The following is a 72,089-nucleotide window of genomic DNA, read 5'->3' as shown; positions in this document are numbered from 1 at the left end:
CATGAACTCACAGTAAAGCAATTTATTGGAAGAAAAGAGAAGCCAGAAGGCTTCTGGCAAATATATGCTAATGAAGACACAAAGAAGATAATGTGGATTCCTAAAAAGGCATCAGAAGAGCAAATTCAAGAAAACCCTGCAACCATGGTCCTATCAGTGATCAGAGCTGGTATTTAGACTGATCACTAAGAAAGCATCTTCATCAAGAGTATGGAGTTTGGGCTTCCCTGGTGGCGCAGTGGTTGAGAGTCCGCCTGCCGATGCAGGGGACACGGGTTTGTGCCCCGGTCTGGGAAGATCCCACATGCCGCAGAGCGGCTGGGCCCGTGAGCCATGGCCGCTGAGCCTGTGCGTCCAGAGCCTGTGCTCCGCGACGGGAAAGGCCACAAAAGTGAGAGGCCCGTGTACCGCCAAAAAAAAAAAAAAAAAAAAAAAAGAGTATGGAGTCCAAGGCTGGGCTATTATACAGTTTCCCAGAGATGTGGCATTTATCCCATCTGGAATTCCATATAAAGTTCATAACTTATATAGCCGTATCACAGTGACTGAAGATTTTGTTTCTCCAGAGCATGGTAAACAACGCTCCTGGCTTACTCAGGAATTCTGGTATCTGTCACAAACACAACTAATCATGAAGATAAATTACAGGTGAAGAATGTTATTTACCACACAGTGAAAGATGCACTTGCTATACTGAAAGCCAGAAAATCCAGTTTGGACAAACCCTAAGGGTCCCAGAGTTAAGAATCTCGCACAGTGAAGACGAATTATTGGCAGCGGTTCAAACTCTTCAGGCAGGATTCCTGTGGACTTTGAAAATCATGTTACTTCACCTTTTTTAAAACTGTACCCAACTTTTGAGGAATACATAGACCCTGTCTAACTTATATTTCTAGTATTTACAGACACTGTGTATGTGTAATAACTATCTAAAGAACATGCATCCTTAAACTGTGACAAAGCTTTTTACTAAGTACAGTAAGTACTTAGTACAAAGCTTTTACTAAGTTGTGGAAAGAAAGCCTCTTATCAACCTGGGAGCAATACCTGCATTTATCCCCTAGCTACTTATAACTATCAGGAATCACTCTGCTCAGTTTATTTGGATTGTATTTTGTTTTGTGTCTGTTTGATTACCTCCCCCTCTGCCCTTTAGGATTCAGAAGAGCAGTGGAAAAAATGAACAGTGAATGATACAGTTCTTATTGTATTGCATAGGGTTGGCATTATGTAGCAGAAATGAAATGCTGTACAATTCTTGGAGTTAATCATCTTTATTAAATAAAATTTTGTATTTAAATTGAGCTTTGATAATTTTAAGTGTTAAGCATTTACATTAAAATATTAATATAATTTTACAAAATTTACAAAATACCTTTGCTAAGAAAAGTGATATAGCATTAAAACATGTAAGGCAAAAGCTAATGGAGTTACAAAGAGAAATAGATGAATCCACTATCGTAATTGGAGACTTCAGTGCCCCTCTATCAGAATGGACAGGTCCAGCAGGTGAAAAATCAGTAAGGACATAGCTGAACTCAACAACACCATCAATCAACTGGATATAATAACAGATCACTTCATCCAACAACAGTAAAATATATATTCTTCTCAAGCTCACATGGAACATTCACCAAGATGAACATTCACCGAGACCACATTCTGGAATAAAACACACCTTAACAAATTTAAGAGAATAGAAATATTGAAATGTCTGCTCTTTGTGTTGGGATTAACTAGAAATCAAGACAAGGAAGATAACTGAAAGGTTCCAAAATATGCTGTGATTAAGCAACACACTTCTAAATAATATATTAGTCAAAGAAGATATCTCAAGAGAATTTAAAAAATACTTTCAACTGAATGAAAATTAAAACACAACTTATCAAAATATGTGGGATACAGCGAAAGCAGTGTTTAGAGGAAATTTTATAGCATTGAATGCATACATTAGAAAAGAAATTTCTACAATCAATAATCTAATCAATTTCCTCAGGTTCCTCCACCTGAGGAAACTAGAAAAAGAAAAGTGAATTAAATCCAAAGTAAGAAGAAGAAAAGAAATCATAAAAATGAGAGCAGAAATTGGTGAAATTAAAAGCAGCCACTATGGAAAACAGTAGGGAGGTTTCTCAAAATATTAAAAATAGAACTACCATATGATCCAGCAATTCCTTTCCTGGGTATTTATCTGAAGCAAACAAAAACACTAATTTGAAAAGATACATGCACTCCTCTATTCATTGCAGCATTATTTACAATAGCCAAGATATGGAAGCAACCATATATATATATAGTAATGGAATATTACTCAGCCATAAAATAGAATGAAATCTTAACATTTGCAGCAAAACGGATGGACCCCAAAGTGTATTATATACTCAGAGAAATAAGTTGGACAAAGACAAATTCTGTATGATTTCACTTATATGTGGAATCTAAAAAATAAAACAACCAAAAATGAAAAAACAAAGAGTCATAGGTACAGAGAACAAACAGGTGGTTGCCAGAGGGGAAGAGAGTGGGGAAATGAGAGAAATAGGTGAGGGAGATTGAGAGGCACAAACTTCCAGTTACAAAATAAATGAGTCATAGGTATGAAATGTACTGTGTGGGGAATATAGTCAATAATTATATCTTCGTATGATGACAGATGGTAACTAGACTTATTGTGGTGATCATTTTGAAATGTATAACAATACTGAATCACTATATACCAGGAACTAACATAGTGTTGTCATTTAGTTATTATTCAAAAATGAAGCAACTGTACTCCAATAAAATTAAAAAAATTACAAACTCATAGGAAGGGAGATCAGATTTGTGGTTATGGGAGGGTGGGAGGGAGAATTAGACGAAGGTGGTCAAAAGGCATGAACTTCTAGTTGTAAGATAAATAAGTACAAGGGATGTAATGTACAACATAATAAATAAAATAACACTGCTGTATGTTACATATGAAAGTTGTTTGAGAGTAAATCCTAAGAGTGCCCATCTCAAGGAAAAAACTTTTCTTTGATTTCTTTAGTTTTGTATCTATATGAGATGATGGATGTTTACTGAACTTATTGTGATAATCGTTTCATGATGTGTGTAAGTCGAATCATTATGCAGTACACCTTAAACTTATACAGTGCTGTGTATGTCAATTATATCTCAATAGAAGTAAAAAAAATTAGAGCAAAAATAAATGAAATTGAAAACAGGACATCGATAGAGAAAATCAGTAAAACCAAAAGCTGTTTCTTTGAAAATATGAATAAAATTGATAAGCGTCTAGCCAGGCTAAGAAAAAAAAGAGCACACAAATTACTAATAACAGAAATGAAAGAGGGGACATCACTAAACATCCCATGGACATTAAAAGGACAATCAAGAAATTCTGTGGACAACTCTATGCCCATAAATTTGATAACCCAGATGAAAGTGACCAATTCTTATTTTTTTAAATAAATAAATTTATTTATTTATTTATGTAATCTTTGGCTGCGTTGGGTGTTGCTGCGTGCGAGCTTTCTCTAGTTGCGGCAAGTGGGGGCTACTCTTCATTGTGGTGCACAGGCTTCTCATTGTGGTGGCTTCTCTTGTTGAGGAGCATGGGCTCTAGGTTCACGGGCTTCAGTAGTTGTGGCATGTGGGCTCAGTAGTTGTGGCTCATGGGCTCTAGAGCGCAGGCTCAGTAGTTGTGGCGCATGGGCTTAGTTGCTCCACGGCATGTGGGATCTTCCCAGACCAGGGCTCAAACCCATGTCCCCTGCATTTGCAGGTGGATTCTTAACTACTGCGCCACCAGGGAAGCCCTGGGACCAATTCTTTGAAAGACACATTCTGTTAAAATTCACGCAAGAAGAAATACACAATCTGAATAGATCTATATCTGTTAAAGAAAGTGAATCGGTAATTAACAACCTTCCAAAATAGAAAGCACCAAGCTCAAATGAGTCAACTGGTGAATTCTACCAAATATTTAAGGAAGAAATTATACCAGTTCTTTACAATCTCTTTCAGAGGAGAGAAACAGAGGGAATACTTCCTAACTCATTCTGTGAGGTCAGGATCACCCCAATACCAAATCAGACAAAAACATTACAGGAAAAGAAAGCTACAGAATAATGTCTGTCATGAACATGGATGTACAAATCCTCAAAAAAAAAATAAAAGCAAGTCAAATTCAATAACATACAGTTTTGCCACAGTATGCACCAGGGATTGGTTTCAGGACCCACTGCAGGTACCAAAATCTGTAGATGCTCAAGTCCCTTATATAAAATTCTGTAACATGTGCATATAACCTATGTGTATCTTTTTGTATACTTTAAATCATCTCTAGATTACTTATAATACCTAATACAATGTAAATACCATGTAAATAGTCGTAAATACAATGCAAATGCTAAGTAAATAGTTGCTGGTGCACAGAAAATTCAAGTTTTGCTTTTTGGAACTATCTGGACATTTTTTTCAAATATTTTTGATCCCACGGTTGTTTGAATCCATAGATATGGAACCCATGGATACAGAGGCCCAACTATATAAAAAATATTATATACCACCACCAAGTGGAATTTGTCCCAGGTATGCAAGACTGGTTCAACATTTGAAAATCAACTAATATAATCCATCACATCAAGAGGCTAGAAGAGAACAATCTAGTGATCATAACAATAGATGGAAAACTATACTCATTCATGATAAAATCCAATATTCATTCATGATAAAAACACTCAGTAAACTATGAATAGGGAGACATTCCCCAACTTGATAAAGAATATCTACCAAACAAATACAACAACAAAACTACAGCTAACATCATACTTCATGGTAAGAAACTTGATGCTTTCCCACTAAGATCAGATACAAGGTAAGGCTGTCCCTTCTCATCACTCCTTTTCAGCATCATACTGGAAGTTCTAGTGGATGCAACAAGATAAGAAAAAGAAATAAAAGATATACACATTGGGAAGGAAGAAATAAAACTGTGTTTGTTCACAGATGACATAATCATCTATGTAGCAAATCTGAGAGAATGAACAAAAAACTCTTGGAACTAATAAGTTATTATATCAAGGTTGCAGGATCCAAGGTTAATATACAAAAGTCAGTCAACTTCCTATATACTATCAATGAACAAGTGAAATTTGAAATTAAGTTTCAAATGTGCATAATACCATTTATATTAGTATCAAGAAATGAAATACTTGGGTATAATGTAACAAAATATGTGCAAGATACCTATGAAGAAAACTACAAAATTCTGATGAACAAAATCAGAGAACTAAATAAATGGAGAGATATTCCATGCTCAGGGATAGGAAGACTCAATATTGTGATGATGTCAATTCTTCCCAACTTGATACTAGATTCAATGCAATGCCAATCAAAATCCCAGTAAGTTATTTTGTGGATATTGGCATACACATTCTAAAGTTTGTATGGAGATGCAAAAGACCCAGAATAGCCAACACAACATTGAAGGAGAGCAATGTTAGAGGACAGGCTCTACCTGACTTCAAGACTTACATAAAGCTACAATAATCAAGATGGTGTACTGGCAAAACAACAGACAAGTAGATCAGTGGAACAGAATAGAAAACCAAGAAATAGACCTATGTAAATATAGTCAACTGATCTTTGACAAAAGAACAAAGGCAATACAATGGCACAAAGATAATCTTTTCAACTAGTGATTTTGGGACAACTGAATACCCATATGCAAAAAATTGAATCCAAACATAGACCTAACACCCTTCACAAAAATTAACTGAAAATGGATCACAGACCTAAATGTAAAGTGCAAAACTACAAAACTCCTAAAAGATAATATGGAAGAAAATATAGGTGGCCTTGGGTATAGTAATAACTTTTTAGATACAACACCAAAGGCATGGGACTTCCCTGGCAGTCCAGTGGTTAAGATTCCGCACTTCCACTGCAGGGGGCACGGGTTCAATCCCTGGTCAGGTAACTAAGATCCTGCATGCCACACATGTGGCATGGCCAGGAAAAATAAAATTAAAAAAAAAAAAACCAAAAAAACACCAAAGGCACAACCTATGAAAAAAAGAATTGATAAATTGTACGTCACTAAAATTAAAAACTCCTCTGGGAAAGACAGTGTTAAGAGAATGAGAAGACAACCACAGGCTGGGAAAGAATATTTATAAAAGACATCTGATAAAGGAGGGTTAACCAAAATGTGAAAGAACTCTTAAAACTCAACAATAAGAAAATACTTTGACTGAAAAATGAGCCAAAGACCTTAACAGACACCTCACCGAGATCTACAGATGGCAAGTAAGCATATGAAAAGATGCTTCACACCGTAAGTCAGCAAGGAAATGTGATTAAAACAATGAGATAGGGCTTCCCTAGTGGTGCAGTGGTTGAGAGTCCGCCTGCCGATGCAGTGGACACGGGTTCATGCCCTGGTCCGGGAAGATCCCACATACCGCGGAGCGGCTGGGTCCGTGAGCCATGGCTGCTGAGCCTGCGCGTCCGCAACGGGAGAGGCCACAACAGTGAGAGGCCCGCGTACAGCAAAAAACAAAAACAAAAACAATGAGATATCACTGCACTCCTATTAGAATGGAATGGCCATTCCATTAGAATGGCCAAAATCCAGAATACTGACGCTTTAAATGTTGACAAGGATGTGGAATTTACTGGTGGGAATGCACAATGGTACAGACACTTTGGAAGTCAGTTTGGTGGTTTCTTACAGAACTAAAACATACTCTTACAATATAATCCAGCAATCACACTCCTTGGTATTTACCCACAAAAGCTGAAAACTCACACAGAAACCTGCACAGATGTTTACAGCAGCTTTATTCAAAATTGCCAAATCTGAAAGCAACCAAGATGCCTTTAGTAGGTGAATGGATAAATAAACTGTGGTATATCAAGACATTATTAGCATATTATTATTAGTAATAATATTAGTAATTAGTAATAATAGCATATTATTATTAGCATATTATTCAGTGCTAAAAAGGAATGAGCTATCAAGCTATGAAAATGCATGGAGGAATCTTAAATGCGTATTACTAGGTGGAAAGACAGTCAGAAAAGGCTATATACTGTGTGATTCCAACTCTATGACATTCTGGAGAAGTCAAAACTACGTAGACAGTAAAAAGATCAGTGGTTGCCAGAAATTGCCGGTGGTGCGGGGAGAGGGATTAAAAAAAAAGTGATGTCATCTTAGATTATCACATACTCTGTTAGCCCACTTACTGCTGCCATTTCCCAGTATTTGATTTATGCTGTATGGTAACAAGTAGGACTTCAATACATTCTTATACAGTTTCTTAAACTGGTCTCGTTTAAGAATTTTTAACATTTTCATGTCCTCAGAACTTGAATGAGATATACAGCAACTATTGCAATAATTAACATTATAATATTATAAATATTGAGTGCTTACATAGAATTATATAGAATTCACTTAGTGAAAAGGATTCAGGTTTTGTAATCAAAGATCTGAATCAGAATTTGAATTCTACTGTTTATTCATCATATGACTTTGGGCAAGTCACTTCTGGGCTATACTAATCACTCTTCTAATTTTTATGGAGATCAATTCTATGGGTGTTGCATTTTGTGAACTGCAGAGGGGTCTGGAAAAGTAAGTTTCTGTTAATAGTACACATCTTCAGGACAGCTGTGTGCAGTGACAGTGAGGCAGCAATTTTCATGTGGTTGATCTGAGGCAAAACATCTGGATAGAATCTTTTCTTGCTATTTAACAGTAAGCCTGCCTATATTGTGATGTTGGTGGGTCTGCTCTGAAACTGTAAGCAGTAGTTTCAAGTCCCATTGGCCTATAACAAATTGACCGCATGCACCATTGCAACTGAGGGACAGGAACTACATCTTACTCACCTTTTCACAAAGTATATATTCAAAAACTTAATGAATAAAGTCAATTTTCTGGACACCAGAAATTTCTAGGCATTCCTTGGTTTTAGAACACTGTGGGTGTTTACAGGGAAATAAAAGTTCCTTGGACTTCCTCGTGCTCTGGTAAAAACCCCAAACCTCCCAACACTTTTTACATACCATGAGAATTAGATCTGTATCCACTTGTCGGGGTAATTGCTTTGATCTGAAGTGACAATACAATTTCTCTCATGTCCCTGAAAGAGCCAAATGGTTACAACACAAACTAGGTCCCTAGGTTAAGCCCCAGGGTACCAGGATGACCAATGGCAGTGCTATCTCCTTTGCTATCTCCTGGGCTCCTCCTAAGCCCAGACCTTGGAGACATCTCTAGGTCATAAAAACTGAGGTACATGGGGTTATCTGGCTCCTGGAGTTATTTTATTCACATAAGGAAAAAGGACTCAGAGATATTTCTAAGGAGACTATTTCAGGAAGGGAGGGGGCAGCTGCTTCCCTTCCTCCTTATAAGCAGAGAAAAATCACTTTTTGTCATCACTCACCTATGGAGTATCCAGCTACTTGTGTAAGACACTTGACCTGGCTCTCATTGCAGTACCCTAGGGGGGCCAGTGTGCTTCTTATTTACTGTAACGTAATGAACACAAAATCTGTTTATGATCCAGAATACCTCATGTGCATATTTAGGATAAAATTAATAAAGATAAATATAAAAATCTTCAATGGTTTTGCCATGATTGTAAACTTATCTGCCAAGTTTTAACCAAGGCCACTGATGGTCAAGATGCCCCTTGAACTGTAGATGCCTCTCCTAATTTTTCCACTTTAAACACACACACACACACACACACACACACACACACACATATATATATACAGTTACTCATTTTGTTTAGGGAAAAACGTATGAGTACGGGGCAGGGCATAAGCAGAAACTTACAGTGAGTAAGAAGTGAAAGGGTAGAGGGACTGAAGCATAGCCGGGACTTGGGGAGGGCCGGAAGTCCCCAGTCCCAGAGGGCACATTGTGACAGATTGAAGGGGACACAGGAACCAGAGGTCAGAAATCTTGGAGGTGAGGCTTCCTTGGTAACTTATCTGCTGAAGTTCTAGGAGTTATCCTAAGTGGGGGTGGGGTGTTCCAGAGGTTGAGAGGAAAGCGGGTGTGTGTCCCTTCAGGTCCAGGGAGGCTCCTCCCCCGACAGCAGCAGGTCCACTCAGAGAGAGACTGTTTTGTCAGGAAGAGCCGGGACAGAAAGCAGCCTTTTATGGTAGGTCCACATCTCCAGCTTTACCTCCAAGGTGGGGATGTGACCAGGAGCTCCATTTCCAGGCCTTGGAGGAGGGATGATGATCCAGAAGCTTCAAAGCATCATTTCTGACTCCATCATCCAAAGGTGAGAACACCAGCAACAGAGTCCAGGGTAGGAGTCTGAGTCATTTTCTTGGTTCAATCATTCAATGGATTAAAAAAAAAAAAAACCAGAAAAAACAAAACCCACCAAAAAGCAAGAAAATAAATATAAAACCAACCCCAAAGCTGACAGGCATCACTTCGATGACTCCAGTTTAAGAGGGGAAGTCTCCATTGTTAAAAGAGGCTTCACTCTCCCATTCTCCTCAGAGATAATTCTTAGTGGGGATACTCAGAGGCTCCCAAAGAGGTACCAGATGAGGCAGAGGCAGAGCAAAGTATCATGTAAGGGTTGGAGCCCTGGATCCCTCAGAGCTGCACTTAGAGCACATCAGCCTCCCTTTATTCAGCCAGAGGCTGAGGCAGCCCATCCTAGGTGCTTGTCAGTGTCGGGGATGATGCTGCGGGCTGTCCAGCAGATGTGGATTAGAGTCAGGACTGGGAAGAAAAAGATAATCCCAGAGCTGAGTGCCAGGAGGACCGTGGGCTCCTTGTCTTCTACAGAGGTGTTATACCCGGCCCCCGTAATGTAGACAAGCAGGTTCAGCAGAGCTACAAGGAAGATGGTGATGCAGAGGGACGTGGGCAGCCTTGTACTGCCTCTGACTCCTGCTCTGGACCACACAGGACATCCACAGCTCCTCTCACACCAGTTGGGTTGGCAATGATCCTGTTGCGGAGGCAGGTGGCCACTTTCTACAGGGGCAGGGTCCAGGCATTCACCCAGCTGAGCAACATTAGGACGATTGATGCCCAGGGTTTGCCAATCAGCTGAGGCTATGGTGAGGAGATCGAAGAGCCTCCAGTGGATGGGGATGGGGGTGGAAGTGGGGATCACTAGACTGCCACACAGTCAGTGAGGAGGGGCAGAGACCTCAGCTCCAACCCAGACTCATGGGAGGGAAGACACTCCAGACTGGGGGTGCTAAATTTGCAGAAGGCCCTGGGGTTATGGTGAGGAAACTGCTCGCTGGCTTTGGGAACTGTAGTGGCTAAGGGAGCAGGTCCTAGAGCCAAATGGGCTTGAATATCCACTCTGCCACTTAACTAGTGCTGTGACCTTGGGCAATTCACCTCACCTTCCTGGATTTTAGTGTCCTACTCTGACAATGAGAGATAATAAGACTGCATTTTAACATGTAACTACATCCTAAGGTGTGGATTAAATGGAGCATGGTGAGCCCTAAATAAATGTTGGGCATTCCTGTTATTATTACATCTCTGGGGTCCCTAAGAGAGGTGGAATTATCTATGTGATAAGATGCTTTATGGTTGATTCTCCCTCTGCCATTCTGCATCCTGCCCCTCCCAACTCTGCCAACACACACATACACACACATCTGGACTAGAGCCCTGGGAGGGCAGGACCAGGGTTGATGTCTCTCTGGCTTGTATGGAGGTGTATTTGTTGACTCATGACTCCTTTTAATTGTATAGAGAATTCTGCACACTATTAGTCCATTGGTATATTCAGCAATGAATTATTGCTATCAAAGCATTACCATCTTAATTGCAAAAGATATTGTGTAGCACTCTTGCAGTCAGGGAGTCTCAGGGCTAGAAGGTACCTCAGAGATGACAGCCTCCTCCTGCCTCACTGATGAGGAAACATGTTCATTGAAGTTTAAGTGATTTTTTACCTGTCACTGCAAATTGTTTATTAAACACAAAGCCATGGACAGTAAAAAACATCCTTATTTTTTAAGTTTTTGGTGGGAATAGGATGGAGGCATTGAAGGTATAGGGACAGACGGAGACAGCAGAGCCACTGTGACTGAACTGAGGGTTGAGCTACACTTTCTTTGCCCTCAAAGAGCTACTTGGGGGAAGATTCTATAACATCTTGAATGGGAAATACAGGTCTATAGTGATGGGCATACAGCTTACTCCTGATAAGAGACCTTTCAAAAGATGCAGGGATATTCAGGGTGGCTGAATTTCCCATTAAAAGTTGGAAGTGTTAGAGGACAAAGGCAAAACGTCAAATAGCAATTTATTGTCCTTGGTTCAAGATATTCCCCATTATTGGACATACCAATAAAGATGTGCTCCCTGGGTAGTTTAGTTTCAACAGCCAATCATATCCCCATGCTCCTTTATTTAAGTGATGTGAACATATCAATATATTTTGTAGTGTTCAATATTTCCTTTAGGTTGGCTTATATAGTCAATAGGATATTTTCTATCAAGGTTATGAATTGAGGGGACGAGAGGAGTGTTACACAGTTTGGATACATCAGAGGGATAGAGTGGAATGGACTTAGGCATATTCAGTTCGCAGCAGGAGTTCCAAAGAAGTTATGGGACTGAAGATAGGGCAGAAATGCAGGACAGATTAAGTCTCATAAGGAGAACAATTTGAGCAGGAGTGCTTAGTGCCCTTAATGCAGGAAAAATGGAAATGGTAAAGATCTCAAAACTCAACTTGGAGGATGACAACTGGTCCTAAGGCAATAGAAGAGGAGAGCAAGATAAATGCAAAGGAGGCCAAAGGAGCAGAGAGTAAGGTGAATAAGCAAAGAGTGGTGTTATCACAGCTGATGCTAGATAAATTGCTTAAGAGGAAATGGTGGGAAAGTTGAGGGTAGTAAAACTCCAGGAGGAAAGAATGAACTCATAAGGAGACTTATCAAATGAAGAATCTGAGTAGTTCTGGAGACAAGCTAAAGATAGCCGGACAGGGTTGCAAAGATTTGGTCCTGCAACACAGAAATAGCAGAAGTAGAATTTTTATATATTTTTTTGATTTTTTTGTATTTTCATTTTGAAATCTTTCAACCTATGGAAACTTGGCAAGAAGAGTACATCGAGTATACATATATTCTTTACCTAGATTTGCCTCTATCTACCTATCACATACACACTTTTTTTTCCCCCTGAACTGCTTAATATTATCTATGAATTTAAAATGTTTTACATCACACTTCACGCCTAAATATTTCATCATCTATTTCCCAAGAACAAGGGCATGGCTACATGACTACAATTCACTTACCACTTTCAGGAAATGTAACACTGATATAATCCTATATCTAAAATTTGTGTATATTCAAATTTCCCCGGGTGTCCCAAAAATGTCCTTTATAGTCTTTTTTCCAATTCAGGATTCAACCAAGGAGCACACATTGCATTTATTTATGTCTCTTTTAGTCTCCTTTAATCTGTAGTAGTTCCCTAGCTTATTTTCTTTAAAAGGCTGCTATTTTTGAGTCCTGGGTTCAGTTGTTCTTCAGAATCTCAATGTGGACTTGCCTGTTTTCTCATGATTGGATTTAGGTTAAACGATTTCTTGTAGGAGTACCACATAAGTGGCACTGTAGACAATAAGCTTTTCAGTAAGTCATAATGCACTGAAGTCCTATAAGCCTGCTGCGATTCTGCTTTGCATCTTGAATATGTTTTATAAAGAATGAATGGGATGGTTACTCAGTGAACTGGGGATGTGCTGACAGTTGAGCTATACCTACATGACATAAATTGGATTCATCTCAAAATTCTACCTTACTCTGTACTACATGTAGTTCAGTAATCAGAAGGCTGGTTTCTGTTACTGATAATCATTTCTTTTCATTCTAGAGCTTATACTTTGCACTTTTTTTTTCTTGAAGGAATAGATTTGAAAAACAGATACGTGTGGCAATATACATGTCAAATGTTAACCTCATGTTAGATTTATTCTTGCTGTAATTCATCCTCCAAGTGAAATTGAAATCCTTTTGCTGTTCAAGGGGATACATTTTAGGTAGGGTGGCTAAATTTACCAACTAGTTTGCTTAACTTTTATATAAAAATTTATATTTCTATGAAGGGCTTTATCATACATAATTGTATTTAATGTTCTTAATAACCTCGTGAGGTTGTGAGATGACTGAAGCCTCAGAGAGACTAGGGTAGTCCGAGATCCAGGTTACACTCACTGTCCTTTGCTTGTTGAGACTGGTTTGCAGCCACACATACACTACCTTCCCGTTTGCCTGAGAAAGGTGGTTGTTTCAGAATTGGTCACTAGAAAGATCAGGTTACCAGAGATCAGATTAATTGAGATCTTGGAACCCACAACGCTTTTTGTAGAACTAGGGACAGTCTTAAAACAAAAATCTCACTTTTATTTGTTGTTCTAATTGCATGTTACCTAAGACATTCATTTGCTCATTGAGTTCTCACTTTCATTTGGAACTGACTTTGCTAGATACAGGATGAAACGCTGGCTATGATACCTGTTAGATCATATGAATATGAATATTTGCATGCCCTTAGATTCAGGCCTGTTTCCAGAAGGATATAAAGTAGCTTATAGAGATACATGTGATTTAACAAAAACAAAAGGAGGTAAATGCAAAAATGCCAAGTGGGGTGAAAGAAAGATAATGCCAACATTGAGATTCATAATACAACGCAAAGCATAAGCTGTGTGATTTTAAGAGTTGACAATACCAAGTGTCAGCATGTTCCTACGTCAAGCAGAAAGGGGAAAGTGAAAATTAAAGATAGACGAGGTGGAGGGGATGATTGCTGGAGCAGGTCCCAAGCAGACCAGAAAAAAATGGGATAAAAACCATGAGGGTGGGAATAAGAAACTCAAAGACGTACTCCTACGCAAGGATGAAACAGCATCCTTGTGAAGTCAGTGTGGAACAGAAAGCCGACCTCGTCCTATCCTGGTGCTGAGGGACGTGGGAAGTGGAGAATGCCTCAAATATCCTGTGAAGCGCTATATCCTAAGACTGGGACATTCAATGTTCTTATGCTACTCTACCTCCTGACTAAAATCCATGGGCTGTGCTGCATATGTTGCAGAATATCTAACTCCTCAGTGGTTTCTGGGAGTACTTTGCGCCTGGGAAACAGATTTGATTAAATAGGGCATCTTTGGCTCTTTATTTCACCTTGACTTTGAATTTAAGTAAAAACCTGTACGTGTAAACCTATTTCCTCTTACCTTCTTTATGGTTTCATTCAACAAATGTGAGTGCCTCTTGTGTGTCACACAGCCTGCTTGTTCCTTCATTCCATTTGTTTTTTTTGGCTTTTGTTTGTATTTTCTGGGGAAGGTGCTGATGAGGAGCTCTGTTTCTAATCTGTTCTCTTGGGTAAAGTCTGCAGATTTAGACCAAGGGCATCTCGAGAATAAGTAGGTGCAGATCTCTTATTCAGAGATGAAATCTTTTTTTTTCTTTATAATTATTTATTTTTAGCAGCGTTGGGTCTTCACTTCTGGGCGCAGGCTTTCTCTAGTTATGGCGAGTGGGTCTACTCTTCCTTGCAGTGGGCGGGCTTCTCATTGTGGTGGCTTCTCTTGTTGCAGAGCATGGGCTCTAGGTGTGCGGGCTTCAGTAGTTGCGGTGCACGGGCTCAGTAGCTGTGGCTTGCGGGCTCTAGAGCACAGGCTCAGTAGTTGTGGCACACGGGCTTAGTTGCTCCGCAGCATGTGGGATCTTCCCGGACCAGGGCTCGAACCCGTGTCCCCTGCATTGGCAGGCGGATTCTTAACCACTGCACCCCCAGGGAAGTCCCTGGAAATGAAATCTTGTTAAACTATTGTTTCCTCTTCTCTCCAGCACCAGTGGAAGTTGTGAAGTAGCAAAGCCCCACATATATGTTTTGAGTAGGGCTAATAGAATTCTGGGCATTTTGGAAAATCACAATTTGAGAGTCAAGAATGGGCTGTGGAGGACCATCTAAGGAAACATAGGCCTATTATTTTAGAGATTAAAAAAAATTAAGGCCTCAAATAAACTTAATACAAGCACAAACCTAGCAAGAGGCAGAGCTGGAATTAGTGGTCTTCTGGCTCCTAGACCAGTGGTCTTTCTGGTATGAAACACTGCTCACCAAATAAAGCTGGGCTAAGGGACTCAAATTTTACAACTGCAGACAAGCATTTCTGAGGGAACAAGAAGTTTAAATTTGCCTTTCTATGTGGTCTAGAATATAACATCAATATTTGCATTTAAAGTGCTTGTTTTCAGAGCACTTATATTCATCCTTCCGTTAAAATAGGCAACCATTGAACAACAAGGATTATCAGAACTCAACACAACAATGGGAGGAACTGGTGTGCGTGCTTTCATGTCTGGTTTTTTCTTTTGTGAACTAAGTGCTCTGATCTCCAAAGGAGTTTCCAAGCCAGAGATATGTCATGCCTGAAGACGGGAAACTAAGATAGATGTATCTTTACATGTTTACATACAGGTACCACAAATTAGTACTTGCAAGACCAGATCCTTGGTGTTTTGGGGCATGAGGTGGGAGTGGGGGCTATAATACACCAGTCTGGCATCTTGGTTTTGTGGTCAGAGTATCGGAGCTAGAAGAGATCATTCTGTCTAATTATACAGCTTAGATGAACTGTAACTCAGATTGTGGTTTTGCTCATGCTTTTAGAAAAACAAAAGTAATCTGAACAATGTAATCATTGCATCTGCATCTCTCTGGTGGCTTGTATTCCATTCACATTCCCCCCTCCATGGTATACTATCAAGTCCCAGTTACTTCCATTTCTATTTCTCTTTAAACTCAATGATAAATAATCTTCCTGGGATCATATATCCTTCCTGGGGCCCTATCATTTCATTTAGGATTGTGTGGTGATACAGAACCTTCACTTTGATGTTGTAAGATAATTTTGCCATTTTCACGGCTATCAAGAAGCACACAAGAAGCTGACAGAGGAAAGCACAATTTCCAGTAGTTCAGATAAAGCAGCCTCACAGAAAAATCAGTGCCATTTACAAGACTTCAACAACTTTAACCAAATGGTTATGTTTAACCTAATAGATTTCTTTTAAAGGCTCCATTATAGTCATAGTACAAAGACCTGAAATTATTTAAGACACATTATACACATTACAACATATTCTATAATTTCTATACTAAGTGCTAGTCTGTGATAAGGGAAAGAAACCAAAGAGGAATTGCTTCAGCACATTAACAATGAGCCTATTCTAATTAATATGCAGCCATTTAATTAGCCTAGATTTTTCATTAAAATTCTGCATATAATCAAGTGCACAATCTCATACAATATCCAAATTTCATGCACTTTTCCTATTTTGGAACATAACAGTACTAGTCAGACAGTCAAAACCATTAACATAGGGAGGGAGCACTTCATTTTCCAGACGAGGGGGCTGAAGCTCAGGCAGATTATAGGACTTTAGCCAGGTCACAGAGCTAGCTAGCTCTTGTCTGCAGCTGAGACCAGCTCTAAACCTGGGCTGTTCATTTTTAAAAATTTTTTTCTTTTTAATCACAATTCCTCCCCAGTTATAGATGCCTTCGTAATGCTAACTAGTTGTTTTAAGTGTCTGGGAGACAATGTGCTATTCTATAAAGAGCACAGGACTTGGTATTAGATGGGAGAGGGAGGGGCTCCTGTCTTAGCCCCACTTCTTGAGAACCCAGTGACTTAGATACCAATTACTCGCTCTCTATGGATCCAGTTTTCCTCATTTGTCAAACTGGGGTAAATATCTGACATAGATACGCAGACATGGTAGGTGGTTAACATGTGGTCCACCTGCAGTAAGGCTGAGATTGTCTGCGTCCAGAAGTACAGGCTGCACTTGTGAGAGCAAGTAGTGAGTCTGTGCCTTGACAGGTAAATCAGATAAACAAGGGAGGCTAGAAGGTGAATAATCTTTATGGGTTTGCTTACTATGATGGGACCAGTTTTCTGTGGGAAAGAAACTGAGGGATGGCAGTACAGATCTGCTGGACATAAGTTCAGATTTGAAGGAACAGAGTGGCTATTACCCTTTTATCTGTATAGTTGTCTTTGGAAAAATTTTTAGTATTGGAGAAAAAATTAGAATAATAACAAGGTTGTCATGTTTTAGTGTGAGAGATCAACTCCTTAGAAAAACCCACACTTATAAAGTAATGATCCAGATTATGGAATAATCATTTTAAAAAGCTCCAAATTTAAGTAATTTGATTTGAAAGTATGAAACCTTTCATACATAACTGCAAAAAATAAACTTGCAGGTACCATGTCAGTGTCTGAAGGTGGCAAAATGATTAACTTATGTCAGCCCCACTCCCCAGGCTGAGAACACTGGTCACCTGGCTGTCCTTGCCCCAGCTGGTTAGGGCAGAGGTTCCACGTCAGGAGATACAAAGACCAGAGGCTATTTTCTCCACTGTTTGTGAAGCAGAGGGGTGTCTCTGACACTCTGAGAGGGTCCACTGTGCCTTATCCCCCCTACCCCCCCTTTTTGGAGCAGCGGGTGAGAGATTTTGCCCAGGGGCGAGACAGTCCATAAGAATAGAGAGTTCTGACGTTATCTGAAATAGAGTGAAGTTCAAGCCTAAGGTATTCTTGAAAACAATGGAGATTTTGGTGGTAAGCAATTAAGGGGAAGCTAGTAGCTCCATGAGAGCAACAAGCTAATCCATATGCCAGCTAAAGAGTCCTCCCAGGGACCTCAAACACTGGCCTCAAAAACTAACCCTGCAAAGGGACCAAAATTTAATGGATCAGACTGTGGAACAATTTATATCCCACATAATGTAAATAATGTAAAATGGTGAAGCTGATTTGTAAAACAGTTCTGTGATTCTTCAAAAAGTTAACCATAGAGTTACCAAGTGACTCAGTAGTTCTGCTCCTAGGTATATAAACAAACAGGTGAAATGAAAATAATAAAAAGAAATGAAGTACTGATACATGCTGCAGAATGAATGCTAAGTGAAAAGAAACCAGTCACAAAGCCCACATATTATGATTCTATTTTTATGCAATATGCAGACTAGGCAAATTTATAGAGACAGACGTATTAGTGGTTGTGTGTGGGGTGGGGCAGACTGGGAGTAATGGGGAGTGACTGGCAATGGGTTGAGTTGTGGGGTGATGAAAATGTTCTAAAATTGACTGTGGTGATGGTGTGCAACTCTGAATATACTAAAAACTGCTGACCTGTATACTTTAAATGGGTGAACTGCATAGTTTGTGAGTTATCTATATCTCAATCTAGCTATTTAAATGAAATGTATAGATCTTACTTGGATACTGACTCAGACATACTTAAAAAGCCACTTACAGCAATTTTGTGAACATTCCCTGAGATGTGCTTTTGTGATGTGTACACTTGTTTTTGCATTAACTTTTTAAATATAAATTTTATGGAAGTGTATCATGGAACTGGAAAACTCTAAATGCTAAGTGGTTAAAATGTAGAAATTTCACTACTTTAAGGTAATACAGGAGTCTTGCATTCTTTTCTACTAGCAATGGGACTGTGGTTAAAAAGTAGTTGTTATTTGACTCCGTGTAAACAGGCATAACACTGACAGAGTAATACCAGCTCTTCTTATCTGCCAAGGCTGTCATGAACATTGTATTTACAAGTATAGTAGACAAAGACCTTACCCGAAAGATATGTGACTAGATGATGTGAATGTAGAATTTTTCAGATTTCAGGCAGCTCATATTATATAAAATCCTTAGTGGGGTCTGTGAAATACCACCATAATCAAATCATTCCTCTAAATTTCTCTATGAGAAATACTCTAAGAGGGATCAAACAAGACTACAGAGAACCTCATATCAGTTCAGGTCATATTTGGCCACCAAATGAATTTTGAACTTAACATCATCAACAAAACCTTTTGACTTTTTGTATCTATCTATCTACGAATTGCAGACGGGGACTTACGCTGTAAAAATTCAAGTCCCAGCTCTGCTATAGCACCTGTGAAGAAAATATCTAGCTACTCTATAGGGCTGGTAAGTGAAATGAGATGATGTATATAGCAACTAAAACATGATGCAAATATAGCTTAATATTACCAGTCATTTAAAAAGTAGAGCCTGTTAATATTTAACATTTTATGAACAGAAATAACATTAAAACAGAATTCTGGAATAGCAACATACAACAAAAACAAACAAAAAAACCCCACAAAACAAAAAAACACAAAGTGTAAAAACCCTCTCCCTATTCTCCAAGGCTTAAAGAGCAGTCATCCAGCTGTAGTCTACTTTCCTAAATTTTCTCAGTTCCTTTTCTTCAGATTTTGACAACTGATGTATAATGTCTTTTCCCAAATCTGTGTTATTTGTATCCTGGACCTCTTCAGTGAAATTATTTTCTTCATCTGAATCAACACTTTCTTTTTCTTCTTCCATACTGACATCATCAGGAATTTCTTCAGCACTTTAACAATAACAGAATGAAATACAACAATTACTATTAAAAAATATTTCTAAACAATAACTTTCCAATCTAAGGTATCTATGAAAAAACAATCATGAACAAAATAAATGAAAGTTCTTGTTACTGAACACACTTTAAAAATTATGGATTATTATAAAAGAACAGGTAAATTTATAAAACATGAAATTTTGAAACCCTTAAAACATTACCACGAAAGATCTCTGATATTTAGTTTCAATGAATTTTACTTATTTGACTTAGTAATCCTATATCCTTTAACTATAGGTCAAAGCTGAAATAAAGAGAAACACAGGGAAAGAATATTCTAATCAAGGATAACACAAACCATCCTGTTTCTCAAAACAGTATCTAAACATATCTTATGAACTGCCTTACCTCTTAGTCTCCTTAGATAGCAGCAATGAATTTACAAACATGGAGCACAGGAAAGAAGCAGATGGCAGTACATGGGCTGGAGTGTGAAGAAGCTACAGTAAAACAGAAAAACATGGTTTCATTTAAAAAGATGAAATGCCAAGGCTTTCATCAACAGTAGGCTCTCCCCACAGAAAAACCAAACCAAAGAACTCCCTACTTTTGGGGCTCCCTGGTGGTGCAGTGGTTAAGAATCTGCCTGCCAATGCAGGGGGACATGGGTTTGAGCCCTGGTCTGGGAAGATCCCGAAGATCCCACATGCCACAGAGCAACTAAACCCAGGCACCACAACTACTGAGCCCACGTGCCACAACTACTGAAGCTTGTGCACCTAGAGCCTGTGCTCTGAAACAAGAGAAGCCACCTCAATGAGAAGCCTGCACACTGCAACGAAGAGTGGCCCCCGCTCGCCGCAACTAGAGAAAGCATGCACGCAACAACAAAGACCCAACGCAGCCGATAAATAAATAAAATTAATAATTAAAAAAATAGATTAAAAAAAGAACTCCCTACTTTTATGCAAATAACCCCTCCCCCCAAAACCATGTCAGGCTACAGTAATCAGAAATTGTAAGTTTTAGGCCATTTAGTTTGGGAATTAAAGTTGCACAGTATATAGACTGGTTCAACGTGCTGGAGTAGAAAGATGTGTGCTCACTCCCTCTTGTGAGAACACCGGAATCACAACTAACTGCTGAACAGTCATCGACAGGGAGACACTGGAACTCACCAAAAAAGATATCCCACATCCAAAGACAAAGGAGAAGCTGCAATGAGATGGTAGGAAGGGCGCAATCAAAATAAAATCAAATCCAGTAACTGCTGGGTGGGTGACTACAAACTGGAGAACACTTATACCACAGAAGTCCACCCACTGGAGTGAAGGTTCTGAGCCCCATGTCAGGCTTCCCAACCTGGGGGTCCAGCAACAGGAGGAGGAATTCTTAGAAATATCAGACTTTGAAGGCTAGTGGGATTTGATTGCAGAACTTCCACAGAACTGGGGGAAACAGAGACTCCACTCTTGGAGGGCACACACAAAGTAGTGTGTGCATCAGGACCCAGGGGAAGGACGAGTGGTTAGTCTCCTAACCCAATGGAGACTGAACCAGGCCTATCTGCTAGTGCTGGAGGGTCTCCTACAGAGGTGGGGGGTGGCTGTGGCTCACCATAGGGACAAGGACACTGGCAGCAGAAGTTCTGGGAAGTACTCCTTGGTGTGAGCCCTCCCAGAGCCTGCCATTAGCCCCACCAAAGAGCCCGGTATGCTCCAGTGCTGGGTCGCCTCAGGCCAAACAACCAACAAGCAAATTAAAGTTTTACCAAGCTCTGCCCACCATAGCAACACCCAGCTCCACCCACCATCATTCCCTCCCAGCAGGAAGCTTGCACAAGCCTCTTAGATAGCCTCATCCACCAGACGGCAGACAGCAGAAGCAAGAACTACAATTCTGCAGCTTGTGAAACAAAAACCACATTCATAGAAAGACAAACAAAATTAAAAGACAAGGACTTTGTACCAGATGAAGGAACAAAACTCCAGAAGAACTAAATGAAGTGGAGATAGGCAACCTTCCAGAAAAAGAATTCAGAATAATGACAGTGAATATAATTAATGATAGTGAATATGATCCAGGACCTCAGAAAAAGAATACAGGCAAAGATCGAGAAGATGCAAGAAATGTTTAGCAAAGACCTAGAAAAACTAAAGAGCAAACACCTAGAAGAATTAAAGAACAAACAAACAGAGATGAACAATACAATAACTGAAATGAAAACTACACCCAGAAGGAATCAATAGCAGAATAACTGAGGCAGAAGAACGGATAAGTGACCTGGAAGACAGAATGGTGGAATTCACTACCAGGGAACAGAATAAAGAAGAAAGAATGAAAAGAAATGAAGACAGCCTAAAAGAGCTCTGGGACAACATTAAACGCAACAACATTCGCATTATAGGGGTCCCAGAAGGAGAAGAGAGAGAGAAAGGACCCGAGAAAATACTTGAAGAGATCAGAGTTGAAAACTTCCCTAACATGGGAAAGGAAATAGCCACCCAAGTCCAGGAAGTGCAGAGAGTCCCAGGCAGGATAAACCCAAGGAGAAACATACTAAGACACATAGTAATCAAATTGACAAAAATTAAAGACAAAGAAAAATTATTGAAAGCAACAAGGATAAAATGACAAATAACATACAAGGGAACTCCCATAAGGTTAACAGCTGATTTCTCAGCAGAAACTCTGCCAGCCAGAAGGGAGTGGCATGATATATTTAAAGTGATGAAAGGGAAGAACCTACAACCAAGATTACTCTACCCAGCAAGGATCTCATTCAGATTCGATGGAGAAATCAAAAGTTTTACAGACAAGCAAAAGCTAAGAGAATTCAGCACCACCAAACCAGCTCTACAACAAATGCTAAAGGAACTTCTCTAAGTGGGAAACACAAGGGGAGAAAAGGACCTACAGAAACAAACCTGTAACAATTAAGAAAATGGTCACAGGAACATACATACTGGTATTACCTTAAATGTGAATGGATTAAATGCTCCGACCAAAAGACACAGGCTTGCTGAATGGATACAAAAACAAGACCCATATATATGCTGTCTACAAGAGACCCACTTCAGACCTAGGGACACATGCAGACTGAAAGTGAAGGGGCTGGAAAATGATATTCCATGCAAATGGAAATCACAAGAAAGCTGGAGTAGCAATACTCATATCAGATAAAATAAACTTTAAAATAAAGAATGTTACAAGAGACAAAGAAGGACACAACATAATGATCAAGGGATCAATCCAAGAAGAAGATATAACAGTTATATATGCACCGAACATAGGAGCACCTCAATACAGAAGGCAACTGCTAACGGCTATAAAAGAGGAAATCGACAGTAACACAATAATAGTGGGGGATTGTAACACCTCACTTACACCAATGGACAGATCATCCAGACAGAAAATTAATAAGGAAACACAGCTTTAAATGACACAACAGACCAGAGAGATTTGTTATTTATAGGGCACGCCATCCAAAAACAGCAGATTACACCTTCTTAAGTGCACACGGAACATTCTCCAGGATAGATTACATCTTGGGTCACAAATCAAGCCCCAGTAAATTTAAGAAAACTGAAATCATATCAAGCATCTTTTCCGACCACAATGCTATGAGATTAGAAATCAATTACAGGCAAAAAGACGTAAAAAACGCAAACACATGGAGGCTAAACAATACGTTACCAACAGAACACTGAAGAAATCAAAGAGGAAATTAAAAAATACCTGGAGACAAATGACAACGAAAACATGACAATCCAAAACCTATGGGGTGCAGCAAAAGCAGTTCTAAGAGGGAAGTTTATAGCAATACAAGCCTACCTCAAGAAACATCTCAAATAAACAATCTAAACTTACACCTAAAGGAACTAGAGAAAGAAGAACAAACAAAATCCAAAGTTAGTAGAAGCTAATAAAGATCAGAGCAGAAATAAATAAAATAGAAACAAAGAAAACAATAGCAGAGATCAATAAAACTAAAAGCTGGTTCTTTGAGAAGATAAAATTGATAAACCTTTAGCCAGACTCATCAAGAAAAAGAGGTTTTTAAAAATACCAATTCATGGGTCCCACTCCAGGGATTCTGATTTGACTGGTCTAGAGTGCAGCCAAGGCTTTTTCATAAAAAAAATTTTTCCTTATTTTTAAAAACTCCTTGCGAGATTCCAACATAGAGTCAAGTATGGCAGCTTACGTTCTGAGGGATGCTTATACTCGCATACACACACACGGCATCACTGTTGTCACTGGCCACAGTGACTGTCCTCTGCAGAATCTCTTGAACCACAAGCAAAGCTGACCAAAAAAAAAAAAAAAAAAGAAAGAAAAAGTAAAAGAGGGAGAGGACTCAAATCAATAAAATTAGAAATGAAAAAGGAGAAATTACAACAGACACTGCAGGAATACAAAGCATCATAAGAGACTACTACAAGCAAGTCTATGCCAATAAAATGGACAACCTGGAAGAAATGGACAAATTCTTAGAAAGGTATACCTTCCAAGACTGAATCAGGAAGAAACAGAAAATATGAACAGACCAATCGTAAGTAATGAAATTGAAACTGTGCTTAAAAATCTTCCAACAAACAAAAGTCCAGGACCAGATGGCTTCACAGGTGAATTCTATCACACATTTAGAGAGGAGCTAACACACATCCTTCTCAAACTCTTCCAAAAAATTGCAGATTCATTCTATGAGGCCACCATCACCCTAATACCAAAACCAAAGATACTACAAAAAAAGAAAATTACAGACCAATATCACCGATGAATATAGATGCAAAAATCCTTAACAAAATACTAGCAGACAGAATCCAACAACACATTAAAAGGATCATACAGCATGATCAAGTGGGATTTATCCCAGGGATGCAAGGATTCTTCAATATATGCAAATCAACCAATGTGATATACCATATTAACAAACTGAAGAAGAAAAACCGTATGATCATCTCAATTGACGCAGAAAAAGCTTTTGACAAAATTCCACACCCATTTATGATAAAAACTCTCCAGAAAGTGGGCACAGAGGGAACCTACCTCAACATAATAAAGGCCATATATGACAAACCCATAGCAAACATCATTCTAAAGGGTGAAAACTGAAAGCATTTCTTCTAAGATCAGGGACAAGACAAGGATGTCCACTCTTGCTACTATTATTCAACATAGTTTTGGAAGTCCTAGCCACAGCAATCAGAGAAGAAAAAGAAATAAAAGGAATCAAAACTGGAAAAGAAGTAAAACCGTCACTGTCTGTAGATGACATGATACTATACATAGAGAATTCTAAAGATAACACCAGGAAACTACTAGAGCTAATCAATGAATCTGGTAAAGTTGCAGGATACAAAATTAATGCACAGAAATCTCTTGCATTCCTATACACCAACAACGAAAGATCAGAAAGAGAAATTAAGGAAACAATCCCAGTCACCATTGCAACGAAAAGAATAAAATACTTAGGAATAAAGCTACCTAAGGAGGTAAAAGACCTGTACTCAGAAAACTATAAGACACTGATGAAAGAAATCAAAGATGACACAAACAGATGCAGAGATATACCATGTTCTTGGATTGGAAGAATCAGTATTGTGAAAATGACAATACTACCCAAAGCAATCTTCAGATTCAATGCAATCCCTATCAAATTACCAATGGCTTTTTTTTACAGAACTAGAACAAAATACATGAAAATTTGTATGGAGACACAAAAGACCCCGCATAGCCAAAGCAGTCTTAAGGGAAAATAATGGAGCTGGAGATTCAGATTCCCTGACTTCAGACTACCCTACAAAGCTATAGTAATCAATAAAATATGGTACTGGCACAAAAACAGAAATATAGATCAATGGAACAGGATAGAAAGCCCAGAGATAAACCCACGCACCCATGGTCAACTAATCTATGACACAGGAGGCAAGGATATACAATGGAGAAAAGACAGCCTCTTCAATAAGTGTTGCTGGGAAAACTGGACAGCTACACATAAAAGAATGAAATTAGAACACTCCCTAACACCATACACAAAAATAAACTCAAAACAGATTAGAGACCTAAATGTAAGACCGGACACTATAAAACTCTTAGAGGAAAACATAGGATGAACACTCTTTGACATAATCACAGCAAGACCTTTTTTTGATCCACCTCCTAGAGTAATGGAAATGAGACCAAAAATAAACAAATGGGACCTAATGAAACTTACAAGCTTTTGCAAAGCAAAGGAAACCACAAACAACACAAAAAGACAACCCTCAGAATGGGAGAAAATATTTGCAAACGAATCAATGGACAAAGGATTAATCTCCAAAATATATAAACAGCTCATGCAGCTCAATATTAAAAAAACAAACAACCCAATGCAAAAATGGGCAGAAGACCTAAATAAACATTTCTCCAAAGAAGACATACAGATGGCCAAGAAACACATGAAAAGCTGCTCAACATCACTAATTATTAGAGAAATGCAAATCAAAAGTACAATGAGGTATCACCTCACACCAGTTAGAATGGGCATCATAAGAAAATCTACAGACAATAAATGCTGGAGAGGGTGTGGAGAAAAGGGAACCCTCTTGCACTGTTGGTGGGAATGTAAATTGATACAGCCACTATGGAGAACAGCATGGAGGTTCCTTCAAAAACTAAACATTGAACTACCGTATAACCCAGCAATCCCACTACTGGGTATATACCCAGAGAAAACCGTAATTCAAAAAGACACATGCACCCCAATGTGCATTGCAGCACTATTTACTAAAGCCAGGTCATGGAAGCAACCTAAATGCCCATCGACAGACGAATGGATAAAGAAGATGTGGTACAAATATACAATGGAACATTACTCAGCCATAAAAAGGAACAAAATTGGATCATCTGTAGAGACGTGGATGGACCTAGAGACTGTCATACAGAGTGAAGTAAGTCAGAAAGAGAAAAACAAATATCATATATTAACACATGTATGTGGAACCTAGAGGAATGTTACAGATGAACTGGTTTGCAGGGCAGAAATAGAGACACAGGTGTAGAGAACAAAGGTATGGAAACCAAGGGGGGAACGTGGCAGAGGGTGGTGGTGGTGGTGGTGGGATTAACTGGGAGATTGGGATTGACATGTTTACACTAATATGTATAAAATAGATAACTAATAAGAACCTGCTGTATAAAAAAATAAATAAAATCCAAAAATTCCAAAAAAAATTGCACAGTGTATAAATGATTATTTAAAAATTAGTTGTTACAGATTGACTGTATAAATAAACTCTAACTTAAGGAACTTTATTGCATATAACCCATTTCATATTGGTATAAGCAATTAATTTACACTATTAATATTATAATAAACTTATGTTTCACACTAATAAGTAATTAATAATTACTTACCTCACTAATTGCAGGTATGTTTTCTGTTAAGGGTAGTTGTACCAGTTCATTCTCCAAAGCTTCATTTAACTTGTCATCCTGCTGTTGCTGCCTGTGCTTTCCCAATATGAAATAAAATGGGGTTGTTGGAAGAGTTTCTTCTGCTAATAGCTGGAAGGATTTAAGACAAAGGGAAATAAATTACTTCACTAAAGAAGAGGAACTGCCTTTGAGGCAATAAGAAGTATCACAGGGCTTCCCTGGTGGCGCAGTGGTTGAGAGTCCGCCTGACGATGCAGGGGACATGGGTTCGTGCCCCGGTCTGGGAAGATCCCACATGTCACGGAGCGGCTGCGCCCGTGAGCCATGGCCGCTGAGCCGGCACGTCCAGAGCCTGTGCTCCGCAACGGGAGAGGCCACAACAGTGAGAGGCCCGCGTACCACACACACACAAAAAAGAAGTATCACAGTCATAACATGTCCGATGGAAGGAACTATAGAAATTATCTAGTATGATTGTTTCATTTCACAGGTAAAGCAACTGAGGGCAGTCAATTTACTATGTGAAAAGCTAACAGCAGACACTTCGATGACAGAACAAAATGTGCATCCACCACTACTTAGGCCCCCAATCCTACAAAAATGGCAGCAAACAGGTTTTCAAAAGAGCATAAATCCACAGTACTAAAGACACTGTGTGATATGGAAAGTGAAAAGTAGTTTGAATGGTGGTAGCTAACTTAGTAGACCTGAGAAAGCAGGATTCTAAGCTGGTGGTGAAGAAAGCTAAAAGCATCCCCATTTATACTGCAGAATCCCGCAAACACTCAAGAATTGGTACTAATAGTAACAGTACCTCCTCTGTAAAAAGCTAAAAAAAAAAAAAGAAAGAAACCAGTTAGCCTGGTTGAAGGTCTATTTAGAGAGCATTCAGGTTTCCAGATCTCCTCCTCAACCCCAGCAGAGGGCTGGCAGTATGTTCCTTGAAGAGCAAAATAAAGTGTGTCTTTAGAAAGGATGGCTTGGTGTGTGGTGGGGCGGAGGTGCCCTCACAGCTGAAGGCAGTTGTGTTCCATAGAGGGTGCTTCTCAGAACACTGGCAGCCAGGTTGACATCTTTTAGGCAAGAAATTGGAAGAATTTTATCTGGACAATTTGACCAATCTAAGAGAAAAAGTTCTAAAAATAATGACTTTTGGAGATTTTCTCGTAATAGCTCAGGCAGATAGTGGAGGCCAGAGGTCAAGTTCCACCTAGGTAGAAAACCTCCAAATGGTGATTTTGCTCACTTTTAAATAAGAGCAGATAGCCAAGAGTCATGAGACTTTGATGAAAATCTCCAAAACAGATTGGAAATAAAAACCTAATGGAAATGAACCATGTTAAGAGAAAGAAAAAAATTAGAGGATCAGATGAAAAGAGGAGGAAGCCTCTCAGACAACAGGAAGAAAACAAGAGAAAAAATAAGAATATTAGAGAGCACCATTCTAGAAGGTCCAGCAGTAAAAAATAGCAGTTCTAGAGAAAATGAAGGCAAAGAATTAATTCTTCTCCTTAGACAGTTTTTTGATTAAAACCCTCGAAGGGGGCTCTACATTTAACTCAGAGGAAAAGTCAAAGTCTTTTCATTAAAGCCTGTTTTGACTGCTTTATTTAAAAAGGCAAACTGCACTCCACATTCCCTTTCCCACCATTCCTCCTCCCATAATTCTTATTGCCTTCTAAAATACTATATATTTTACTTACTTGATGTTATTATCTTCCTGTTAGACTATAAACACCACTAGTTTAGAGACCTGACTCTTTTGCTCACTGATATATCCCAAATGTCTAGAACATACAGTAATGATCAACAAAAAAATGTTAAACGAATTCAATGAATTTTCAGAGAAAAATAAACAAGTCAGGATACAGATAAAGTATAAGACAGTATCTTCAAAGTTCTAAGACAAAATGATTTTCAACCTAGAACTCTACGCAACCAACCAATCCAATGGGAGAGAATAAAAGCATGTCCAAACATGCAATGTCTTAAATTTACTTCCCATGCACCAATAGGCTGTGCTTTACCAAAGCAAGGGAGTGACCAAAGAAGGAGAAAAACTACAGGATCTATTACAGTAGATGTGGATAAACCCCCAGAATGGTAGCAAATGTAGATCCTAAGATGATTACTGTGCAGCAGGTTTACAGGGCAATCAGTTCAGAAAGAAGGTCAGAGGCTCTTGAAAATATTTCTTCAAGACTCGAAAGAATACCTAATATGTCTGAAAATAATGAGAGAGGACTTACAGGGTAGAGATTAGGGGTGAATTAGGTGAGAAGTAAATAGGAAACTGAGCAAATGAAAAAAGAAGGCAATCATTAACTCCAGAGAAAAGAAGTTGGTCACAAAAGGAAAAACAACCTGTTTATTACTATGTGGCTCAGCTATGAATTGTGTTTACATGTTTAAGGATGAACAGTGACCTGACCAATTTATCTATACTGGAAAAATTAGGCGACAGAAAATATGTGGGGGTATGTTATGTATATGGCGGGAGTGGTGTGAAAGAAACTTCAATAGATCAGAGTTAACAAATAATACCTAGATCTAAAAAATACGGCATTAGCAATATAAACATGTTTCTTAGAGATACGGAAGTAAATAAAAACTTCAACTCAAAGAGTTGAGAGTATCTTTGTGGGTAACAGCAGTGGTGGTGATGTTCAAGTTTTCCCCAAGAAGTCTTGTAGAACTATTTGATTCTTTAAATCACAAGCATATATTACTGCTGTTACAAATTGAGACTACATTTTCAAAGAGCACTATCCCATCAAACAAAGCAAGTAGTTTCTAAGTATGTAATTTTAATTCCACTTTAGGGCAGGTAAAACATTTTTCTCATAGCTGAGTTCTAAAAGATAACTTTATCTTTGCAGAGAGGCAATGTGCATGATCTGCACCACGAGTGACTAGAACATACCTGTTTGCTTGTTGGTGTGAGTTTCTCTTCTGGAGACTGTGTACTGAATGTCAATAAACTCTGAAAAGAGAGGTCAATGAATGATGCAAAATATAAATTGTAGAGTGCAAATCTAAATGGTAAAGTTAGAAAATGATGTTGACTTTTCTTCTTGATATAAATGTATCTGCTCACAGAAAAGTAATACAAGATTGAAAACGTATTTAATAACGGCTGTGACAGTTGTAAGATTGTCCTCAAAGATCATTTTTAAGAATTGGTAATGAAATAAAATTCAACTGATGGGTCAAACTTAAGCCACTGATTTCTTTATGGTAAATCAAATACTAAAATTAAAAAAGAGCCATTCTAATAAATACAATTTAAAGTATTCTAGTTATCTTCTAGGTCATATCTTTTTTGGTGTCACGGAGTGAATGAATGCAAGCAATACTTAGCCCCAAAGGTGTGGGCTAATATACTCCCACCAGTAATATGACTGTACAGAGCACGTAAGACGATTTGGCAGGGGAGTGGGAGGGGAGAGAAGGAGTAATCCTTTAATAAAACTATTCCACTTGCCCTGGGCTATTACTCTCAAATAGTAAAGCAACTGAAAATCACACATAAGAGATGACCGCCTTTTCTGAGGTGGATGGTTACCTGTGATTTTGTTAGGAAGTAAAACTGCGATCTGTTCAGCCACTGGTAGGCTTCTGAGGTGAATGATTCAGGGACATCTCGTGGAACAAACACTCCCCACTGGACTTCCTCTCTGGAGATGTTTTTTTGAATATACAATGGCCTTGGCTCGCTAGGTCTAAACACAAACACTAGAGAAAAAAAAACCAAACAACAACATTTTGCCTGCAAAGGTTAGTTTCAGCCTCAGATTGGCAGATCACACTCATCCTGGGACTTACCCCATTGAATAAATTGATAAGGTCATGATTATTTTAGGCTTTGAGTCAACAAATATCTACTTGATGCTTACTATGTGCCAAGCCGGTTAGGAATGAGGGCTTTGAAGATGAAAAACAGAAACAAAAATTTCTGTTTCTGAGAGCAGGGTCAACTGCAGAAAACAGACACCAAAATACTATGGCAGTATTTTGTCTTAAGCACTAGAACAGAGATCTGTATAAAGAGCTTCAAGATCATAGAGGAATGATAAAAGCTCCTTGGGGGATTTAGGAATGCTTCAAAGAGGCAAAATGTCTCTTGGATTTTGAAGGCTGAGTAGCAAATGACATGTTGAAAAATGAGGGATGTGCTAGAGCTGGAACTCAAAAAAGGAAGGGCAGTGGTCAGGCAAATGGCTTCAAATGGACATCTGATTTGAAGGTAAGTTTAAATCAAATTATATTAAAGGTGTTAAAAAGAAAATTTAGGTAATAGACTTCTTCTGTCAAAGAATGGTCTGTACTTACAGTCTGAACCCATGGAAGACTGAGAGACTGCAGCAATATTCTCTGAATTGGGATCAGGTTCCATAACTCTCACATTTAATTTTGCACTCCACTCCACTGGGGGAAAAAAAGTGATTCACTTCTAAGAAGAGATTTACCAAAAGCTTTCTTAAGCTTGTTATTTAAACTAGGTACTCAATATTTATTGGGACAATCAATTCTATTATTTTTAGGAAGAGGGATTTTACCATTCCAGATAATACATGGAGAACACACTGACATAATCTGTGGAAGTCTGCACTAAAACGAGGGGCAAGAAGCAGAAAAACAGTTAAAGCAGTGCAACTTCTGTCTGGTGCTTTCCCACTACTGCTAAATGTGGGCAAAATGTTAACCAGAATCACTGTAGAGAATATTTAAAAAAATGTTATCACACACATTATTACAAAGTAACCACAATGTCTTCCAAACATGTACTCGAATGAGTAAAATGCCACAAAGTTCACATTTGTTAGGAGGATTGTGATAGGCTACATTCAAATTTAATGCTGTCAGGAATACTGCAGGTTAATATGCATTATGAACTATCAGAAACTTTCCTCAAATTGTTATGAGGATGGATAATATGGAGGGCAACAAAGTCATACACTGAAGACAGTGGGAAAAGGTGAGGATAATGGAAGATGATCTGATGGCAATTAGGCAGCTTATAAATACAGTTGACCCTTGAATAACATGGATTTGAACTGTGAGGGTCCACATACATGTGGATTTTAAAATAGCAAGTACTACCAGTAACTGCTCAATCCAAGGTTGGCTGACTCCACAGAGGGCTGACTCTCTAAGTTATAAGTGAATTTTTGACTGCGCAGAGGGTCGGCAACCCTAACGCCCGCATTGCTCAAGGGTCAACTGTAATCAAAGTCTATTATTACAGGCATAGCACTCCAAAGTTTGGTGGTACAATGTACCACGTAAAAAATTATATATTCTCTGGGTAAAGATATGAAGATATCATCCAGAAGTCCTAAAATGCCAAAGATTAGTTAATGTCCACTTCCTGTGTGCTTTGTCATCACTTTATAGCAAAGAATATCTTACATGCACAACTGAGCAGATTCCAACAGCACAGAATGCCATTTTCAGTGGCACCAAGAAGGTACTTGGAACAAGTCAATCTCCCAAAGCAAAGGTGCCTAGATTAAAACAAGGAAGTTAACAAGTCAGTTCTAGCACACGTAGTTACAAAGGACTGCAGACTTCCTGCACAGTACTAGCTTCGTGCAAGGCAAATTTTTAGATAGACATGTATGTTTTTGTTCATAATTATTCTGCAGGGAAGAGGGTAAGGAGCACAACAGTAAAGGTTTATTTAGCTATTTTGTATCTTTAGGAAAACAGATTTGATGACCAATTCTTTTCTCTAATATGCTGTACGGTACAATAATTGACACATAGAGAAAATGTATGTGAAACGTACCAAGTTATTTAACAAAAACTCTTTCTTATGCTTCTTTGTCTCAAGAGGAAAATCTGCAATATGAATTCTGAAGAAAGTTTTACAAAGTAAATTCAGAATTAGACATGTTGGGAATTAGAAACAGCCATTTCCCATTCTGTCCTCAAATGCCCAAGTTACCGGAAATAAAATGGAAGATACTACTGTTACATTCTCTTGCCATTATTACAAACAATGAAGTTCGAGCCTAACATCGCTTTTATGAAAATACTGAGAAAATAAACATTGTTTGGATCTACTGAGGCTTATATATATCTTCTATTATTGTGTAGTACAACCATGAAAACTAATGCACATGGTTCATAAACCCAGTATTTTTTAGCTTCCCAGCATTTTGGTTAGCTGCTGGCACCACTGACCCACAGGATACCTCTGGAGAAAGCATAAATTAATTACTAAAGTCTATGTGGAAAGACTTGTTTGAATTTAAAAAAAAAGAAACCCAGTACTTCATACTCCCCCAATTATTTACCTACCTTATTTTCCCAGCTCGTTGACAAAATGTACATTTAAGTTCCCATGTCTCCGAATCCCATATTGTAACTATTTCCTCAAAACTAACTGCTAGTAAAGAGCCATCTTCGGAGAAACAGCAGTTAGTTGCTTGGTATTTGTGATAACTACCCACAAAATCACAGGTCCAGCCAACAGCTTTTTCTGTGAAAATACAGACCATAGAAATACTACAAATGCTAGATAATATTTTACGGAATTTATAAGAAATATGGATTAAGAAACAAACACAACAAAAAACCTCCTCTCCAAAATTTTAGTTACAAATCATTGACTGATTTGAAATTTGCGTCCCTTCCAAGAGACCTTGACCTTCCTCTAGTGGAACAGTAAAGGGACTACTCCAAAAGCCCTTTTTACTGTACCCTCACAGACTGGAATAACTAGTACACGATTAATCAAGAATGTCATAAAATAAGTAAAGATTTGGGAGAAAAGGCATGTAAAAATGTAATCTCTAAAATCTTTTGAAATTGGGCAATATCCTATAGAATTAAACAAAGTAGAAAATGTCCTCCCAGAATGGATACAATTCATGAGATAAATATATCAATTCTTAAAACTGTGCACTACATACAGACATATTATATTTAAGTTAACTTACTGTATATATCAGAATCATCTGTTAATATCCACACTTTAAAGTGACCATCTTTACTTGTTGTAACCAAGGTGGGGTTTTCAGATTTTTCTGCATTACAGAAACAGAGAGCTGTGATGTGGTCTTCATGTGGCATGTTAACCTTTGTATTGAGAACAAACCTAGTAGGAAGGAAACCAATTTATTTTTGTACCAGGGCAATATGATACACTATCATATGAGTATTAAGAATTCCTTACATATTGCACATTTTACAATAGCATCTTTAGGAATGAGCAACTGATATATTATCACCTAGCATGACAAACACTTGAGTGTTCTGTCACTAATGGCCACAGGATGCAAAGAGTTCTAACACATTACCTCTGGCCTTGTGTAACGTACATAACAGAGATGATTATAAATAGTGTCAGCTTACTGGTACAGAATGAGTATAAAACAGGGGTCATCAAAAAATGATACTTGAAAGGCTACTATACTAAACTGCAGGGAAATTGTGTAGAACACAGATACCTCACTCTTTTGAAAATAAGCAAAAAAGGAAATGGCTATGAAAGCCCTTATTTGTGGCAAGACGGTACAGAAAGAACATTACCTATTTCACTGCCCTGGTCAATACTTAATATTTAAAGTCATCCAAACTACCTCTCAAAGCTTGTTTCTGGCTTGACAGGACACTGCTGTGAATGAAAGATTATCTTGTGAAGATTCACAAGACAATGGGCACAAAAGCACTAAGCCCAGTTCTTGACAAGCAAGGACTTGATAAATTGCTATTACAGCCATGGTATGAGAAACTAGTGGGCTCCTTATCTAATCAAGACTATACCACACCACACCTCTACCACCTACCACTGCCATTTTCCCAAAGAAGGTAATATAACACAAAAGAGCTAAGGAACTAAGACCTTTGCATTCTAATCCTGGATTTGCCTGGAAGTAGGTATGTGTTCTTGGGGGTATCACTTCTCCATGTTTCCTTATTTATGCAATGAGGTGACTCATAATTTGGAGGACACCAATGCTTTCTCAGAGCAGAAAGCATAAAGGCTGTATTAGAGGAATAACACCTCCTTCATTTCTCTTAATATAAATTTAACAAAATGAAACATCGTAAAGACCAACAATTGAAACTAGAAAGTCAAATAATTTTCTGCTCTGAAATTAATGTCTATATAGGTAGTATTACCCTTGTGTTTTCTTATTATATGTCCACAGTTTCATTTGCAATTCAAGCTCAGTTTCCTTTTCTTGACGTTGTTCCACCGTTGCAAGCCAATTACCATAGCAGCCAAATGCAGCCTTTGTTAGCTCAATTTGGATCAGACCATAATCATTGATATATTCTTGCTGTATAATATCTAACTGATGGGTTAAAAAAAAAATCCAAAATTCTTATTAATGTAAATACATACACGTTAAAGCATTCAAGGAATGGTAATTAACCACGTCATAGATACCTTCTGGAATCTACAGTAACAGATTTTTAGGTAAAGAGAAAAATGAACTAATCATTACTTACAGACATCAAAATTGCCATTGAAAACATGGAGCATATTATATAATACCAATTTGGTGGTGATGATTCTTCAATGACCTTAAATTTTAGTAACGACTATGCTCCATTTATATGATACAGCAGAACTTTAGGTTACAGTAATGCTTTTCTTTTGTTTCTAAGAACAAATAGCTTTACATAAAATCTCAAGGCTAGATTCCACATCACTAGAAACAAGGAGAGCAAAAATGAAACCTACAATTTTTAAGAAGTGAAAAAAGCACAACATTTTAAATAGGCCAGCATTTTCTTTATAATTGTTTCTTTTATTGTTTCCTCATCTATTTACTAAAAATGTACTAAGTGCTACTATTTCCAGGCACTGCACTAGAAATGTACAAAGATCAATAAGTTTCCTTTCTTTGAGAGGTTTAAAGGTGTTGGAGAGAAAGAGATAAAGTGTTACAGTGGCTGTGATAGAAATCTGTAAAGGGTACTGTGGGGCACTAAAGAAAAAGTAGAAATTCTGGATTGCATTTACCAGGATTATGGGAAGTGTTCCTCTTTAATCTACACTGAAGATTTTATCTTCAGCATGTACATATGATACTGTTTCACCACAAAGCAGAGACAGGTCTGTATTGTTAATCCATATTCTCATTGCCTATCCTTATGACTCAAAGGCACAGATGTGTGCGACAGTTAATTTAGAGTGTAGTCTTAAACAGAATAAAATAGAGCGCACACAACAGTGCCAACCGGCTTACATGCAGACTTCATCTGCAACTGTGGCCTCATTAGAATCATGCTATAAACAACTGATAATACTATGTTCAAATAACACAGGCACAGGATCTTGTTTTAGAAGCTATACAATAAGTTACTTGACGCCAGTGGTGCTATAAAGATATTTCATTAGTTTTAAGGCTAGTTAACAGATCAAAAATCTTACATTATATAACTGTTTATCACTTTGGAGAGAATAAAACTGCAAGTGGCCAGGTTTCCCATTCAAAACCAAAGCTTTAGTTCTTGGGTCAATCATCAAACCGGTAAAGATATTTCTGTCTGCAAAAGAAGTGATGAACAATAGCTGAAATCAGACAAATATTCACTTTTGAAAATGTACACAATTCCACATCCACTGAGGTCTGCGATACCTTTCACTAGGCCTTGAATTACTGCGGACGCCTCAAGGTTTCGGTGAATGATTATCATCTCTGTGGGTAAAATAAATAAATAAATAAACATCTAAACATAAACAGGTCAAACCTTCAAGGTTTAAAAAAAAAGTGAATTTATATCATTCTGAAATATACCAGAATACAAAACAATTGAGTATGTTCAATTTCTTGGAGCGTTACTGGAAAATTAGGAATATATTTTGTGATTTAACAGAAAAACTAGGGGTGGGGATGAGGGCTTTTTCTGTTGGAGTCTCTAAGTTTTCTACTGTGACTATGAATACATTAGAAGTGTTAATTCAGAAACTTATATGCCCCAAAAGAGACGGTTGTTTACTTTGAAATGAGTCACTGCACTAATGGATTGCTCAGTTATGCTCTCTTTTGAAGGGAAAGGAGGCAATGGGCAAGGGATTTACATCCAAGCTGAGGTGTAACAGGATGACCAAATGCTGGGGAGGAATCAGAAGACTGCTCCATTTCTGTCAGAATCCACAGGACTCCCACGCTGAGACGATGGCTGTACCAAAGGAAAACCTCAGAGCATTCTTTCGAGAATGCCATTATATTATGAAAACCTCCTTTATTCCCCCAATCATTCCACATGAAAAGATTTTTAAATATAAGTGGCAAAACAATAACCAAATACACTTAGCCCTACACTTTCATAAAAACAACTCTGGAAATGTTGTATTCAGGTGGCATCTTGGGGCAAGAGGGGTGGAGGAAAGAGGAGAAATGGAAGAGAAAAAAATGCTCGTTAAATCCTATGCTACTCTTAGTTTGAAGTCTCTTATTTTCCATCTCCTACAGATGCTACCTAATTTATGACATTACACAAACTGTATTTCCTCATGACAACAAACTGAGACTTACTGTTATCGGAGTGTGAAGTACAGAAGAGATCCCCTGCTGGAGACACTGAGATATGTTCAATAGTAGCTCCTAAACGGGGGAGGAACTCCTTATTCTTCTCTGCTGCCTCTCGCCACTCTACGAGGACAGACTCACGGCCACCACTCAGCAGACTGCTGCCTTCTCATCCACCCAAAGAAATGAAAAGGACAGTGTTTGGGGGAAAAAACAGGAAGATATAATCGATGTTTTGATTTTTCCTATGTTAGAGAAATAAACTATTTAAAAAAACACGCAAACAAGTGTCTTTATATCTTTTAATACACTTGCAAGACAAAAGATTTAAAGATCACTGGTTCAGGGATTTTTCCTTTCCAGTAACATGTGACTACTTTGTTGCTGACAAATTCTTCTGCCAATAACTAGAAAAACTGGATGAAACAAACATCCTCCAGGCCCAGCTGGCTTCACTAGTAAACTTTTCCAAACATTTAAGAAATAAACCAGTTTTACACTCTTCCAGGTAACAAAAAAGAAAGAACACTTCCCAATTTGTTTTGAAGACCAGCATAATTCTGCACCAAAACTAGCACATCATTAAGAAAACTACAAGCCAATTTCATAACAGATGAAAACTACCAAATGAAGTATCAGCAAGCTGAATCCAATGATATATTAAAAAGATAAGACATCACTGCAGGGTAAAATTTATTCTAAGCATGTGAGGTTATTTTAACATTTGAAAAATAAACCAATGTAATGAATTCTACTTACAGAAAAAAGGGAAATAGATCATCAGTATCTTAACAGATGCAGAAAAAGTAAAAGATAGAATTCTAGACCCATGATAAAAACTCTCAGTAACCTAGGAATTGATGAGACCTTTAAAATTTCATCAAGAATACTTACAGATAATCTATAGCAAATATTTTAGTGGTAAAACACTGAAAACTTTCCCCATGTTGGGAACACCAATACCACTTTTATCCAACATTAACTTGAGGTCCTAGAGCACTGAAATAAGAAAGGCTTAAGAATCAGAAAGAAGTAAACAATAAATTAGATGCTCACAGACAGCATGACTGCGCTCAAAGCAGAGCCAAAACAGTTTATACTGTTAACATTTGCCTTAACTTATAAACAGCTCTCAAAAACCCTATAATTTGTAGTTCATTTACACAGACAACTAATTTTCTTCTATTAACTCTCTCATACCTATACATTCACTGACAACCATGTACTATATTACTTCTCACAAATACTCACATGATTTAAAAAATAACATCAAGAATTCAACTCTCTAATAGCCAAGATGATCTGCAGTACTTCCTATATGAAAGCCATGGCTCACAATAGAGGCACTTGGTATTCTCTTTTTTGAGTGCCAACTAATCTAACTATTCCTTCTTCCCCAAACCCCACCTGAGAAGGCCAATCCTGAATGTCCCAGGACTTAAGGGTAATAAGTAAGGCCATCACAGAAAGCTGTGACTAATAACTAGTGTGAGAGGAGGTGGACAAGATAGGTAAGGGCAACAAAATAGAGAAAAGTCCCAGTGACAATATACATCAACGGGTCTTGGCCTTTGGGCAGGGGCCACAGCAGAGAAAAAGAAACTGATCAGGAAGGGCAGAAGAAACCACCTTAGGTCAGGAGAGAATAACAACACTGCCTGAAACATTACAGACATATGTACACACAATGCCACAAACATACTCATTTGTATTTTTGGTGGGGAGGAGGGTGAAGATAAGAGTAGCCGATGTCTTTTATCCATAGGGTTAACACCCTCTTCATTCTTCTGTTCTTCGTTCCCATATGTCACAGCTGTACTCCTGTTGTACTACTCTAAGTATGTCAGGTTGGGTCCCACCCCCATATACCAATCACTGATCCCCAGAATCAAAAGCATAAGTAGGCTGAAGATGCCTCCTGCTTCCTGAGGCTCCACTGAGTTAAACCCAAGTAAGCCTGTAGGAATCTAGAGCAAATGGTACTAAGACTTGTCCTGCCAGTCTCTGGGAAGACCTACAGGAAGAAGAACCACTACTTTCTCTGGGCACGTAAACTTCTGGAGCATCTAGCACCTCCCCTCCCCCACCCCCTTAAGGACCAGTCAAAATGTACTGACATAATTTTCACCACATACGTGTGGGGATGCTAACGGTAACCAAAGACAAAATGTACTTCTCCAAATTTCTGTTGAAGGTCATCCTATTTCCAGGGAGGTATTTTTACGCATTACAGCCACTCTCATGCAGCTTAAATGGAACAAAGATTTGAATTAACTTAAAATAGTGAATGTGGCCATCTTACAGTTAAAAACAAACTTTCGAATTAGACCTAGGTCCAAATCCCACTTACGAGACACGTGACCTTAGGCAAGTTAGTTCTCAACTACAAATTTCACTTCCATCATCTGTAAAATGAGAATAATGATGCCTGTTTTCAGAGTCAAGGATTAAATGAGATAATGGATATAAAGCATCAGCAGAGTCATTTGCTCCTGATAAACTGTAGCTATACTTATGGACAACAAGCACTTAGCTACGTGCACATACAATAAAAAAAGAAAAGGAATATAATTTAAATAGGTTTATATTAACAAGAGACTTTATGATAGGTGTACACTTTGATACTCTGAAGAGCTTTGAAAACTTAAGCATATGGCATTGTGCTGAGCAAAGCCCAAAACAAAGGGGTGATATACAAGTGCTTAAAAAAATTCATTTGGCCCATGCAATTCTAAATCTTTCAAACTTTAAGTAGAGTGAATTAAAATACTTGGTTCACATACTTTAAAAGTTCATTTTAAGTCTTAAACTTGTACTTACCTGTCACTGAAAAAGCCAAATCCATAACCAAATCATGGTGCCAATGTAAACATGTGTATGTGTATTTCTTTTCATCATCAAAATTCCTCCTATTGGAGAAAACCAAAATTCTTAATTTGGCCAAAGGCATATGTTTATCAAGTTTACTGGTCTTAATGTGCAAAAAGTACTTTCTATTTCTAAACCAGTCACTTCTGCAAACAATAGGCCATCATAGTATTCTACTAGTTCAATATTCACTGTTACTCTCTCTTTTTTACTTAAAGGCTGACAAAAAGTTCTCTTCAATTAAATGATTAAGGACAAAATGGATTTACTCCTAGGGACAAGGGTTGAAGTCCTAAAATAGTAAGTCTATGCAATGAAGAGTACAGTAGTAAAAGAAAGGAAGGATGCCAGCAAAGCATCATCTCTACTATCAGCTGTGGCTTTTCAGTTCTATCCTTTTCCCTGCACCCAGGTATACCTTTTCTGCAGGACTAATGTAAAATAAATAAATAATTGCCAAGCTCTTCAAGAGTTAACTGACCAAAGACGAATTTTGCCATCCCTGTGACCAGTTGCTATGCAGTCTTCCTTCGGGTGACATGCTACACATGTAAAATTGTTCTTAGCATGTTTCTTATTTCTTGATGATGATAAAGTAAACCTAGAAGAAAAATATTTTCCCTTGATTATTAAAGGCTTGGTAAGTGATGTAGTTAGGCAAAATGGAGGTCCCACCCTTATCAACCCAAACTGGTGAGCTCTCAGAATTCACTGAACATAAATGCATGATTTTTAAGAAAAATCATGACCAAGAATCAAGAATTTTGTTTTGTAAACATTTATTAACACACAATATAAACTTCATGTGAATAACATTCTACCATAACTTGTCTATGGAGGCCACTGAGAGTGAAATAGAGAACAGACAGTTCTTTTTATAGTTTTCTGCCTGGGCAAAGTTTGTTTGAATTTCTCGTTAAAGCTAAGTTTTTAGCATGAAGTATGGGCAAGCCTGAGAAATTATATCTGAGACAACTGGTTAATGTGTCCAAAGATGTCAGGATCCTTATACTGCAAAGGAAAACAAATGTTAATCTTGGCAGGGTAAAAGGCGAGAGGGGACAGTGTAATTTGAAGAGTGACTACTCATGCTTAGCACTAGTTTCTTTAAATACGTTATCTCATTCATCCTTACAACTCTATTAGGTAGAAATTATTGCCATTTAAAATACATGTTAATTTGAAGTGTAGTGAGGTTCAATGGACTAATCTGACTCATTTTAAACCCAGATTATACCAAAGCCTATATTGATTCCTACAGCCATAAAATGACAATGTGGATCACCTAGGGAAAACTTTTCAAACCACATCCAATTTTGACATCAAGTATACACAGCAGAATCTAAGTGTGAAAGTGGTTTTGGGGGGAAAAGCTCCCTAGGATTTTGTGACTAATGATTTTAACCCACTGTGGGTTAAAAACTCTACCTCATCTTGTGGTTTCACAATTACTTGTAACATGAAACAGCTTTGGGTCGCAGGTATAAGGATGAATAAAATTTTAATGAACTCTTGAGTAAATAAAATAAAGCCATCAAAAAGGAATTCTTACCTTGATGTTGTTTTCTTTTTGAAAAAATAAACCGACAAGTAAAAGTCCCGTACTGCAGCAACATACTCTCCCTGGTATTTCAAAGAGAAGATAACATTCACAAAAATAGTCAACACCCTTTAAGAAGAAATATTATCATAAAAGTTAACATGGGAACAATAAACTTTTGGAGACTGAGAGTACATTAGTATGAAATGATATACTGAGTTGGCCAAAGAGTTCATTCGGGTTTTTCCGTAAGATGTTACAGAAAAACCCAAATGAACTCCTTGGCCAACCCATATTACAGTTTAACTATGGAAAGGATACTCTTACATTTACAATAATCATAGAAAATTAAAAGATGGAAGTCGGTCCTAAATCCTAAAACCAGACTCTCTAAGTATAATGATTAAACTTTTTCTATTAAGGCATAATTTATACACCACAGAATGCAATGTTTGACATGGGTATAACCATGTAACGACCATCACAATCAAGATTTAGGACATTTTCTTCGCCTCAGGAATGCTCCGTTGTTCCTCTTTCCAGTCATTCCCCAATGCTCCCACCCCTGTCAGCAACTATTGATTTCTATCACCGTAGATTACTTCTCTGCCTTTTCTATAACAGAATACAACCAGAATGGTAAATACGTTTCATGTCTGGACTGTAGCTCAACATCACCTTTTTGAGATTCACCCACACTCTTATGTGTATCATTAGTTCCTTTTTATTGTGAAGCAGCATCCTAATGAATGCATATGTATCATAAATTGTTTACTCTCTTATTGATGAACACTTGGGTTTTTCCATTTTGGAGCTATTATGAGTATTAATTATTCTTGTGCATGTCATTTTGTGGTCGTGTTTTCATTTCTCTACCTAGGAGTGGAACTGCTGGGTCACAGTAAAGGCATATGTTTAACTTTGCCCCATATCTTTCCACCACTCAGTACTGTCATTCTTTAATTTTATCTGTTCTAGTGGACGTGAAGTGGTATCTCGCTGTGGTTTTAATTTGTATTTAACTGACGACTATGATGCTAAAGAATAATGATGTTTATAATGTTCAAGTGTTTTCTCTACTCTAAGAAATTAAACCTTTTCAGAACAAAGCCAAAATAATGCTACAAAACTTAAGACTAAAGAAACGGCCTACCACAATGATATATAGGGGCTTTTGATGGTACTTGATTTTAATAACTTACGTGATTATTAACAAGGGATGGCTAAATAAGTCATGGTATGAACATCATACAGTCACTATTTCTGATGAACATTTAAGTACACACTCATGCTGCAGTGTTAAGTGAAGAAAAAAGATAAAACCCTCATAACTATTCAATTTGAGAAAAGCTATTTTATACATTTAGGAAAAAGTCTAGAAAAAATTCCTCAAATATTACCACTGGTGAGATTTAATTTCTTCATTATATTTTGCTGTAATTTCAAAATTTTCTATAAGGGTGTGTTATTTATAGACATGGAGGTCATATTTTCAAAAGACACATATCTATAATCAAAGCATTTAAGTGGCTTCTACATGGTACAGGCTAAGAAGTACAGTACAAATGCCAAAACACTGATTTCTTTTGGGAAAATTATACAGTTTACAAGAGCAAAAAGACACAATCTACAAAATTAGGTAGTCCTAAAAAAATCTATGCTACAAACACATGCTAAAGTAGTAAGACAGATTTCTTAGTTACTAACAAAAATATTGTAACTCAAGGCAATATTAAATCACTGTAACATAAAATTCTCAGAGGAAAGACTGCAGGAAAGAGATTTTATGTACAAAAAAGAAAACCAACAAAGCAAATTTTACCTCATTTCCAAAGGCAATGCACTTGGGTGACTGGTTTATATAATCCAAAACAAAGGAGAGCTCCTTAGCTTCTATTTCCTGACTTGATGATTTTGGTAGTTTCACTGAAACCAGCTGAAATACATCTAGCCAAAGGCAGCTATATTAATATAAAGCTTCTCTAGAGAAAGTGAAGATGTGCATTTGTTCATATAAAACTGTTAATTAGTACTCCAAAGTTAATTTGATGCTAAGATCATAATTCTAGGCTATCTGAACAAGTTGTGCTCTTCATTTGAATATACAAGTTTTAACTGGAGGGCTAATTCCACAACTCATACACACACACACACACACACGCTTCATATATGTAGAAATAGAAAACAACTGGTTTTACTGGTGCATACTGCTTTCCAAAGTACTGAAACGAAAAAAAAGAAACAAAAAAACCCCAAAGTACTGAGATGAGCTTTAAGATGGAGATGGAATATGATACATTGGTGAACTGAGCAGCCAAAAGCAACAAACCATCTGAGAGCTTTCAGAAATGCTATGGGCTTGCCACACATTCATAGAATAAATCTCCTTTTCTGTAGAACTGGCATGCTCTTCTCTTTGCATTCCATCTAAAAAATTTCTCCTTAAGGGGAAACAGCTATATTTCACTATGCTATTTCCTTATCCTCCTAGACTTTATAATACACTGATCTACCATTTTTTGTTTTCCAGCCTGCTTATTATATACTCTGAACTCAATTCTTCTAGCCTTTTCAGTCATCTCAAACTTTACATGCCTAAATTCTGAACTCTTATTTTCCTTTCTGAACTTAGTCTTCCCCCACTGCCCACTGGAGGAAATGGCACCACAATTTACCTAGTTGCTCAGACTTAATCCTTGAGTCACCTTTGACTTCTCTCTCATGCCCCACATCAAACCAGCAGCAAACTCTGCTGGCTCTATCTTCAAAAGACATCCAAGATTCAATAAATTCTCACCACCTCTGCCGCTACCACCTAGCCTAAAGCCATGATCCTGCTTCATATCCTAAGTGTTAGGAATAGTGATCTCTTAACAGCTCTTCCTACGCCCACCCTTGGACCTCTTCAGTCTCTTCTCAACACAGAAGTCAGTGTTCTATTACTACTAAGTCAGATCATGTCCCTCATTTGCTCAAAAACCTTCAATGGTTTTTTGTCTATTCAGAGTAAAAGTCAGAGTCCTTCTAATTGCGTACAATGCTCTACATTATCCATTCTACTTAGGCTCACTCCAATCCATCCTCCCTGCTATTCCTCAAACACGGCAGGAATGCTCTAGAATATGCTTCTCCAACACAGCTGCACAGTGTATTCTTCTTTCTCCCAGGACCTCCCCTGATCACTTATTTAATATGTATTCTTCCAGTGTGGCCTATTCCCGTCCCCTGCCTTATTTTTCTCTAGAACACCTGTCATCTTATTGTATTATATGACTGATCTAGTAAGCTTAATGTCTGTTTAGTTCTCTGCAACCAGAACAGTATTTGGTACATGGTAAATGTTTAATTAGCTGGTGAATACATTAATTACAGTCAAGAAATGACACCATATAAGATAATGTGTAAATAAAAGGTTCATTTGTTTGTAAACCAGAGAAGCATATTTCAGTATGATTTATACAAATTTCTATCAGAAACTCTGGTTTTGGACTGTGGAGCAAAGATGAAACAAATAAAGAAGGATATGTTAATATATATTTTGAGATGCCAGTCACAGGGAATCTTTTTTAGCCTTATTCACATTTTTATATAGTAACTAGATTTTCACAGGCTGAGTGCCCACGATGTGCCGAGTACTGAACAGTAACACTAGATTCCACCATGAACAGAATTCCGATTACATTACAGCATTTGAAGTTTCCAGTTAACTCCAAAAGGCTAATGACTTTAGATCTGAGTGAGACTTATTTTAGATCTACAGTTTTCTATACTGGCTTGCACATTAGACTCAACTGCAGGAATACTTAAATAAACAGACAGGCCCCACCACAGAGAATCTGATATTTTAAGTTCCTTGGAGTGACTGTAATGTGTAGTCAGTGTTAAGAATCACTTGTCCTACTGATATGGATAAAAACTTTCATTACTGTTATTGGCAACTACCCCTCCAACTGATGAATCATGCAGTGTGTATGGGGAGTGGCTACCAAACTAGAGTGATGAGCAGAACCACCTGGGGAGACACAAAAAATGCAGATTCCTAGACCAAATCTCAGACCTAGTGAATCAATTGTCAGTCAGGGAGTTTAGAAACATGAATTTTTAGTAAGCATTTAGACAGACATTAAAAATGCACAGGGCTTCCCTGGTGGTGCAGTGGTTAAGAATCCACCTGCTAATGCAGGGGATATGGGTTTGAGCCCTGGTCCAGGAAGATCCCACATGCTGCAGAGCAACTAAGCCCATGCGCCACAACTACTGAGCTTGCGCTCTAGAGCCTGTGAGCCACAACTACTGAGCCTGCGTGCCACAACTACTGAAGTCCGTGCGCCTAGAGCCCATGCACCAAACAAAAAGTAGCCCCTGCTCGCCGCAACCAGAGAAAGCCTGTGCACAGCAATAAAGACCCAACACAGCCAAACATTAAAAAAAAAAAAAAGGACCCAATGCAGCCAAAAAGAAATAAATTTACAAAAAATAAAAAACTCCCTAAAAAAAAAAAAAAGAATTCACATTTTTATATACAGAACAGAACCTAAATACTGAAAAGTGCTACTTTAAAATAGTCATCTGGTAAGGCAACTTAATTATTTTAAGAAATACACTGCCATTTCCAAAACATTTTTTGGAATGTCCCTTAGAGATGGTTTATGGGCCACATCAGAAATCTAAACTTACAGCTTTTATTCTTTCATGTCACTTTTTTTTTTTTTGCGGTACGCGGGTCTCTCATTGCTGTGGCCTCTCCCGTTGCGGAGCACAGGCTCCGGATGCGCAAGCCCAGCGGCCACGGCTCACGGGCCCAGCCGCTCTGGGGCATGTGGGATCCTTCCGGACCAGGGCACGAACCTGCGTCCCCTGCATTGGCAGGCGGACTCTCAACCACTGCGCCACCGGGGAAGCCCTCATGTCACATTTTTGATAGATAAAAATATTACTCATTAACAGAGTTGGCACCAAACGACTTTTAGCTAAAAAAGATTTGGCTTCACAGTTTTAACTATTCTCAACTTACTTAAAAGTCCATGATATAACAATCTGTAAATCTGTTTTAGCAAAACAAACAACAAAACTCCCCGAACTCCAAACAAAAAAACCACTACCAGAACCCCCAACAAAAACCAAGCCAACGGCCCCCTGGCTCCCCACTCAAAGGATTCACTTAGCTAATGAGCTGTGAGCCAATCTAGCTGACTGCCCAGTAACCAGTTTAAAGCTGGCCTGTACTTTGAATTCTGAATACAACTCTATTTTAAGGAGGACAACACAGGGGGGACTGGCATTCTTGAAGTCTGAGATTAGAAAAATTCTTTGGATATATCCTTCATGTCAATGTTAAATGTATTAAATTTACTGCTAAAGGACAATTATTTGTAACCACTGAAGATATTCTAGAAATCCTTAAATGCTCTGAAACATGGCAGTTTCAATGGAATAATGTTCCAATGATAATGAAAATATAATAATAATTTAGCCACACTATTAGTTCCTAATCACCTGTTTTCTATACCATTTCCTCCAGATTCAAGTTCAACGAATGGGTGTTCAGTGATGGGTAAAGTAATAGTGATGCTTAAGAATGACAGATTTAAGGTCAGTAGGAAGACACATATAGCTCAAAACAGCTTTAAAATTGGAGTTAGCTGTCCACTATCACAGCCATTTATTAAGTAATCATTCCCTCATCAATATTTCAGAAATAATACAAAGCCTCCCCAAAATGAATGCAATAGTGATGAAACCAATTTAAAAGCCAACTCCAAAAACTTAACTTCACACTAAAACCAAAATGTTAAATTTGAGACACTGTAAAACGTAAAGAGCCACTCAATGCTATCTATAAATGTATAAAAAAATTAATTATACTATACCTGGTTTTTCTTTATTTATTATAACGAAGACAGAATCCTCAGCACAGTCAAGAGTAAAAAGGGCATGAAGTTTACATCCAACTATGAAAGTCTGAAAGATAAAAAGCACCATATTGTTCATTCTGTGTACCCCCCTAAGTTCCATAACAGGCGGGATTTTTTTTTTATCCATTTTGCTCACTGCTATATTGTGAACATCAGAAGAAAACCCGGCCTACGGAGACACTCAATACATATCCGTTGAATAACCTTTTAAGTTAATACATGTATAAATCTACCTGTTTCTTATCAATGGTTTCACAGTATTCTATTGAATGACTATCAAATTTTAACTGACCTCAAGATTATACTCAATTTTTTTTTTCTACCATGAACAATGTTTTAAGAACTACATATACCTGCCATTATTTCAACAAGAGATTCCTAAAGGTGAAATTGCTGGAGCAAAAGGTATTTATTCAGTTTCATTCTCATTGACTGTGTACAAAAATGTCTATTTCTCTACACTTTATCGCTATATTTTTTTCAATCTGCAATTTGGATAAAGTGACAGGGAAAAATCCTGTGTTATCTATTAATTTACATTTAATTATTAACAAGGTTAAGCATCTTTTCATGTTTATTGGCTATTTGTTATTTCTTTTCTGTGTATTACATATTCTTACTTTATACCAATTTTTTTCCCATTGGGTCATTAGTCTTTCCTTATTGGTTTTTGGTAATTTTTTGTATATTAGGGATAATAGCTCTTGTAAATATTTTCTTTCAGTTTCATTGCTCATTTTTTGGTTAAAAAGGTTTAAAATGTTATATAGTCAAATTTATCGTTTCTTTTATGGTGAGTGAATTTTATGATTTGTTTAGGAAGGCTATCTAAAAGGTTGGGCCTTAAGGAAGTATTCAATAAATAATATGTCTGTCATTAAATTATGTTGCCATTCCTCTTCACATAATGAAAATGAAGCTCAATCCACGTACCTTTATCAAAATGCCATCTGTATAGTCCCACAGTTTAATCGTGCTGTCAAAGGAACACGAATATAGCTAGAAGGGTAAAAATAGTACAAAACTGATTAAAAAAAAGAACTACATGAAGATATCAAGTAACTTAACTGCTGATACAGAAGGCATTGCCTGTTCATTAATTCATTATCAGCTTTAAGGAGGTGAAATCATTTATTTATATTGTTTTTGCAAAATAAAAAATCTTATCACAGCTCTTTGTAGAAAGCAGACCTATCAATTTCAAGTTTTAATTAAAATAAAGGAAAAGGTCAACCCTCTGTCTTCAAGAGGGAGATGGTAAGGTATTGAGTTATGAAAAGCACTTGAGAGCTTGTTGCTATTTTCCTAGAGCCCAGTCCTTTATCAGCAGAACAGCTTTTATCTTACATTGGTATCAAAGGAGTGTCTCTCAAATGATCTGAGAATGTCCTTTTTAAAAAGAAAAGTTTCCAACCCATCATGGACCAATATTTTTGTAAAATACAACTTAAGTTATTATGTACTTGGATGCTGTGGCAATGTCAAAGTGCCCTAAAGTTTTAGACACTCAATTTCTATACTTATCTCATTGCAGACCTGTAACCAACAGTTTGTGGCACTGGTCTGTGGGCCATACGTTGGTACCAACAGAATGCTTTTGTAGCATGTTTTTATTTTTGTCCCACAAGACTGAATTTTACTAAAGTCACACTGGAGTTTTTCGTTGCTGTTACTGTGAAAACACTTTACTTAAAATTCTGAGTTTTTTGAAAGAAAGATGGTAGAGTAGGAGGACGTGGAATTCACCTCCCACCACGAACACATCAAAAATACATCTACATGTGGAACAATTCTCACTGAAAACTAACTGGAAACTGTCAGAAAGAGTCCTATACAACCAAGGCTGTAACAAAGATCCACATGGAATGAGGTAGGCAGGGAAAAGAAGCAATCAGGTTGGGACCTGTCCCACTGCGAAGGAACACAGAGGACAAAGGAGATTACATGGGCAGAGATCTGCCCTGCGGACTGAGTGAGCGGTTTGAGTCACATACTGGGTGCTCCAGTCCTAGGGTCTGACACAGGGAAGAGAAGTTCCCTTGGCTGAAGTGCTGCTGGGACTAACAGTAGGGCAGTGGGAAGCCTGTATTCCACTCAAGAGGAGAGCACACATGTGGGCTTGCTCCTGAGGAAGAGGGTAGATTGAAGACTGCCTTAGTGGCTGCCTGGTTTCCTGTGACCGCTCCAGTATACGCTCCAGCCCTGCTTACTTCATGACACAGCTCCACATTGGAGAGAGGCCTGCCGTGACTGGGGAGAGAGCTTGGCTGTGGAACACAGAAGCAACCTAGCACCTCCATCTCTAGCCCCACCTCTAACCAAGGTGACAGCTGCCAGCACACCCCAAGGAAAGATGTGACTTGTAGTTCATGTCAAAGCCAGCTCTCTTACCAAAGGCACTGAGCACATGCAGACTGCACAGGGATGCTCCCACATAAGGATACCCCTTCAAGACTGGGATAATTAACCAGTTCATCTAAATTCACAGATACAGAGAAAGTTAAGCAAAATGAGAATACAGAGGAACTGGTCTCAAAAGAAAGAGAAGAAAACCCCTGAAAAAATTAATGAAACAGAAATAAACAATCTACCAGATAAAGAATTCATTAGTAATAAGAATGCTAACTGAATTAGGGAAAAGAATAGATGAACACAGTGAGAATTTAAACAAGGAACTAGAGGGAAAAACACACAAAAACACCCACTCAGAACTGAAGAATACAATAACTAGAATGAAAAACACACTAGAAGGAATTAACAGCAGACTAAGTGATTCAGAATGTACAAGTAATCTGGAAGAGAGAATAATGGAAATCACCCAAACAGAAGAACAAAAAGAGTAAAGAAAGAAGGAAAGAAGGAAAGAAAAAGAAAGCAAGAACAACTCAGAGATCTCTGGGATAACATCAAGAGTACCAACATTCACAACATAGGGCACATTATAGGGGTCCCAGAAGGAGAAGAGAGAGAGAATGGGGTCTAAAATGTATTTGATGAAATTATGGCTGAAAATGTCCCAATCCTGAAGAAGGAAACAGATATCCAGGTATAGGAAGCACAGAGGGTCCCAAACAAGATGAACCCAAACAGAAAACCCTGAAGTCTCCACTGAAAAACTATTAGAACTAATAAGTGAATTCAGTAAAGTTGCAGGATACAAGATTAATATACAGAAATCTGTTGCTTTTCTGTACACTAATAATGAACTACCAGAAACAGAAGAAAAAACAATCCCATTTAAAATCACATCAAAAAGAATAAAATATCTACAAATAAACTTAACCAAGAAGTGTAAGATCTATACTCTGAAAACAATAAAACACTGAGAAGAAAACCAAAGATGATACAATGAAATGGAAAGATACCCCATGTTCCTGGATTGGAAGAATTAATATTGTTAAAATGTCCAAACTACTCAAAGCAATCTACAGATTTAATGCAATCCCTATCAAAATACCCATGACATTTTCAACAGAACTGGGACAAATAATCTCAAAATTTGTATGGAACCACAAAAGACCCCAAATTATGAAAGCAATCTTGAGAAAAAAGAACAACGCTGGAGATATCATGCTCCCTTACTTCAGACTATACTACAAAGCCATAGTAATCAAAACAGGATTATACTGGCACAAAAACACAACACAGATCAATGGAACAGAATAGAGAGCCCAGAAATAAATCCACATACTTATGGACAATTAATATACAACAAAGGAGGCAAGACAGTCATAGGAGAAAAGACAGTCTCTTCCATAAGTGGTGCTGGAAAAACTGGACAGCTACATATATAAGATTGAGATTAGAACATTTCCTCACACTATATACAAAAATAAACTCAAAATGGATTAAAGATATAAATGTCAGACTGAAAACCATAAAACTCCTAGAAGAGATGACAGGCAGAACACCCTTTGACGTCAATCGTAGCAATACATATTTTTTGATCTGTCTCCTAAGGCAAAAGAAATAAAAGCAAAAATAAACATATGGGACCTAATTAAACTTAAAAGCTGTGTACAGCTAGGAAACCACAGACAAAACAGAAAGACAACATATTGAATGGAAGAAAATATTTGCAAATGCTATGACTGACAAGGGATTAATTTCTAAAATACATAAATAATCCATACAACTTGACATCAGAAAGATAAACAACCTAAAGAAAAAAAAGATAAACAACCTGATTAAAAAATAGGCAGGAGAACTGAACATTTTTCCAAAGAAGATATACAGACGGCTAACAGGCACATGAAAAGATGCTCAACATCGCTATTAGAGAAATGCAAATTAAAATCACAATTAGATATCACCTCACACCTCTCAGAAGGGTTATCATCAAAAAGTCTACAAATAACAAATGTTGGTGAAGATGTGGTGAAAAGGGAACCCTGTACACTGCTGGTGCACCCACTACTGCAAAACAGTATGGAGGTTCCTCAAAAAACTAAAAACAGAACTACAATGTGATCCAGCAATTCAACTCCTGTGTATATACCTGAAAAAATAAAAACAGTAATTTGAAAAGATACATGTACCTCAATGTTCACAGTAGCATTATTTACAATAGCCAAGACATGTAAGCAACCTAAGTGTCCACCAACAGATGAAGGGATAAAGAAGATGTGATGTGATATATACACTCAGCCATAAAAAAGAATAAAATTCTGTCATTTGCAACAATATGGATGGACCTAGGAGTATTATGCTTAGTGAAATAAGACAAAGGGAAAGACAAACAAATACTGCATCTTATCACTTATATGTGGAATCTAAAAAATAAAACAAATGAATATATATAACAAAACAGAAACAGACTCACAGATACTGAAAACAAACTAGTGGATACCAGTGGGGAGAGAAAAGGGGGAGAGGTAAGATAGGGGTACAGAATTAAGAGACACAAACTACTACGTATAAAACAGATAAGCAACACGGATATATTGTATAGTGCATGTAAATACAGCCATTATTTTGTAATAACTTTAAATGGAGTTTAATCTCCACTACTGAAGAATCACCATACTGTACATCTGAAACTAATATAATATTGTGAATCAACTCTACTTCAATTTAAAAAAAGTGGCAATTTCTTCCAGGGAGGACACAGAATCACAGAATTGAAATAAAAAATGGAGTAAGAAAATATCTATTCAAGCAAAAGAATTATATTAGGTAAAAAATATACACCAGCATTATTACATATAACATGAATCATGAACACAGATCAGTAAAATATAACAAGGCAAACAGAATCACTATAAGACAATGGTTATACACAAATACTGTGAGTTCAGAGTCCACAGAATCTCTGGCACCCACCCCTTCACCTCAACCAAGCCTGCTGTTAAACCTGGTAATACAGACTTCACAAATTCCAATTTTAATTTTCTTTTCTGCTACAAAAAACATTCAAATGGTACACATAACCATAACCTCTTTTCTCAAGTCCTCAGAGGACAGCAAGGACAAAATGTGTGCTTGAACCCTGCAGAAGAGCTACTTAACTATGATTTTCAAGAGTAGCTCATTTAATTTTAGAAAGAAAAGATCAGTGTTAGTGTTACTTTATGCCCTACTTCTTTTATGACAACACAGTGAATGGCAATGCAAATCCATTCTTAAATTAAGCAGTAACTGTCAAGTTGGCTGAGACTAATCCAGAAAAGGGGAACTTGATCAAAAACTAGAGCAAGTTTTTTTTTTTTTTTTTTTGCGGTACGCGGGCCTCTCCCGTTGCGGAGCACAGGCTTCGGATGCGCAGGCCCAGCGGCCATGGCTCGTGGGCCCAGCCGCTCCGTGGCATGTGGGATCTTCCCGGACCGGGGCACAAACCCGTGTCCCCTGCATCGGCAGGCGGACTGTCAACCACTGCGCCACCACGGAAGCCCTAGAGCAAGTATTTTTGAGATTACTCTCTAGCAGCTTTGCTGACACTTAAGAACAAATTAAAATGACCATTTTATTGTTGATTTCTGAAAAGCAAGGGCTGTTTTGTGGGGAGAGTGGGAAGGTCCAGGCTCCACTAGATCCCCAAGTTTGTTCTGAGATTAACTGGTTGATCCACTGACTGAAGAATCCCTTCTTCTTGTCTAGATACTGGCCCTAAGATTCGGTGACATCTGCATTAACACTAAAGAGCCTCGTCTGTAAAGAAATATATCTACAAAATCAGTACCTCAAAGATGCATTCCAGAAACCAAAGAGTTCAGAGGTCAAATAAATTTGAGAAACGCCCAAGACAATATACCCCTTCCGGATATTCACCATGCATATAAAGGACTTGAGAAGACCTATAATCAAGAAATTCATTTAACTGTGCCAAATCCTGAATTTCAGAAACTATACAAACAAGAACCCCTTCTTTCAAGTAACACCTATTAGCATCCTGTGAACAAATGATTCACAGAATACACCATGAACAATGTAGTTCTAGGCTGTGACCCTATTTTAATAATTAAAAATAAGTGAAAACTATACTAAATCAGAAAATCAAAATAGGTATTTCCCTGATCATCACCTAGAAAGCTTCTCAGCCAAATTCAATTCAAAATTTTCTTGCAACAATAAAGCCGATATTAAAATATTTGACTGTAAATTAACACCTGTAGATGGTTCTTGGGGTTGAGCTGGATTCCAGTCACCAGATTTCTGTGCCCTTGCAATATATGTACACATTCTTCTGTAGCTGTGCTATAAACTTTAATAAAGTCTCCAGAGACACAGAAGACATACCTGGAAATAAGAGAGAAAAATAAGATTCACATACTGTATAGACAGCATAATCTTTTTATTGTCCATGAAAAACAAAACAAAAACCAAAGCTATAACATGCAACAGAGATTTCTTTCAAAATAATAGTTTAAGAACTGTATATTCAAATTGTGCTGCTTAAGCCTATGGGGACATCTGAGGTCGTTTAGTTCACGAATTCTGAAAGTAGATCAATGATGCCAAAGTCATACCTCTGACCTGTTCCAGGGGCAGAGGCTGTATGGAATCATCCTGCAAAAACAGCCAACCTAACCAAGCTGCCTGTTCACTAATGGATGCAGACACTGTGCTACGCCTTCACTATCAGCTATTATTCTGCGGTGGTTCTACTAACAGCAGCGTCTTCCCCTGTCCTCCAACTCTCCATCATTCATTGCACAGACACCAGCCTACAAATACGAAGTCAAATATTCTCTCTAGTCAGTGAGGTCTCTTAGATAGCAAAGTATAAAAACTTTATGACAGTTCTTCTTACTCCTGAAAAGCTGACTTTGCTTTTCTGGATTTGTGGCTTTCTTCCATATATCAGAAGCTACTAAATTATTAACTGTGGTTAAACTGGGGTAATATTTGTTTAACTTTTTTCATAATAGATATAACCATAAGACAAAGCTCAGAACTGCAAATCTTCTAGCATCAAATAAAAAACGTTTGCTCTGTGCCTATTACATCTGGCAGCGTACGTGTCTAACATGGTGCTTTCTCATATACCATAGAATGTACAAACCACAGAATCCTTAGGCCGGACCTCTTCTCTGTGCTCCCAAAGTACCCAATGCATGATTTGATCTGGGTACTTTCAAACTATGTTGAAATGTCTCATTTATGTAAATATCCATCTCCCTTATCTGGCCATATGCTTCTATAGGGCAGAGGCCCTATTTATCTTCGATTTTCAATGTCCAATCCAGTTTGTCAAACAGAATATGCCTGATCTTCAAAAGTTTTTTTTTTTTTTTTTTTGCGGTACGTGGGCCTCTCACTGTTGTGGCCTCTCCCGTTGCGGAGCACAGGCTCCAGACGCGCAGGCTCAGTGGCCATGGCTCACAGGCCCAGCCGTTCCACGGCATGTGGGATCCTCCCGGACCGGGGCACAAACCCGTGTCCCCCGCATCGGCAGGTGGACCCTCAACCACTGTGCCAGCAGGGAAGCCCTCTTCAAAGGTTTTATAAACTATTTAGATAAAATGAACCAGTAAAAAAATTATTACAAAATAATCATAAGGGTAAATCTTCTAATGCTGACTGGGGTTGCTACTACCCTATTTTATCATTTTTAAGACACTTGATTTTCACATGTTCACCTCTCTAAAATCGGGATGCATCTTTTAAGTGCTGTAACCAGGGGCCATCGTTGTGTTCAACTGTTTATAAGATCAACAAAGTACAAGCAACAAAGCAACCGAGGTACATGGATTCCCCTTTGGTTGGACCCTCCTCTCCATTCCCATGAGTACCCTAGTTCTTGCCATCTCCTGTCTGGACCACTCTTAAGGGCTTCCTACAGTCTGCAGGTGTGGCCCTTTGATTCAACCTTTCATACTCACACCAGACTAATTTTACAAACTTGAGCATATTACTTCCTTAAATAAAGATAAAATTAAATGAAACTCCTTCAGTGTTTTCTCACTGCCTTCAGGATATAATCCAAATTCCTATGTTTGACTCCAGTCTGACTGGAAATACTTTTTCACTTGAACAGTAGGTTAAGTGGCTCAAAACTCCAACGACCCCCTCGCTCTCCCCTGCTCCCCATTAGCATCAAGTCCTTTAGGCAGTGTTTCCTGGAGATGTTGGTGGGTGAGGGGGCACTGCTGTTTGCCAAGAAAACTCCCCCTAATTGATTCTGATATTCTTCCCCAGTGGAAAGCAATTCCCTCTCTCCTTGCTCCTCAGCAGGGAATAATGACTTTAACTGTCTGAATGCAAACCTCTAGAGAAAACACTCTCCACACTTGCACATTCTGCTATCTACTGAGAACGCTTTCTTTCTGACTACTTCTTTAAGATTCAGCTCAGGGGTCTTTCCACCGGAAGCCTTCCCTCATCTTATTCCAGATCAGCACCAGTCCTAACATGCTTCTGCAAGGTGCAGGGCTTAACTCTATCCCAGCACTTTCTGCACAGTGTTATGAGAGAACTTCCCCTCCTTGAGGGGAGGAACTGTGTGTTTACTTACTTCAAATAATAACAGAAACAGGGTGTTGTAGGAAAGGAGGCATTTTTAAAAAGTCAAACACAGATGGGTTCGAATGCCAGCTTTACTATGTACAAGGCTGAATGATGTTGAAGAATTTACCTAACCTTTCTAAACCTCGCTGTTCTCCACTCGCAGGGTTATTATTATAAGGATTAAATGAAACAATGCATGCAAGTGCAAGCTTGGCATATACAGCAAACACTCAATAAATGGTTCTGTAAAATGAGGATAACAATATCTACACCATGCAGACAGGGATGCATGTAAAGCACCACCACAATGCCTGTCACACAGGCCTCAAATCATCTTTGTTGATCAAGTGGTGAAGTAAGAAATCAGGGATGTTTTCAAGCAGGAATCAGGATTTAAATGAGGTTCTGAAGGATGCATGATTTAAGGGCTGGTAAAGAAAAAGAAGAGCAACAAAAAACAGTAGGGAAATAACAACATGGTACCTACGAGAGACAGGGAATGTACCTATGTAAGTAGCAAAGTGTGCACAATGGGCACTAGCAGGAAACACAGCCCCATAAGCAGAGTTGAGCTAGATCAGGGAAGGCCCTGAAAGTCAGACATAAGAGCTATAGTTAAGGAAGGCAACAGAACCCTGTTACAGGGTTCTGAGCAAGACTAGGAATAAGTTACAGTAACGTAACAGCAGCAGTATCCAGAACGACCTGCAGGGGAAAACACCTAGAGTCAGGGACATCGATTCTGTGATAATTTAGAAATGTAAAAGGCAAGAATGACTCATTGTTTTAGTTTTCTATACCCTAGTAACCTACTGCTATGATACATAGCACCATATAACTGTGAGAGGCAATAGGGTGTGATGCAAACAGTGCCGGACTGGGAGTAATACTTGATAGGGGGATGCCAGGTCCTTTCATGTACACCTCACCTCCCTGCTTGCCTCTCATAATAACGCACTCAAGTAGGCAGAGTAGAGTTTTGTCCTAGTTCGAAGAGGACCTAGTGACCAAGAGAAAGCTGTTAAAATTCCACGATTCTGTTGTTTCATTTACTATTTCAGCTTTTTTGATAAGCTCCTTGAGGTAAAATACAAAAATATTTTATTCCCCTTTGTATAAGTTAGCCAACCCTTGTGGCAGCTTTTAGATAATATTCAAGTCCTTGGTGAATTCATTATAACCCTGTTAATTTGCCAGAACACTGGTTTAATTATTAGCTTCTATATATATGAGAAAAAATGTATCTCTAAATCTCGACCAAGTTCCCGTCCTGAATTTCTGCCTAAACACCTGCTACACCCACCTGGTTGTTTTAAAGGTATTTTAAACTCAACAGGCACATGTGAACCCTACATCTCCCCCTCGTTAATCCTAATTGCTAAATCACTCCAAAACTCTGTCTTTTCTCTTCATCTTCATTATTATCTTAATTCTGGCCAAAATCATTTCTTGCTTGGATGCCTGCATTAGTCTTCTAATACCTGGTCTATAATGTTCTAGACTCTTCTCCCACCACTTACCTTCAGCCTATGCTGCAAGTATACTGACCTTCTTATGCACATGACACCCATCCCCCGCCCCAATTTCTAGTTGCTCACTTTGCCTGGTTGCCCTCCCCCCAGTATCACGGAAGGGGCAAACTCCTGTTAGTTTTGCAAGATCCTACTGCTGAAGGGAAACTTTCACTGTGTAACTCCTCCTTCGGTGCCATCACTGCACCTTGAATATGCTAGCCTAGCCACCTCTCGTCTCTCCACCACATACTGTACAGTTTTATAGAATTCTCAGATTAATTTTATTGAGGAAACACAATCATGTGTCCCGCCTACCCCTCCCCACCAACACCTTATCTGCAGAATTAAAAAATACACTCTCTTTGGACCAAACAACCAAGAACTGACTCTATGTTCCCTTTAGAACCTCGTTTCCCACTAGCTCTCTTCATATACCATTCCTACAAGCTAACTGTACCACAGTCCTCATGCTTATACTGTGCCCCCTATCTGGAATGCCTTCCATCCATATCCCCTAGTCAAAACACCATCCATCTATCTACGTCTAGCCTAAACATCACTTCCTCATCAACCTTCTCCATCCTTCCAGTTTGAAGTACTCTTGCTTCTTATGGAATCCCAAACTGCCACTGTATGTAACATCTGTTACTGATTATCTTCTTTTCCTCACTACACTGAAAGCTCTTGAAGGTAGGATCAATCCTGGAATTATCTTAGTTTTTGTCATCGCAGCTTGCTATCAATACATAGCTAATAAATACTTAAAAATGAATTGTAGGACGAATCAATTTTCACTAATCAAGTGAAATACAATGGATCCCAGTATAATGAATGAGATATACAAACAGTACACTGGAGGAAGAAACTGGATATAAGTCCAAAGTGGCAGAACTTTGGCAATCTTTTGAAGCCTCAGTTTCTTCCTCTGATTCACAAGGTAAGTGTCAACAAAGCCCTCTTTATTGTAAAGACGAAGGATTTTTTTTTTGCCTCTAAGGCAGTTGATGAAAGCTCCTTCAAGTCATGCATGCATTCAATAACTATCTGCCATACACCCATAGCAAGACATTGCGGGGCATACAAACTTTCATAAGATACTACCTCTACTTTTCTAAGATAGAAAGGGTTTTCACTAAGTGTCTCTCTATCCCTGAGTGACTTGAAAACGTTTTTTTACATTGTGTCACTTCTAGATGATGTTGACAATAGAGCAATGATGGAGACAGCTGACGTATATTGAGCCATTAAGTGCTAGGCATTGACTTGCTCTATTTGTATTGTATTAAGGCATTTAATCCTCTCAACAACACTACGAGATAGATTACTAAATATTATTCCCCTTTCATAGATGAGACAACTGAGGCAGAGATTAAGAACCTTGCGAAGGGCACACAATGGATGAACTGGGTTTAGTTAAGCTTTCCAGCTACACTGAGCTCCTGAGGAAGGGGACCAGAGCTTACACGTGTTTTTATCCCACACAGAATCTAATGGCAGATTTTACGCAGAGCTCCAAAAACGTTGCCAAAATGCCTTTTTAGGGGGTAGAGAAGTGTGGAGAAATCAGAATCTTTAATCATACAGTAATTCCAACTCACGATTCGGTCCGAAAAGGGGATACTCCTCGTGGTCTTGCAAGAGCAGTGGCGTACAAATCCGTGCCCGGACCATTTCCCCAGCCGCCCCAACGCCGAGCCGATTCCAGATACGTGGGTCCGCCCGGGGGCCCCTCAATCTACCTGCAGGTCCGGGGACGGGGGAAGCGCGCCCCAGCCTGAGGTGCTACGGAACTAAGGGGTTCTGAGTCCTCTTACAGCACACGGGGACCAGCTCCTTCCCGCTAGCCCTGCAGTCTCCCGCACGCGCGACCCTTCCCCGAGCCCAGAACCGCCTGCTGGTTTGTCCAGACGCGCCCGACAGTTCTTTCTCTCCATCCCCCAGGGACTCACGCCCCTCAGCTGGGCCTGCAACGCGTGGTGGCCTCTTACTTAGAATCTGCAGAGAACACCGCTCTCCTGAAGTTCAACTCGCTGCCGCCACAACGAACCACGCGGAGGCTCTCCTCCTCCACCATCTTCGCGCAAGCGCAATGACTCGCTGGCGCCGGCCCCGCCCCGAGCTTCCCCGACGGAAGCCGGTTGATAGGGCGTTTTCCCCAGCCCACAGACCCCATCCTCTCAGGGCTCCTCTAGGCCTCCGTCTCTATGGTAGTTCTCAATGGTAAGACCCAGCGCCTGGGCGGCCATCTTTGGTTTGGGCAACGTCATATTAGGACGTGTGAAAAAAGGAAAAAGCGAAACATAGAATGCATTTATATTAGATCCCTCCAAACTTTTATTTAGAAAAGATAAATTTCTCTCCGGACTTGTTAATCTGACTCTAAAATTTCCTACGCCGGAAGGGAAAGGTGGCCCGAAGTGTGTCAGATGACCGCCAGTCGTTTCCCATATCCCGCCAGGCTTCACCTTTCTCTTAACTTTGATTCAGGAGCTGCGAGATGACGCCAGCGTTTTGCGCCAACAGCATTCCTGGTCGCGCAATTGAGTTCTTGGTTGGAAAGGTAGCGTTCTCTTTTTACACAGCTGTTAGCTCCTCTCGTTAGCTGTCACTTTGTTCTGTTCCTCTGAGCAGAGCATACGTTCCTACAGAATCTTCACAGCTCCAAGAGGTTTGCTTTTTCCTTTGGACACCTGGCTCTTACTCCGGGATTCTGGTTTCTATTTCTCTCCCTGGTTCATTGGACCTTCTTGGCCGATCTAACATTGCAGTCTACCCTGGCCAAGTTCCAGGGCCGCTGCTCCCTGGTTTGCTACTGTTTTGTGTGTGTTGCCGTGGTTTTAGCTTCCGTAATTAGTCGACCGAAGTCCTGAACTCTGAGAAAGTTTATGCCTCCATCTCCATTCCTTTTTATAAACTTATGTGTGTCATTTTCGTGGCCCCTGTATATTAGCGGGTGCTTATCTTCCTCCCTCCCTTCCTCCCTTCCTCCCTTCCTTCCACCAATCCCCTCTGTGCTGGCTCTGTAACACTCCTAAGGGTAAAGAGCCAGTGACAGGTTAACTTTAACAAGAACAGGAGATCTGCCTTGATTGTGTAGAAAATTACCACATCCCTTCAGTGTTTCTGGAGACAAATAATTATTGAGAGCCTTCTATATGTGAGACACAATGAAAGACAGACGTGACTGCTGCCCTGTTACCTTCTATGGGAGAGAGACGTTTAACAAACGAGATGATCAGAGATTGTGTGCCGAAGAAAATAAAACAGTAATATAAGAGAGAATAGTTTTCTCTGAGGAGGTTTAGGCTTAACCTGATGAATATATATTTGTTAAGGTCGTGTAGGTTAAAAGATGATATTTTAACAATTCAATGTTAATACAAATTTGATATAAAATAATTCAAGGCAGAACTAGAATGGTCTCGGTAGATCCTATACCCTATGAGTATCTCCACCATTAAAAGTTTGGTGTATATGCTTCCTGATATTTTTCTAGGCATACATACACCTTAACATTATTCTGCAGTGCAATGCAAGGCACCATGTATTCTTTTTTCCCCTCTCTATATGCTTTCACTGCAGTGTATACATATTTTTAATCTCCTTTTTGATAACTGCATAGTATTTCATAGAGTAAATGTGCCATAATTGATTAAGTCATACTCTCAAAGGTGGAAATTTAGTCATTTCCATTTTTTAAAAAGTGGCACATAGTGCTAAGGACACATAAATTTGTGACAGTGTTGCTGTAGGAGAGATTCCTAGAATAGGTATTGTGGGGTTAAAGGAGATTTGCATTTTTTATTTTTATTTATTATTTTTTTTTTTTTTGCGGTACGCGGGCCTTTCACTGTTGTGGCCTCTCCCGTTGCGGAGCACAGGCTCCGGACGCGCAGGCTCAGCGGCCATGGCTCACGGGCCCAGCCGCTCCGCGGCATGTGGGATCCTCCCGGACCGGGTGCACGAACCCGTGTCCCCTGCATCGGCAGGCGGACTCTCAACCACTGCACCACCAGGGAAGCCCTGCATTTTTTATTGTTTTATTTTTTGTGGTACACGGGCCTCTCACTGTTGTGGCCTCTCCCGTTGCGGAGCACAGGCTCCGGACGCGCAGGCTCAGTGGCCATGGCTCACAGGCCCAGCCGCTCTGCGGCATGTGGGATCTTCCCGGACCAGGACATGAACCCGTGTCCCCTGCATCGGCAGGTGGACTCTCAACCACTGCGCCACCAGGGAAGCCCTGCATTTTTTATTTTGAGAGTATGTTTTGTGGAATAGAGATATGTGTTACTGGGAAAACCAAGAGGAATAACTAATGGCAGCCAAAAAAAGGGAACTATTTAAAATTTTGGGAAAATCCATAAGAGGAGGGAGTATTATAAGAGAGTATGATTTCTTAAGAAGAAATCAGGAGGGGAAAGGACTGATGAAATGGTGTAAGGCAAATGAAGTTGCCTATACATACTGCATCAATGAACAACGATTGAAAGGTAGCAAGGGTGGGGAGTTCACTGTTTAAAATTAACGGTGTAATGTGGAGTCACTTTTTCAAGAATTGTTAAGTATAATGAATTCTGCTTCTTAAGTCTAATATTTCTTTTCATATACTGGCATTCATATATCATACAACAGTCTTTGTTGATTGGCCTGCAAACACTAAAATAAAAGCAAAATTTTCTAAAGTGTTTGGAGGACTGGAAAGAAGTAATAGAATACTGAGGGTGATAGAGGTGGCTAGATACTCCCTGTACATGGTTTCAGATACTTCCCTAAGCATTTCGTAGAAGAGAGCAAGGGAAGTTTGGTTCATTTATTGAGTTGAGCATCTTTGACAGGTCTTCGGTTCTCTTCAGCTTTCCTCTTTTCTTTCTGCGTCCTCACCAGAATCATCTTTAAAAGTCCCTTCATGAAAGTACTGACTTTTCGTAGCACACACTTTAAAACTTTTCCAGCCTCTACCTTTATCCAGTTCCAAGGCTGCTTCCATATTTTTAGGTATTTGTTAGTTACAGCAGCAGCCCTTTCTTGGGACCAAAGTCTGTTAGTCACGGTTCTCCAGAAAAACATAACCAATAGAATTTATTTATTTGTTTGTTTATTAAAAGGAATTGGTGCACTCAATTATGGAGGCTGAAAAGTCCTACAATGTGCAGTCTGCAAGTTGGACACCTTGGAAAGCCTGTGGTGTAATTCAGTCTGAGTCTGAAGGCCTGAGAACCAGGGGAGCTGATGGTGTAAATCCAGTCTAAGTACAGGAGAAGAATGACGTACCAGCTGAGCAGTCAGGTAGAGAAGCAACGAATTCTCTATTCCTCTTCCTTTTGTTCTACTTAGGCTATTAATGGGCCCTGAATGATGCCCACCCACACTGGGGAGAGCAATTTGCTTTACTGGGTCCTTATTGAGTCCACAGATTCCAATGCTAATCTCATCCGAAAATACCTTTACAGACAAACCTAGAAATAATGGTTAGCCAAATATCTGGGCACCCTGTGACCCAGTTAAGTTGACACATAAAATTATCACACTGGGCAACTACTAATCTGTTCTCTGTCCCTATAGTTTGCCTTTTCCAGAAAGTTGTATAAATGGTATTATATAGTATGTAACCTTTTGAATCTAGCTTCTTTCACTTAGCGTAATGTATTTGAAATTCATGTTGTATAGATCATTGGTTTTCTCGTTTTTATTGCTGGGTGGTATTCTATTATATGGATATTCCGCAATTTGTTTATTTGTTGAAGGATGTTTAGTTTTTTTCCCCAGTTTTGGAACTTATGAATAATACTGTTTAAACAGTAATTTGTAGATTTTTGTGGGAACATAAGTTTTCATTTCTCTAGGATAAATACCAATAAGTGGGATTGCTGGGTCAAATAATATGTTTAAATTTTTAAGAGACTGCCAGACTGTTTTTCCAGTTTTGTACCATTTTGCATTCTAATCAGTAAATTTTGAAAGTTTTAGTTGCATCACATCCTTGTCAGCACTTGGTGTTGTCAGTATTTTTAATTTTACCCACTGTAATAAGTTTATAGTGGGATTTCATTGTTTTAATTTTTATTTCACTAATGACTAACAGTGTTGGGCATCTTTTCATGTGTTCATTTCCTATCTGTATATCTTCTTTGGTGCAATGTCTTCAAATATTTTATCCATTGTTTTCTTGGTTGGTTGTTTTCTTATTGTTGGAGATTTCTTTATATATTTTGGACACAATTCCTTTGTCAGATATGTGAATTATAAATATTTTCTCCTAGATTGTGGCTTGTCTTTTCATTCTTCTAATAGTGTTTTTCACAGAACTGAAGTCTTAAATTTTGATGAAGTACAGTTATCACTTTTTTTCTTTTATGGATCGTGCTTTTGTTATTGTATCTAAAAACACTTTATGTATTCTAAGTTTATGAAAATATTCTCCTATGTTTTATATGAAGAGTTTTATACAGTTGACTCTTGAACAACACAGGTTTGAACTGTGGGTCCCCTTATATGCAGATGTTTTTAATAAATATGTTGGAAAATTTTTTTGGAGGTTTGTGACAATTTGAAAAAACTCACAGATGCACTGAATTGCCTAAAAATATCGAAAAAATTAAGAGAAAGTTAGGTATGTCAGGAATGCATAAAACGTATGTAGATATACATTTAATAAAAATATATGTTAACTGATTATTTTGTTATTGGTAAGGCTTCTGGTCAATGGTAAGCTAGGAAGGGAGAAGGAGGGTGTTCGTGAAGACTGGAAACATGGATAGTATTATTTTGTTTTGTACAGATTGAGGGTGTAATATAATTGGGAAGTAACACTGCAAAAGAGAACTTACGGTTTTCTTTGGTGGTAATTTTTTTCTCAGATTATTAAAATGATATCTCAAAAATTAAAAATTGTTATTGAACTTTCAGATTTCAATCTGAGAGGCTAGGCAATAAGGCATAGCTTCATAAAGCTGAAAAAAGTTCCACAATTTAATGACAACTGTGCAAAATAAGCCATTAAGTAGACTCGCAAGTCCTACCAACATAAAAATCAACTCATACAAAACACTATACTTTTAAGTACCTGGTCTTAATAAATATTTTATGCTAGTTATATCCCCAAGGATATTCTAGCTATTCATACCAACCTTTTACTAAATTCTCCTTAATATATATAAAGCTGTAGTTAACTTTAGCTACACATAGGAACCACCTGGTGTGCTTTAGAAAATAATGAAACCTGGTCCGGTCCTATCTTCAGAAATTCTGACGTAATTGGTCTGCAGTGTAACCTGGACATCAGTTTTTGTTTTTTTTTTTAAATTGTGCTGAAAAACACATAACAAATTTTTTTATTAGTGACATTTAGTACATTCACAATGTTGTGCAACCACCACGCTATCTAGTTCCAGGACATTTTCATCACCCCAAAGGAAATCGTTTACCATTAAGTATTTACTTCTCCCCCCATCCCCACGATTATTAGTGTATAGATATAAAACTGATCTTTGTGTGTTGATCTTGTATCCTGCAACTTTGCTGAATTCATTTACTAGCTCTAATAGTTTTCTGTTTTGTATTCTTTAGGGTTTTTTATATGTCAGATCATGTCAGCTGTGAGTAGATACTTCTTTTCCAATTTGGATGCCTTTTATTTCTTTCTTTTCTTTTCTTTTTTTTTTTTTTGCCTAATTGATCTGGGTAGAACTTCCAGTACAATGGTGAATAGCAGTGGTAAAAGCAGGCATACTCGTCTCATTCCTGATCTTGGGAGGAGAGTGTTCAATCTTTCACTCTTAAGTATGATGTTAGCTGTGAATTTTTCATATGTCCCCTTTATCATGTTGAGGAAATTCCCTTCTCTTCCTAGTTTTCTGAGTGTTTTAATCGTGAAAGGATGTTGTATTTTGTCAAGTGACTTTTCTGTGTCAGTTGAGATGGTTGTATGGGATATTTCATGTTGGCTGGACTGCAGTCATCTGAAGGCTTGACTTGACTGGACATCCAAAATGGCGCACTTATGGTCAGAAGTCGATGCTGACTGTTTGCTGCAAGCTTACTTGGGGTTATCAACCAGGGCACCGAAACCTGGCGTCTCTGACATAGCAGCCTTAGGGTAGTTGGAATTTTTTTTTTTTTTTTTTTCGGTACGCGGGCCTCTCACTGTTGTGGCCTCTCCCGTTGCGGAGCACAGGCTCCGGACGCGCAGGCTCAGCGACCATGGTTCACGGGCCCAGCCGCTCCGCGGCATGTGGGATCTTCCCAGACCGGGGCACGAACCCGTGTCCCATGCATCGGCAGGCGGACGCTCAACCACTGCGCCACCAGGGAAGCCCAGGGTGGTTGGAATTTTTACGTGGTGGCTGACATTCCTCAGAGAGTGTCTTGTGGTCTAGTGTCAAAAGTCATATAGGGTCCCTTCTGGTTTATCACAGTAGTCACAATTCTGGTCTAGCTTGTATGGAACTTGGAAATCATTACTCTCACACTCACAACAAGAAAAAAGAAAGAAAAAAACAACTGAAAATTAACAATTCTTAGGTCCATCAAATAATTGAGGTCACAAGGAAAAGCACTGCCCCTGCTCCCCAAACTGGAGACAGGCAGATAGAATCACAGCATATCAGAGCAGATGCCCAAGTGCAGAGTGCCATTGCTGGAGCAGTACTTGGGACAGAAAACTTAAGCTATAATTGACAAATTATTGGAGGCTCAGTGTGGACAACTTTGATAGTTAAAAATTCCAAGGGGGCCTAGCTGCATGAGTGTCCCCATACTTTCATATGTTTTATCTCCAGGAACCCTGCCAGGTTCTCACAGTGTAGATGGGAAGATATTTACCAAGGATGAACCTACATTGCCACATCATAATCACGCAAGCTCCTAGCTTACCTGAGGGTTCACTCTTAGTGTTGTACATTCTATGGGCTTGAACAAACATATAATGACAAATATCCAGCATTATAATATCATACAGAATATTTTCACTGCCCTAAAAATCCTCTGTGCTCTGCCTATTCATCTTTCCTCTTCAACTCCCACTCCTGGAAACCACTGATTTTCTTATTGTCTCCATCCCTAGTTTTGTCTTTTCTAGGATGTTATATAGTTGCAATCATACAATATGTAGCCTTTTCAGATTGGCTTCTTTCACTTAGTGATATTCGTGTAAGTTTCCTTCATATCTTTTCATAGCATGATAGCTCATTTCTTTTTAGTGCTGAATAATAATATTCCATTATCTGGATATACCACAGTTTATTTATTCATTCACTTGATGAGGATGTGACATCTTGTTTGCATTGAAGTTTTGGCAGTTACGAATAAAGCTGCTATTATATCCATGTATAGGTTTCTGTGTAGATGTTAAGTTTTCAGCTGCTTTGGGTAAATACCAGGGAGTGCTATTACTGGATTGTATGGTAAGAGTATGTTTAATTTTGTAAGAAACCTCCAAATTGTTTCGAAAGGGGCTGTACTAATTTGCAACCCTACCAGCAATGTATGAGAATTCCTGTTGCTCCACATCCTTGCCAGAATTTTTTGTTGTCAGTGTTCTAGATTTTGGCCATTCTGATAGGTGTGTAATTTTATCTTTTTAATAACACATTTTGCTTCCTAATTCAACAAACATTGAATAGTTACTATAAGACAACGTCCTGGTTCCTGGGGATATAAAGATGAGTTAAGACATGGTACATGGTACATCAGAGAGGATCTTATATTGAGGAATATGGACACAAAAGTGATCATTATGTTATGGTGAAATCAAGTGCAAATTGATTAGGTATATACATGGTGATGTGGGTTTACAGAAGGCCCCCTAACCTGGCCTGCATTTTTGAAGGAGGTGATGATTCACCTAATTCTTAAAGGATGAATAGAAGTAAGCCATGTAAAGAGATTCTGAAAAGGACATTCCAGGCAGAATGGACAGCATAAACGAAGACCCCAAGTTTTCCCCGTGATTTCTCACATGTGAAGATTCAGGAGATTTGAATCTCCCTGCCTGGAGATCTTTTACTCTTCATGGTGCTCTGTAATTACGTTTTAAAGAACAAATCAGTGTAGCATCCAATAATATATAATATAAAAAATTTTCTATTTTTTCTTTTGATTTTTACATCAACAATTTGAATCAAAGTGACCCACTGCTGGAGTTTTTATTTTTACCTGGACATCTAAGTGTCACCTAGCAATTGTCCTAGTCCTTCATTCCTTTGCCTGCCTCTGGTCCTCCCCAATACACACTACATTACACTTTGCTTTGAAAGGGGCCTATGAGCCTAAATTTCTTCTCCTTTCTTTGTTAAAATTCTTTTCCTCCCCTGCAATGCACACACATCCTCTCAAAACAGATCTCAGTAAAATATTAGGAAGAAGGTTTCACATCTCCTTGGGCCCAGTCATTCTCCTTTTTAATATTTATTTATTAATTTTTTCCCTCTGGGGTGATTCACTGGTTGACTTTGATTTCAGGGCTCTGTAACCTCAAATTATTACCTACTCAGAGTGAGGGATTAAAGGATCTGAGCTGTTAGATTATTCCCAATTTGGGAAGTAAATTATTTTTGTATAAACTCATAGATATTCACGTGGCAGAGGGATTATATCTACAGTGGGAAATAAAAGCATGATATTTTGAATCAATGATTCCCTATGACCCATAGGCTAAAATCTAGGCTTCTGGATCTGGCAATGAAGGACTGACACAAATTGTCCTAACTTTTTCTTATCTAGCTTATTTTTCTCACCTCTGTGAACCTCACTGTGGGTGTGGTCCGCCTAGCATTCCATGATGATTCTAGATCTTTACCTTTATTTAATGTTGCTTCTACCTGAAATGCCCTCTTATTTTCACTCTGAATATCTAAATCCTTTCCAAGAGCTTCAAACCTTCTCAGTTCTCTTCCATGAACATTCTCATTTACCTTCCTAGTTTCCACTCAGAGCACTTAAACTTTTCTTTACCACTTATTGCGATTTAATTGTATAATAGCTTGAGTTGTTTCCTGTTAATATTGATTTGTCTGTGTTTTCGTGTTTACAGATGTATGCGCTTTCAGGGCAAGATGGTATATTGGTCTTCAAGGTATCATAATGCAATGTTTCCTGCATTGTGGGTTCCTAATTACCATTTACTGGTTGATGATTTATTAGTATGTAAATTATCTGGGAACAGACCCTATATTCCTAAAGTATTTAATAGTATTTGCATGCCAGACATCTGAGCTGATGATGACGACTTCAGAGCTAGGTATGAAAACCATTATTTAAAAAAAACTATGACTGGGCTTCCCTGGTGGCGCAGTGGTTGGGAGTCCGCCTGCCGATGCAGGGGACGCGGGTTTGTGCCCCGGTCCGGGGGGGTCCCGCGTGCCGCGGAGCGGCTGGGCCCGTGAGCCATGGCCGCTGAGCCTGCGCGTCCGGAGCCTGTGCTCCGCGACGGGAGAGGCCCCAATAGTGAGAGGCGCGTGTACCGCAAAAAAACAAAAAACAAAACTATGACTGCAAAAATACAGATATACCACACGGTGGCACCAAAGGTGCATCATTATTTTTGTAGCTTTTGTCTTATATTGTACTTCAGTCTACCAGAAATTATAATTATTGTATTAGCACATTGAAAAATATTTTTAAATATCTAACTAATAATTAAACATAGTAGAGTGTTATAGAATGAGAATTTCTTAGTATAGAAACATTCAAAAAGATCTTTGCATCTTTACTTGTCTGTTTTTACAAAAGATGTCTTTAAGTTCTAGAACTCCTATATATTGTTTTGGAATCAGATTCCTCTTCCTTCACTGTCTTATCCCTCTATACTCTAAAAATTTCATGAGCATTAGAAGCTGTTCTTTGACATTTGGGTTTTGAGATGGGGGTCATTGGTGGCTCACAGATTATTATGTTGTGTAGAATGTGAACCTAATCAAATTCCAGCTGTTAGTGGTATGTGTAGTTCTTTTGCAGACAGGCTTCTTAAGCATGTTGCCTAAGTTTAATTTCCATGTGTAAAGTCATACTTAAAGTATGTAAACTGAAACAGATGTTAGTACTCTGAGAATGCATTTGGTGCATGAAGGAACAGTTCCCTAGCCTCTTATTCCATCCCCATTTTATTTTGAAAGCCCTTTGACTAGAAAAGGGCCTCTGGAGAGCCATCTAGTATCTTTGACCCCATTAGTGAGTAGCAGTTTATTACTGGGAAACAGTTGCCCAAATAAATGTTGGATTTTGCTTTAAAATCCTTCCTTGATAACCATATGATTTTCTTTCCTTCTCTATAAGCTTTGTTTATTCTTTAATTAGCAAGCTGTTCACTCTAATGATACAAGTTTTCTTAAAACCAAACTAAATCTCACTAATATTATCATTTAATAATAACTGAACTTTTATTTTCCTAAAGATTAGCAGTAATAAAGGCAGATTTTTATGTAACACCTATGTACCTTGTCAGGTATCAGATATTTAAATACTATATTTGGAAGTATTCTAATATCTGATTTATGTTGATGATAGTTTATAGAGTTCTAATCACACAGAATTTGTGCTTCCAATAGTTTTCCCAAAAAAGGTAGAGTTATTATTAGTTATTAACTACTTTCTTTTTCTTTATATCTTCTTCTTTCCCCCTCCCCCCTTTTTCTCTTTTCAAAGATATTTGTTAAGGGCCTACCTCAGGTTCTGTGCTATGCTCAGAAAGGATTAAGAAAGATCCTCATCTTAAGGAACATTCAATGTAACTTAGGAAAGAAGCACAAATTAAAAATTTCTGACAGTGCAGGACAGCCAACCCATAATCTAGGGAAACTAAGAAAACTTTATAGAAGAGAAGTTATCGGAGGTAAGTGTTGAATGATAGAGGGGAATTTCTTTAGGCAGTGAAGGGAACAAGTTTTTGAGCCAGCAGAATGGATTAGCACTAGTGTGATGGGTTTGTGGAACATAAGGACTCTAGTTTCGTTTTCTTACAGATACATGGAAGGAGTAACTAGGTAGCGAGAAAGAATTGATAGAAAGGGAAATTCCCTGGCAGTCCAGTGGTTAAGACTCCACGCTTCCACTGCTGGGGGCCTGGGTTCAATCCTTGGCTGGGGAACTAAGACCCCACAAGTTGCATGGCGCTGTCAAACAAAAAGCAAAAAAGAAAACGCCCAGCAAAAGTGCCCGCACTACCTTGTGCTCCGGCCCACCCCCCGCAAAAAAAAGAATTGAAAGAAAGGGTGAGACCAGATTTAGTTTTGTCTAAAGGTTTGGAAATATAAATGCAAAATCTTTTTTTAATTAAAAATTAGAGATTATAGTTTTAAAGTTTTGATATATGTTTTGATTTATGAAAAAGTTTTGATTCATGTTATTTCAAGGTGATAATACATGAACTTTTTTCCTTCATAGTAAAAACTTAATAGGTATCATAACAGCTGATGTTCTTAAGTTAGTGAGTTACCTTCTACATGTATCAGTAAAATATATCAGTGACTAAAAATTTATGCAGTTCCATGTATATTCACATATTTTTGTCTTGTTAAATAAACATAAAAGTGTCCTTGAATTTGTCATTATCTTTAACTGTTCAAGGCCATAGGTATTTAGCTTCTAGATTAAGAAGCAAAGCTTTAGTGAAAAATGTGTATTATGCATTTGTATAATTATAATACATATGTATAATTATAATGCTGTGTTGGTAATTAATTGATAATTTGGCCTTTATTAATGGTCAACTTAGATGGCTAAATGATAGCTCTAGTATATATTAAATGTAACAGAAATAACTTAATTATCTGTAGTATTTTCCTCACAAAACCAAATTCAAAATGTATGTGGAGAAACTTGCATTCAAAAAATATATTCTATGTTATTTTGTCTAGCTAGCTTTTAGAATCATTGGTGGAAGTGTTTCAGGAGCTCTGTTTTTTCGATACATAATGCTATTTTTCTATCTTAT

General features: G+C 38.4%; 1 protein-coding gene across 1 annotated transcript; it reads right to left on the bottom strand.

Moving 5' to 3' along the window:
* Positions 1-18,450: 18,450 nt before the first annotated feature.
* Positions 18,451-60,236, bottom strand: WDR75 (WD repeat domain 75; the record flags this gene model as incomplete). Its single annotated transcript, XM_082841740.1, has 21 exons — positions 18,451-19,473; positions 19,870-19,961; positions 26,863-27,012; positions 29,807-29,866; positions 30,449-30,618; positions 31,216-31,311; positions 32,296-32,390; positions 33,190-33,370; positions 33,831-33,988; positions 35,017-35,192; positions 36,278-36,393; positions 36,486-36,545; positions 37,386-37,544; positions 40,200-40,288; positions 40,729-40,848; positions 41,800-41,870; positions 43,610-43,734; positions 47,658-47,748; positions 48,636-48,701; positions 54,308-54,437; positions 60,151-60,236. The coding sequence occupies 21 exons, from the start codon at positions 60,234-60,236 to the stop codon at positions 19,269-19,271; spliced, it is 2,496 nt and encodes an 831-aa protein (XP_082697866.1). The 3' UTR covers positions 18,451-19,268.
* Between the last annotated feature and the right edge of the window lie 11,853 nt (positions 60,237-72,089).

The sequence above is a fragment of the Leucopleurus acutus genome, assembly GCF_964270905.1.
Source record: "Leucopleurus acutus genome assembly, chromosome: 6".
In the NCBI taxonomy this organism is placed as follows: Eukaryota; Metazoa; Chordata; class Mammalia; order Artiodactyla; family Delphinidae; genus Leucopleurus; species Leucopleurus acutus.
Note: the sequence above shows the minus strand (reverse complement) of the source record. Positions and strands in the feature narration are given on the sequence as shown.